Source organism: Carcharodon carcharias, chromosome 8 (assembly GCF_017639515.1).
Source record: "Carcharodon carcharias isolate sCarCar2 chromosome 8, sCarCar2.pri, whole genome shotgun sequence".
Taxonomy (NCBI): domain Eukaryota; kingdom Metazoa; phylum Chordata; class Chondrichthyes; order Lamniformes; family Lamnidae; genus Carcharodon; species Carcharodon carcharias.
Window position 1 is genome coordinate 77,133,859 of NC_054474.1, and position 60,948 is coordinate 77,194,806.

General features: G+C 42.2%; 1 protein-coding gene across 1 annotated transcript; it reads left to right on the top strand.

Annotated features, from left to right (window-relative positions):
- Positions 1 to 25,269: 25,269 nt before the first annotated feature.
- On the top strand, positions 25,270 to 60,087 carry LOC121281217 (alpha-1B adrenergic receptor-like). The gene is made up of 2 exons (XM_041194006.1): positions 25,270 to 26,552; positions 58,566 to 60,087. Exons 1-2 carry the CDS (start codon positions 25,586 to 25,588, stop codon positions 59,138 to 59,140), a joined length of 1,542 nt encoding a protein of 513 aa, XP_041049940.1. The 5' UTR covers positions 25,270 to 25,585; the 3' UTR covers positions 59,141 to 60,087.
- Positions 60,088 to 60,948: the final 861 nt, after the last annotated feature.

Genomic DNA, 60,948 nt, shown 5'->3' on the forward strand with positions numbered 1-60,948 from the left:
CAGTAATTTTCAAATCCTCTCTGGCAACAGGTGAGGCGCCAGAGGGCTGAAGGATTGTTAACGTTGTCCCATTATTAAAAAAAGAAGGAAGGGATAGGCCAGGAAATTACAGGCCAGTCAGTCTAACTTCGGTGATGGGAAAGTTACTGGAAAGAATTCTGAGCGACAGAATATATCTGCACTTGGAGAGACATGGACTAATCAGGGATAGTCAGCATGGATTTGTTAAGGGAAGGTTGTGTTTGACAAATTTGATCAACTTTTTTTAGGAGATAACCAAGAGTGTTGATGAGGGGAATGTATTTGATGTGGTCTACATGGGCTTTAGCAAGGCTTTTGATAAGGTTCCTCATGGCAGACTGGTCAAGAAAGTAAGAGCCCATGGGATCCAAGGCAAAGTGGCACATTGGACCCAAAATTGGCTGAGAGGCAGGAAGCAGAGGGTGATGGTAGAAGGATGTTTCTGTGACTGGAAGTTTGTTTCCAGTGGGGTTCCGCAGGGCTCAGCTGGGGCCCTTGCTGTTTGTGATGTACATAAATGATTTGGACTTAAATGTAGGGGGTATGATCAAGACATTCACGGATGACACGAAAATTGGTGGGGTGGTAAAAAGTGAGGAGAATAGCCTTAAACTGCAGGAGGATATCAATGGACTGGTCAGGTGGACAGAGCGGTGGCAAATGGAATTCAACCCAGAAAAGGGTGAGCTAATGCATTTGGGGAGGAATAACAAAACAAGGGATTATGCTATAATGGTAGGACCTTGGAAAGTATTGATGATCAGAGGGACCTTGGTGTGTAATTCCACAGATCCCTGAAGGTAGCAGGGCAGGTAGATAAGGTGGTTAAGAAGGCATATAGAATACTTTCCTTTATTAGCCGATGCCTAGAATACAAGAGCAGGGAAGTTATGCTGGTACTGTATAAAACGCTGGTTAGGCCACGACTGGAGTACTGCATGCAGTTCTGGTCACCACATTATAGGAAGGATATGATTGCACTGGAGAGGGTGCAGATGGGGTTTACCAGGATTCTGCCTGGGCTGGAGGGTCTGAGCTATGAAGAAAAATTAGATAGGCTGCGGGTTGTTTTTCATGGTGCAGCAAAGATTAAGAGGGGACCCAATAGAGGTGTATAAGATTATGAGGGAAATAGATAGGATGGATAGGAAGGCACTTTTTCCATTAATAGAGGGGTCAATTACCAGGGGACATAGATTTAAGGTAAGAGGTAGAAAGCTAAGAGGGGAGTTTAAGAGAAATTTTTTCACCCAGAGGGTGGTGGGAGTCTGGAACTCGCTGCCTGAAAGGGTGGTTGAGTCAGAAACTCTCATAACAGTTAAGAAATATTTAGATATCCACTTGCGTTGCCATAGCCTCCAGGGCTATGGGCCAAGCACTGAAAAATGGGATTAGTGCATTCGGATCTTTGTTGACTGGCATGGACACAATGGGCCAAATGGCCTCCTTCTGTGCTGAATCAATGAGTCTTACATAAAGCTTCAGAATTTTGTCTTCTCATGGAAATCAGGCTGAAAAAAATAACCATGTCTGAACAACACAACTCAGCTAACAATTAGTAGTAAGGAAGAGATATTCCATAAATCGTGCACTATCACACAAGTTGTTAGCTATTTTGCAATGCTCTGCTATTAACATCACAAAGTTACGGCATCTGTAACTGCCCCTGTGATTTTCATGAAGTTGCTGAAAATACACATTAATTGCTCACTAAGCACAGCACAGAAGGGTAAGTCTAGTAATTGACAGCACAAGTACCTTTTTCATAGCATGATAATTGTAAATGATTGCTAATCAACATTTCTGCCCAAGAAAATGAACAATTACAAGGATGGTATCTTATGTTTTCATATTGTGAATTGTTTAGGAATATTTTACAAATCTCGAGTTTTAATTTTTTTACATTTTGTTTTCTTTTCCCTTCTGTCACCTCTTGCTGTCTCTCTTTTAATCCAATCTTTTATCCCTGGTTTTAATTCTCTTTCTTCACCTGATTTGACAATGAATTCCTCCCCTTCCTAGCCCTTCCTCTGTTTAGTTCTCACCCCCTAAATCCAACAAGTAAAGGAGATACACCTGTTTGCCCATTGTTCTTCATGGTCCCAGATGCCCATGGTCTTCACTGTGCCATTATCAAGTCACATGTCCAGCAACTATGTGGGCAAAAATTTTAAAACCACAATATGTACAAACAAATCCAATGAACAGGCTCGCTGTGAGATACCAGCAAAATCTGACCCACAGACTTTCAAGAACAGAAATGAAATAAAAATAAATTCTGAGAAACTTTATAGTACTATTCTCTCAACTCATGTTCAACAGTTAGCCTCCAATCTGAACTGATGGAAAGGTTTTTTTGAAATGTTAGTTTTAAGTCACAGCATAATTTCTTCCGTTACCTGTTGCCTTCCACATTGATGGCTTAAATAAAACAAAATTCCCTGTTCAGAATTTATGATTGGGCTTAGGCATTAATAAACCATATTTAAGGCAATCATAAATTTCATTTATCTACCTGCTCATGGTTTGAATATTTATAAACGTTTTTTGAGAATCTTATAAACTTACATTCATTTCCCTCATCTTTCATTCAACAAAAGTACATATATTAAAGGTTAAGAGCATCCAACACATCTCAGAATATCACATATGCAAAGCATATATGTCTCACGTAGACCTAATTAGTTCAATATCAAGAATGGGAACTAATCACAAATGGAAAGTCTTATTTCAAAATAAAGTACAAAAGTGTCATTTCCTGTTGATTTTTGATTACGGTGATAACTTGGCCACTGTCCTCAATGAGGAGCAATAGAAATAGCTTCTAACTGACATCAAGGTATACCTATTTAGAACATTACCCCACAGAGAGCTGAACAAGCACAGACAGGGCTACGAAATTCAATTGAGCGGTAGCCGTATTATTGGCACATTATGCAGTTTCAGCATTAAAATAGCATCTGCATTTTGCATGCATGCTTCTGGTGTCGACCGCATCAGACACCATTTTGATGAGGTCCTTAGTACACATGCTAGGAGCGGGCACCAGAGGTAATCAGAGTATAGGCAGACCAGGACGTGCTGACTTGACTTTAGTGGTGCAATTTTCAAGCTCAGTGCCCCAGTTCACATCCTCTTTTGATCTCCCACAGCAGAATGTGCATTGAGGAGCAGAAGGAACATCCACCAACACTGTTATTTAAAGGGATCATCGAGCATTGACTGATTAGTTGCTAATTCATTTCTCCAGGCTGTGGTTGAGTTAGTAAAAGTGTTTTGAAATTTGTACTGCTATTTAAAGTTGAAGTCTACAAAGAGAGGTATGAAGACCTTAGTTCTCATTTTAAGGGCAGAATTTTGCCCTTGGTGTGCGGGATCGGCAGGTCGAGCAGGGGCGGTCGGGAAGCCGGCCGCCACCCACGATCAGCAGCGCACTGCAATTTTATGCTGGGGGAGGGGAATTAAGGCCCGCCCAGTGTGATACGTGAGTGGCAGCGCTGAGCGCTGCCTGCGTAGGCGGGGGGAGGAAGGCGAGCAGGTCTAGCGCAAACTTCACGAGCACGCGTGAGAGAGTGCTGAATAATCTCCCTGAGGCACGGAGCTGCCTCAAGGGGATGAAGAACATATTGAAAAAATTATTAAACAGCACAAAAAATTAAGGAAACAGCCCCTCATGTGACTCTTCCAAAGAGGATAGAAACTACAGCATACTCAACTCATGTGACTCTGTCACATGGGCAGGGACATGTTTTTAATTAAAAACTAAGGATTTTATTTCAGTTGTATTTGATTTTGGATGAGGTTTCCAAAAAAATGCAAAGGCCACTTGGCCTTTGAGCCTGCCCATCAACCGTTAGGTTGAACGGGCAGTGAAAAATTTAGCACAATTGATAACTTAATGACCTTAATAGGCCTTTTAATTGTCGGCAGGTGTGCTGCCGGCTCCAGCATGCGCGTTATTTCTCGCTTAGTAGGGTCGGACATGCGCCTACCCACCGAGCTAAAAATCCCACCCTAAAGGTTCTGCTCAGACCACATGCTTCCAGTCGTGTGTGCTGTAGTTTCTATCCCCTTTGACCTGCAGCATGGCAGGGAAAATGAGCAGAGGTGACACAGAGGAGGACAAGCTGCTCAAAGAGAGATGAAAAAAACGAAGAGCAGGGTTCTCAGCCAGAGGTCATGCCTACCCAGGGCTTTTAGGGAGCAATTCTCCTATCCATACCTCAACAAGGGAACATGTGTGTGACATTTATGTTTCACTAAGGCAGTGTTCACAGAAATCTGCCTCCTGTTTCTGGCAGAACTGCGTCCTCAGAACAGGGCAAGAATAGCATTGTAAGTGGCTGCAAAGGTGGCTCAGGCCTTGAACTCCTTCACGGCCCGGTCCTTCCAGGCTGGAGCAAGCAATATTTGCTACCTCTCTCAGTTCACTATCTACTGTTGTACAAACAAGGTCACTGATTCTTGATGTGCAAAGAGAGAGGAATTGATTGCATTCTATCTTCCCAGAGAGAAGCAGGTAGAGGCTGATACAGCTATTCAAGAATAGTGGGATTCCCCATGTGCAGGGTGCCATTGAGTGTACACGTGAGACTGTATGAAGACCACATGTAAATTCAGAGATTACTGCAACCACAGTAGATTCCACTCCCTCAATATGAATTTGCTTTGCAAATTCTCAGCCATATTCAGCACATCATACAGATCAAATTCCCACTATCCTGGCAGCTGTCATGATACCTTTATTCAATCTGCGACACTTTAACAGCTGAGCCACCACAAGAAACCAAAGGGTTGCTATTGAGTGAGAAAGACAATGTGCATTTAACTAGAGCCAAGCTGTCACACAAAATATCATTCAGCAGATCATAGGGCAATGCTTCCAATACCTGGGCTGCTCTGAAGGAGCCCTTCAGTAATCTCTAGTATGCATGTCATGTATTGTCATGTTTTGCTGTAACCTACATAACCTTGCCATCATGAGAGCACAGTCCTGCCATCAGCTAAATGGCAAGGATGGGAAAATGAGGAGCAGGAGGAAGAGAGGTGGAAGAAGGCAAACAACACATTTCCTTTCTGACAAGGGTGTCCATGATCAGGTTGCTCAATTGCAATAACAGTGAATGCAATCACAAAACCCCATTCAACAACTCTGATACTGACCATCATAGAGTCGTCTGATACTGATCATCATAGGGTACTCTTGGCCACAATGCTGAAATAAAAGCCACTGCAAAACAAACATTGCAAACAACTTTATCAACCAAATTATCCAATGCTCCATGCAAAATAACTCATTCATCTTTGTGCATTCCTTTGGTGTCTATCTTCTGTGTGCATTGGCCTGTACAGAGATGACCTTGCGGAATGATCACGGCCAGCTCTAACCCTAAAAAGTCAGCTTTAGAATGCACTACCCCAACATGTTTACATTGCTCTGTCAAAAACCATCATGATTTTGAAAATCTCTATCAGATATCCCCTTAACCTCCAGACATCTGTACTCTCCTATCTCTGGTATCATCCTAGTAAACCACCACTGTTCTTTCTCCAGGGCCTTGACATTCTTCCTGAAGTACAGTGCTCAAAAATGTACACAATTGTCCAGCTGAGGCCTAACCTGTGATTTCTAAAGGTTTAGGATGATTTCCTTGCTTTTGTATGCAATGCTCCTACTTACAAAGCCATGTATCCCATAAGTTTTCTTAACTGCCTTATCAACTTATCCTGGCACATTTAAAAACTTGAGAACATGTACCCTCAGGTTCTTGCATATTCTTCAAAGTGGCATCATTTGGATTATGTTGCCTCTTCATATTTTTTCTCTTAAAAATCATTTCACATTTATTCACGTCTAATTACATCTGTTATGTGTCTAGCCCTTTCACCAATCTATCAGTATCCTCCTGAGGTCTGTTCCCTTTTAGCTATATTGCCAAGTTTTGCATCACCCACAGACTTCAAAATTGCACTTTCAATACCCAAGTCCAGGTCATTTATATATAACAAGAAAAGCAATAGCCCTAATATCAACTCCGAAGGGAGGCCACTGCATATATCCATCCAGTCAGAAAACATGCATTTTCCACTACTTCTTCTATCATTTAGTGATACCCAAGTTACCATCATCTCTTTACTACTTTGTGCTTCTATTTTTCAAGTAACTTTGGTATGTGATACTTTATCAAATGATTTTTGAAAGTCCATATGCACAACATTGTTACTATCCTAGCTGGTGTTACCACTGGACAAACCTGCTCCCAGAGTGGAACCCAGCTTGATAGCTTTTAATTTGTTTGTTTAGATACATAGAGAGTGGCTACTGAACAGAGTCATTGGAGTCAGCGAATGATCTTTTAACAATAGAATAAAACATTTATTTAACAAGAAAAGATTAACTATATTACGATGCTCCTTCACCCACAACTATACCTTTTACAGATATATACAGATTTGTAAGGATAACACAAGTTACAAAAGCTTATACTCTAATGTCCACAGTAAGTACACAGTCCATATAAACCAATAGGCAACTGTGGTCAGGCACACAACAGTCTGAAACCAAGTGACACATGCCACGCTAAACAGATGCTATGGATCTCTCCTCAACTCCCCCAAGATGCTTGTCAGTCTCACCGAATTCCATCTTTCACACGAAGGTTTCCAATCTCCACTCTCCAAAGACTTGCTTTGAAATCTTCTCCTCAGATACCTTCTGCAAGGGTTCACCTCCAGGGTTTCGAACTCTCCTTCTGATGTTCACTTTCCTCCACACACTCTCTCTCACTGACTCAGCCGTCAACAGTACACCACTGCTTCACATGCCCATAGCAAAGAGTTACAGACCTTCAATTCCTCTTTCAGCCTTCTGACTTTTCCCAAGCCTTTATCTCTTTAAGTTTGAAACTTGGAGCCTTTCTCTGCTCCTCTCTCTTAACTTCACTTAACAGGACTTTTTCATGGTTTCTGTCCTTCCTTTGACTGGAAGGTCTTCTTGAGACTTTCTCCTGTTCCACTCCCCTGGACTTGGGCACTTTCTGCTTTAACTTGGGACTAGCTATCTGTCCCTTTTTGCTGCAGTCTCTCTCTTGCAGTGACTTTGAAACAACTTTAGCTTGGGACTGGCTATCTGTTCCTTCTAGGTTGCTTCTGCTTGGCAGCTGTCTTCAAAACCAAACTCAAAACTGCTGTTTCTTTAGTTTTTCTGTGTGTGTGTGTGTGTGTGTGTGTGTGTGTGTGTGTGTTTTGGGGGTGTGGGGGTGGGTCCTGCCTCTCTGGAACCCTGTAGCTAGGCAACAGCACAGTTTTTCTACCCTTGTTCTCACTTAACTTCTCCAACAGTCGCTAAATTCTCTTTAGAAATGCAGGCACCTTTAGTGAAACTAAAACTCAACTTGACTTTTTCTTAACATACAAACACAGAAATACAAATCAAACTTCAACTTTAAAGCTAAAGCTAATCCCTAATGCCCAAAAATACAAATATAACTTATTTAAATAGTCCTGGAAAAACTCAGCAGGTCTGGCAGCATCGGCGGAGAAGAACAAAGTTGACATTTCGAGTCCTCATGACCCTTCAACAAAACTAAGTAGAAATAGGAAGGGGGTGAAATATAAGCTGGTTTAAGGGGGGGAGGGGGCGGAAGAAGGGGGGGTTGTTGGGACAAGCAAGCAGTGATAGGAGCAGATAATCAAAAGATGTCACAGACAAAAGAACAAAGAGGTGCTGAAGGTGGTGATATTATCTAAAAGAATGTGCTAATTAAGATTGGATGGCAGGATGAGCAAAGTAGCTCTACTGGGGGTGGGGTGAAATAAACCATGGGTGGAAAACATTTAAAAATAATGGAAATAGGTGGGAAAAGAAAAAATCTATATAAATTATTAGAAAAAACAAAAGGGAGGGGGAAGAAACGGAAAGAGAGTGGGGATGGAGGAGGGAGTTCAAGATCTAAAGTTGTTGAACTCAATATTCAGTCCGGAAGACTGTAAAGTGCCTAGTCGGAAGATGAGGTGCTGTTCCTCCAGTTTGCGTTGAGCTTCCCTGGAACAATGCAGCAAGCCAAGGGCAGACATGTGGGCAAGAGGGCAGGGTGGAGTGTTAAAATGGCAAGCGGCAGGGAGGTCTGGGTCATTCTTGCGGACAGACCGAAGGGAGGGGTGAAGGGAAGGGAAGATGTGTTTGGTGGTGGCATCATGCTGGAGTTGGCGGAAATGACGGAGGATGATCCTCACACCCTGCTTCCTGTAAGGACTCTATCCCATTCTCTCAGTTCCTTTGCCTCCGTCGCATCTGTTCTGATGATGCTACCTTCAAAAACAGTTCCTCTGACATGTCATCCTTCTTCCTTAACCGAAGGTTTCCACCCACGGTAGTTGACAGGGCCCTCAACCGTGTCCGGCCCATCTCCCGCGCCCTCATGCCTTCTCCTCCCTCCTAGAAACATGATAGGGTCCTCCTTGTCCTCACTTATCACCCCACCAGCCTCCGCATTCAAAGGATCATTGTTCCCTCCGTGACACCTTGGTCCACTCCTCCATCATCCCCTACTCCTCAACCTCCAGCCACGGCATCTCCTCATACATATACAAAATATGCAACACCTGCCCCTTCACTTCCTCTCTCCTCACCATCCAAGGGCCCAAGCACTCCTTTCAAGTGGCAGCATTTCACTTGCATTTCCCCCAACTTAGTCTACTGCATTCATTGCTCCCAAAGCGGTTTCCTCTACATTGCAGAGATCAAACGCAGACTGGGCGACCGCTTTGCAGAACACCTTCGGTCTGTCCGCAAGAATGACCCAGACCTCCCTGTCACTTGCCATTTTAACACTTCACCCTGCTTTCTTGTCCACATGTCTGTCCTTGGCTTGCTGCATTGTTCCAGTGAAGCTCAACGCAAACTGGAGGAACAGCATCTCATCTTCTGACTAGGCACTTTACAGCCTTCCGGACTGAATATTGAATTCAACAACTTTAGATCTTGAACTCCCTCCTCCATCCCCACCCCCTTTCCGTTTCTTCCCCCTCCCTTTTGTTTTTTCCAATAACTTATATAGATTTTTCTTTTCCCACCTATTTCCATTATTTTTAAATGTATTCCTCCCATGGTTTATTTCATCCCACCCCACTAGAGCTACCTTGCTCGTCCTGCTCTCCGATCTTAATTAGCACATTCTTTTAGATAATATCACCACCTTCAACACCTCTTTGTTTTTTTGTCTGTGACATCTTTTGGTTATCTGCTCCTATCACTGCTTGCTTGTCCCAACACCACCCCCACCCCCCCCCCTCACCTTAAACCAGCTTATATTTCACCCCTTTCCTATTTCTACTTAATTCTGTTGAAGGGTCATGAGGACTCGAAATGTCAACTTTGTTCTTCTCTGCCGATGCTGCCAGACCTGCTGAGTTTTTCCAGGTATTTCTGTTTTTGTTTTGGATTTCCAGTATCCGCAGTTTTTTGTTTTTATTACTTAAATAGTCTTTATTTCCTAACGACACCCACTGCACCCCCTTCATCATATCTCTGTCACTTCATCAAAGAGCTCAATCAGGTTAGTCAGACATGACTAGACTTTAACAAATCCATACTAGCTAATCTTTATTAACCCATGCTTCTCCAATTGGGAATTACTTTACGTCAGCAATCTCCTGTAGTTTTCCCACCTCTGCCTGTAGTTGCCAAGTTTACCCGTATCTCCATTTTTGAACAGGGATGTAACATTTGCAAACCTCCAGTCTCCGGCACAACTCCTATCTCCAATGAAATTGAAATATTATGGCCAGAGCTTCTTCTATCTCCACCTTGGTTTCCCTCAGCAACCTAGGATGCAACCCATCTGGAGTGGGTGACTTATTAATTTTGAGTGGCAAAACTATTTAGTACTTCTTTTTTATATATTTTATCTAATCCAATATCTCTACTCCCTCCTCTTCTACTGTAACATCAACTTCATCCTTTTCTTTTATGAAACTCAAAGCACATGTTCAGCACCTCAATCATGTCCTCTGCCCCACAAGAAGATTTCCTTTATTTTCCCCTAAATTGCACTACCACTCTTTTCGCAACCTGTTTACATTTTATATTTGATAAAATATTTCTGAGTTTCTCATTATGATAGCCATGATTTTTCTCTTCTTATATCTGTTCTCTTCAAGTTCTGTCTGCAATCTCTGTTTTCTGCCTAATTTTCTATTGTATTCTATGCCTACCATTTGTCATAAATCTTTTTCTTTTTTTTTAACCCCTTTACCATTCAGATTACCAAGCTCTAGATTTGCGTGCACTGTATTTCCTACTTATGGTTGTTTTTTACCTAGAATATTGCCCCCTGCCTTGAAGCTGGGGCATTGCTCTTTAACCTTTTCGAGACCATTCTTTGTTTCCAGTCATTCTGTGGTAGGTCCAACCTCAAATAACTGAAATTGGCCCTCTTCCCCTTTTGACTTTTCTTTGTCCCTTTACAACACTGTTTTAACCTAAATATAATATAATCAATGTTAACCAAATGATTTATTTTTCCACTGCAGCACTCTCCCCTTTCTTTGCTTCATCCCTCAGAACGAGATTCAGCTTCCTCCCTTGTTAGGCTTGACACATAGGACAGAATTTTTTGCCTCGTGGACAGGCGTATGCCCAACCCAGTCGGGCATAAAATAGTGCAAGAAGATGTCGGGCTAGGGTCCTGACATTATTCCGCATGTGTGCAATCTTCAGGTCAGCGAACGCGCTCAGGTGTCAGAGCCATGTCTGCCATCAATTAAAAGGTCACTTAAGGCCATTAAAAAGCCAACTGATCCAAATTTTATGTTGTCCGTGTGATTTTGCTCTGGTCGCACGGGCAAAACGGGCAGGCTGGCAGCCCGTTATTCCATCTAAGGATGGAATAAAAAGGGTCAGCAGCATTGCCATTGTGAGTAGTGAGGAGTTTAGGAGATAGTTTGCTGCTGGTTGCTTATTTCAACTTGACAGCTTCTGAGCTTCAGTCTTAGCATTTCTAGACTTAATTTTAGGACTCATTGGTGTCTCCAAAGGCCCCGGAGGATTTTGACTGTGTGGATCCTTCCGGGTATCAGACAGCCATCTGTAAGCCTAGTAATGGGTATTGTGCTCTCCACTAGAGGTACCTCCTCTGAGGGGGAAGAGAGGGGCAGAGGGGAAAGGGGGCCAGGTGTCCCAATGCAGTTTCCAGGGGAGCAACCTGTGGGAGGAGAGGCGCAGGCACAAGGGGCACAGGGCCAGCAAGTAGCCCAAGGCGGAAGGGTCCTCAGAAGACACCACTATCCTGCTGCCAGGGTTTACATGCAGCGATGCAGCTACCTCAATATGTCTGAGGTGCAATGCCGAAGGAGGCTCCGCCTCTCCAGGGAGACAGTGACCTCCATTTTTCATTTGATTGGGCCTGAGATCAGCTCCGAATGTATGGGTGGAAACCCCATACCAGTGGCTCTGAAGGTCACAGTGACCCTCACCTTCTATGCATCCGGCACTTTCCAGGGATCAGTGGGGAATCTTTGTGGAGCGTCCACAAAGCAAATTGCCCAAGTCGTGTCAAGCTAGTGACAGAAGCTCTGTTCAGGTGGGTAGTGACATTTCTTCATCTCCGTACGGATGAAGCCAGCCAGGTCAAGTGAGCCAGAGGCTTTGCAGTGATTGTAATCAACTGCACACATCTGGCCCTCAAGGTGCCAGCTGGTCAGCCGCATGCCTTGATCAGCAGGAAGGGGCTCCACTCAATGAATGCCCAAATAGTTTATGACCATAGGACACAAATTCTGCAAGTCTGTGCAAGGTACCCTGGCAACTTCCATGACGCTTATGTCCACAGATGCTCCCAGGTGCCGAGCTATTCAGTGCTCTAACCTGACTGGACGGATGGCTGCTGGGAGACAAGGGCTATCCCTTGAAAAGGTGGCTCATGACGCCTCTCTGCCACCCAAGAACAGGGGCAGAGCAGCGTTATAATAGGAGTCATGCCTCCACAAGGCTGGTAATGGTGATGACCATAGGTCTTCTGAAGATGTGCTTCTGATGCCTGGATCATTCAGGGGGAGCACTACAATACCCCCCAGAGCAGGCGTCACTGATAGTGGTTGCACGCTGCTCTCTCCACAATCTGGCACTGGCAAAGGGAGACCCACTGGAGGAAAAGGATCTTGAGGCAGCTCCACAGGCCACAGAGGATGAATCCAGTAGTGAGTCAGCAGAGGAGCACTGTGAGGAAAATGCTCAGGATGTGCAGGCAGACCTATGTATCCTTCAGGGAGACAGGGACACCAGTGTCATCTTGATCCAACGCTCCTTCAGCTAGGCTGCCAAAGGTCTGCTTCCACCTCATGCTGGGGCCCTGCCTCCATCCGGATATCTGAAATAACCTTTTCATTTGAACCCAAAGTCCACTCAATGCCTGTGCAATAAAGTTTAGAGCCACTCACTTCCAACATTACATACCAAAACCAGTGAAGCATACTCAAGCCATTACGACAAAAACAAAATTTATGCAATTTTCACAATCAAAACAAATTAACATTACCATCTCTGGCATTTATTTCCACACTAGTAAACATAAGCAAAACATTACAGAATAGAAGATCACCCAAAAGAGTCCCTCTTGTGCTCATGGTGCCTTAAACTTACGTGTACAAGTGCTATGTTTTGGTGCCCCCCGCGCCTTGCTGGCACCAGCATTGGCAACAGCCTACTGACTCTGCTGTCTTCTTGGCCTTGATGATCTTGGCGGTCATTCTCTGGCCAGTAGAGCCTAGGCTGGCCCTGCCTGGGAGGGAGCGGCCAGTGCCACAGCTGGCATCTCCCCAGTCATCGCAGCCGCATCAGATCACTGGCAGAGGAGAGGAGGAGTTGCTGCCATCATCCAGAGCACCCTAAGAGGACCCTGCAGAAATGACAGGCAGCTCATGCAGCAATGTGAGGTCGCTCTGGATCTCTATGCTCACCACTGATGGACGGGCACCTAGCTGGGATACTGGGTGCCTCATCCACCTCCCTCACTGGCACTGACCACCTGACATCATTGTCTGTGTGAGGGCTTGCATTTCCGAGTGCAACTCCAGGAACCCCTGATTCTGTCCGTGGATCTACCTCTCCATGAGAGTTGCCACTGTCTCAATGAAGGAGACAGTGCACTCGGCCATGAGGGCCAACACAGTGCTTATGCTCCGCATGGACTCCACAGCAGAGACCATGGCACACACACACTCATGGATCTCCACCAGATCCTTCCACACATCCCGCTGAACATCCAGCATCTGCCACCTAAAGGACGACTCCAGAGGCCCGTCGCCTGCCTTTGACTCAACGTCACCCTGGCCTCCACCAGTCCTCCGACTGCGGGCACCCTGGGCACTCTCTGCCTCCACCTGCACCTCAAGTGAGTGTGAAGCGCCCTCACCGCTGTGCACTGACATTCTGGCCAAAGATCTAACACCCACCAAGGTGCTGGTATCTGCACTGGTGCCCAGTTCAGAGAGCAGGTGTGACACAGGTGCAGCTGAAACCCAATCGTCCTCAGGCGTCAGGAGTGGCTCTTTGGGGTCCTGCGAATGACAGCCTGCTGGCAAATCTTAGGGAGAACAATGACATGTCATTAGTTTAAGACATTACACTGTCACTGTGCATGCCAGGTACCCTGGTGATGGAGGTCTGTATCAAGGTGCCATTGACTTTCAATGGTCAATGGGGAATCCAGTTTTGAGACTCCCATCAATGATGGGACTACACAAGAATGTTTGCATTATCCGAAACTCTGTTTGACACCCAGCCTCTCCAGGACCAGCTGAACAAGGCGCTTCTCCAGCTCCAAGGTGTTGTGCTCAAACCCGGTCAGGATGAGGAGGTTTGGGGGGCCTCTGCCTGTCCGTGACCTCTCAATGTTGCTATGGGTCGTCTTCTCCTGAAAGGACAGGAGAGCATTGATTAGTCCACTCTCTACCTGCAGCACCATTGCAGCCTGGCCAACCCCACCTGAGGAACAGCTTGCAGGGCACATCCGAGTTGTGGCTTTCAAATCACATGGCACTCAGTCTAAGGAGACAGGGCTCAGCCCGTTGGCCAGCTCCAGTGTCATTGACAATTGGTATTCAGACTCTAACACCCCTGAGCTCCATGGGGGGATGGCCCGCCCTTAACACTTCACCTCACTGATCCATGACAACGTGGTATTCACCCTTCCCAAGTGCAACAGGTCATTTGTGGAACTGCACCCCTGTGTGCCGCACAATGTTGTGGCTGCTGACCTCGACTGCCACCTCTTTCTTTGTCTGGTGCAGTGACGTCCTCCTTCTATCTCTGGGGATGAGGGTGTTCCTCCTGGCAGCCACCTCCTCCAATAGCACCCCAAGGCATTCATCCGAAAACCAGGGGGAGGGGGTGGGGGTGCCTAGTGCCCACCTGAACTGCCCTCTGGCCTGGTATCTCCAGCCATTTTTGATGCCATAGCTTCGCTCTCTAGAATGCAGAAGACATGTTCTTCTCTGACAGTCTTCAATGACCTGCCTGTGCCCTTTTTAAACCGCCCACCGGGTTGCCATTGGACCCAGTGCCTGACAGGCCCCTGGCCCTTCCTGATCATCAGGAATATGTGTTTTATGCTGGGTGGGCCTTAATTGGCCAGCCAATGTGAAATCGCAATCATGGGCCTATCAGAGTCTGGGGCCTGTTTCCTGACTAGTCCCAGGCCTGCCAATTGCGCACACCCACCAAGAGTAAAATTCAGGCCATAGTGAATAAAGAAGTTCACCTGTACACATTTTAGAAGTTCTTTATCCTCCTTGCCCTTTACTTTGTTTTCTTCCTGTCTATATTAGGATAATTGAAGTTTCCAACGATTACTGCACTTTAGTTTTTATATTTCTCTGAAATTTACCTACAGGTTTGCTTTTCTATTTCCTTCTCACTATTTAAGGGTGTGGTAAACACGCAGCAATGTAACAACTTCTTTTCTATTTCTTAACTCTAAGCAATCTTTGAACCCTCTACTATGTTGCCCTTCTAATATCAATACTGCTAACATTCTCCTGTTATTTTCCTTCCCTATCATTCCTGAATACTGTACATTGTAGCCAGGAATGTTTAGTTCCCACTCCTGCCTATATTTAATCCAATTATAGTCTGTTTGTGTGTCTGTTATAGTGATTATATCATAACCCAATGTAGAAACTTGCACCAGTAACTCATTAATCTTATTGATAAATTATTTGCATTAACATGCAAGCATTTCAACACCATGCTAATCCATTTTGTAATTTTCCTCCATCAAATTCCTTTCTAGTTATTCTTTATTCTGTTTCTGTTTGTCCCTCCTTGATTTCGATGCACCTTGATTCTCCTTTATTCTGCTACATCCTGGTGTCCATCCCCATGACAATTTAGTTTAAACCTTCCCACACAGTACCAGTTAACCTCATGATGAAGGTATTGGTTCCAGACCAGTTGCATGGCGCAACCTGTCTTGCTAGTACAGGTCCCTTCTGTCCCAGGGCTTATCCTAATACCCCATGAATATATTTCTATGCCAGTATGTATTTTATTGCATTGTGCGCTGGTATTTTTTTTTATATAAAGTAACCAGACTAACAAAATATCAAATAGCTGGCAATATTCAGGCTACTAATGACCCTGCTGACTGGACTCCAGTCTGAATTTGCACATTGGACATTAGTTTACAGCTAATGATTATTTTTAAATTGTTCTTTGTTAATTGCTCACTGTAATTTTATTTTCCTTCACTTAGGGCCCTCGAGAATGTTTATTCACATTTTATGTTGCTGTTATACCTTCACATATGTATTCTCTCAAGGCACTGTGTGACCTAGAAAACATTCACAGATATTTCCGAGGTCATTGTCTATCCAGTTGTATACATGCACACACATATTTTAGAAGTGTGCATATTCCTAACTATGGTTCATGAAGTCATTGCGCGTCCTGACTGCATGCTGCCTGTGGGAGAAATGTATCTTCATATTCAGTCTTCTTGGCAGGAGTGTACTTGTACTAGGAGTGTTACAGGCCAGGGCCAAGGCAGCTTGTTTGGCCTTAGTTTCTGGGAGTTATTTAGACTTGGGGGCAATAGCTCTGCGGTTTTTTGATCCATGATTTGTTGAGTTTGTTTTGTTTTATCGGCTGTGACATGTTATGTTCATTAGAATTATGTTGCTGAACAATTTTTGGAATGTTTAATTGAATATCAATGTAAGAAGTGGGTAAGCAGTTTTTCATTCTAGCGAAGGAACTAACGTAAGAAATATTATTCCTCAATATTATGCCTCTTATTCCATCCAATGCATTGAAAACAAGCCTTGTGTACATAACCCAGATCATTGTAATTAGAAATCATTCCAGAGTGGCCTAAATTGTTTTAGTGAAGTTTTGTTTTTGTTTAACTAAAGCCTGAATTCTTTGCTTAAAGTAATGCTTTCTCTGGCACGCAAACTTTACTGCCTAATTTTGTTTAATTATTTTTTACATGTCATATTAACATTTATGTACTATACCAAGTGCTATGAAGGCAGGAAGATGTGAAGAGCATAAGAATTTGATGAGCAGTCATACCAATGGATTACTGGCTTTCTGTGGGCGTTTACAGCTTTTGTGATGATGGGATCCCAGGAAAAGACAACTTTGACTATAAACCCTTAGATAAATCAAGATTTGTTGAAAATAACTTGCCTATGTCACTAAGAAGGATTTTAATGTGCCCTTAATTATCAATCACAATTGAGTGAGCATAGCAGTGTGGTATTAGAAATAGGATATAAGGGTATCAACCAAATGGTTACAGATTTCAGTATCATTACAATTTTGAGTACATTTGTCAATCATACTGTATGGTTGCTTTGACAGAAAAAATAATGTTGTAGAAGGAAGGCTCTTGACCCCTGATAGACGATCACAGGACAGTGTTGATAGTGAGTGTGATGTCAAGGCTTGAATTGTTCTGCTTTCCTTGTGGGAGAGAAGTTGCCCTGTACTGTGAGGCAAAAAATGTGAAAGAATCCAGCTAATGAATAAATAAAGCACATCATAATTGCCCCTATGCTACAGCACACCTGAATTTTACTTCCCTGTTTGTGCATTCGCGGAATTCCAACAAGCCCAACTTCCAACTTTGCATATGCATCTGGATCTTACATTAGCTACCGATGCCATGGAGATAATAAGAATGATATTTAATAACAAAAAATAAATTTCAAATCCATTTAAAAATATTCATAACATTCTATATATGGTGTGAGGGGGGTGGGGGTGCGGAGGCCATATTTCCAGTTTTATCTCACTCAAGGGGCCAATGAGCAAATTTTGGAACAATAAAGTTTGGCACAACATTAAACAAGCATTTCAAAGTAAAGTTGAGGTATGAAGAAAAGAAACAACTTGCTGAGAAAAAAATAAAACAATTTCAAAGCAATAAGTTGATCATTAAAAAAGAATAATTAATAAAGATCACCATTAAAGTGTGAAAGGGACAGAGACTGATGCTCACTCCCTCACCCTCACCCACTGTGTGAGTGGGTGTGATTGTGTGTTGGTGTGTGTGTTGGTGTGTGGGTGAGTGGGAATCCTGAGACTGAGTGGGTGAGGCACATTCCATACTCCCACACTCACTCACACTCTCTCTCCCCCACTAATTCTCTTCCCCATCACTCACTCACGCTCTCTCTCTCTCCTCCCTACCCATTCATTCTCTTTCTCTCCTTCCCTCTCATTCACTCTCTCTCTCATTCCACTCAATCGCTACCTCTCCTCCCATGTACTCTCACTCTCTCCCTCCATTCCCACTCTCTCCTCCCTCTCATTTACCCTCTCTCCCTGACTCACTCACTCTTTCTACCCCCCTCCATCTCACTCACTCTCTCTCCCCCACTCACTCACTGTCTCCCACACCACCCCACAGCGCGCCTCTTTACCCGCACCATTGCATCCAGCATCTTCCTCCCGAGACTGCCCAGCAACGTGTCTCTCCCTCCCTCCCCCACCCTGCCCCACCAGGCAGTGAGCCTCTCTCTCTCTTTCCCTCTGCCAAAACCTCTTTTTCCGGAGCACATTCACTGCCACCAGTGTTGCTGCTCCTTCAATTATAGATTGCCACTTTCCCACGAGTGAGTCTATCAGCAGCAAACAGAGGAGAAGAGCAGCCTGTGATTGGAGGGGCATTTTCTTTCAGAATCTTAAACTCCACTTACCAGCTTTTTGAAAACTGCCTCTGGGACCACATTAGGGGGCTTGGCAGGACACATCTGGCCTGCAGGCCACACAATGGACAAGCCTGTCTTAAAGGATGACCTGAAGCCAACTTTAAAATGCTGCACTGCCTTAACAGTGCCAATGAAAATCACCACAGTACTGAATTTTTGCATGTGGGTCATTTCAATCTGATACCGGTGACATGTGCAACATTTCCCAGAGTGTTGTAAGATCCTGCATTCGCCAGATACCTGAGTAAATGAATGTATGGCTTCAGACTTCATTAATTTTGATATTGTCGCCTGTAAGGATGAAAGAGACGTCTTTCACATTCCACATGATTACTGGTTTCCCAAAAGTGATTGGGGCTATCAATGGAATACACCTTCATCAATAGGAAGGGCTTCCAGTCTTTGAATGTGATGATTATAGGTGATGCCAAAATGAAGATCCTGAATTTAAATGCAGGTAACTGGGAAAGTGTGCATCATTCATTTGTCCTGGTGAACTCAAGATTGCACCAGTTCATGGGTGCATCATTGGGAATTACATGATGGCTGCTGGATGTTATGGGATAGCCGTTGAGAATGTGGCTGATGACTCCATGCTGGAGGAGCAGCAACAAAGCACAGGAATGATACAATCATGCACATATAGCAATGTGTCAGGTGGTGGAGAGGACAAAAGGAATAATGAAGTCACATTTCAGTTGCAAGAGACAGGTCGGGGAACTTTATGGTGCTCAACTATGAAGCTTTCACCCTGACAATAACCATTAAGCCTTCACACTGACAATGATTTAGTGCCAGAAATGAAGGAGCTGGAGGAGCGTAATGTGGATCCAGATGTGTACATGCCTCCTGGAGCATGTGAGGAGGCCCCACCTCCAGCCACTGCCAGGGCTGCTAGAGAACACCTGGTCACTACTGCTTTTGAACATTGACATTTGCAAATTCCCTGTCTCTCCCTCCCTCCTGTTATGATGTGGCAGGTGATATGTGCTAAGCAGGTCAAATCCACAAGGGAAACTTGATCATGCAGCCACAACTATTTTGTAATTTGTATTTTATTTCAAGATGTGTGCCCTGAATTCAGAAATAATAAGACTACCATGACTTCAAAGATTTTTAGAAAACTAATTTAAACATTTATTGACAAAAGAAAAGATTTCAAGCACATACATAGGTCTATAAATTACTACTACAATAATTCCTAAAATCCCTAATTAATCTGGCTCCCAGTTACACCACTGTAAAGGCAACAGTAGAAAAACAAATAGATTTAAACAGACCTAAACAAAACAACACAATACCCTGGACAGGAGAATTAAAAGTGAGTTTTGTTAGCTTCAGTTCATGCATTCAGCAACTTGATGCACAGATGCTGGAGGCTTTTCACACTCGTTAGGCCATAGAATTTCTTCTCCTCTCACACATAGCCTTCTCTCCTTTATACATGTTTTCCCTTTGTAATGCGAATTCCATTGTCCTGATATATCTTTGGAATTTAACCTTTCTCATAATATAAATCTTTTCATAGTGTTCATATTATCAGTAACCTTTGGGGAAAATAAACACACTGTTTGGCTTAGCTTCCTCTGGCTATGTGTAACATCTTACCATCTCTCTGAAATTCAAACCACTCTGGTTTATCTAAAAATGCAAATTTTCCTTACACTTCACATTCTAAAAGTTCAGCCATGTTTACATATTTAGCATTTCAAACCTAGCTTCTTGTTGATGATTCAAAGCCTCCAGACCAGCTGTCTCCAATTCAATTAAATCCCACACACAGAAAAACTATCCAAACCCCATTATTAATCTGCTTTTACTATAAATCACAATAATATTATGAGAATCATTATATTTTCATGACACCTCCATCCCTCGTGAAATAAGACAAGAGAATTGTTGTTTTAAAGGTTAACAAATGACTTTATTTTAATACCAAACTTGTGAAAGACTTTTGAGATAGTTGCTGCTGAAGGAGGTGAAGTTCAGCTGTTCAAGTAAAGGTTAGTTTGTCCTCAAATACTTAAGATTTTGTATCTATTTTCAATTATTTTATGTGAATAACATTTTTCAGAAAATTTTACAATGACTATTGCCAATGTGTTATTTGAGCATTGGAAACAGTGAATGCTTAAATATAAGAGAACTATTAATGACTAATACACCACTCAAATAAATAACAAATCTGAAGTGGAATATGCACATTTAAATGAAGGCATAAATATATCAATAACAGAAACCAAAAAGGCATGGCTTGGACTCTCCTGTGCAACAGTTCCAAGGCTGATCGGAACATTTGTCCCAATAGCTTTTTGTGATGTTGATTAAGCAATAAATATTGGCCAGGTCACAGGGGATAAACCTCCTGTTCTTCAGAGTAGTACCAAAGGAACTTTTATGTACACCCGAGAAGACAAAATTTAATATTTCATTTGAGAGACAGTACTTGTGGCAATAGAGTGTCAGCCTATATTGCTGTGCTCAAATTCTGGAGTGGGATCTAAACCCACAAGCTTCTGATTCAGAGACAAGAGTGCTACCAACTAAGCCACAGCTGGCACTTGACAAAGCTGACACAATTGCTGCATTGTAATCCACTCTCAGTGAATTAGCATCCCTTGTATGAAAGGTCAAAGACAACAACACAGAATTCAGAAGGTAAGGTGAGTTGCAGAGTTGATTGGAGAACAAACATTTCTCTGCAATAGATACTGAAGAGTTGAGAGATGCAAAACTAAGGTGTACATTGTCATCACTAGCAGGACAATTTAACTGCAGCTTGGCTGGTCTACATAGACAGTTTCTGTTTAAAATATGGATATAGGAATATGGATATATGGATATAGCAAATACATCACAAAAACATAATAAGGAAATAATGTTAGAAACTGTAGGCAGGTTTAAGATTTTTTATGTTACTAGTGGATCCCCCATGGCATTGTATATTGTCACATTACTCTGCCCAAAGGCAGGTCCTTAGCTCATTGCATGCTGATGCTTCATCCTGAGCTGTTTTTTTTTTGGTAGGTTTTTGTCAGTTGTTTGCCATTGCCTTCCATTTTCAGAGGTAGGATGAATAGGCAAATCCCAAGTCTACCTCAGCTAGAGCAGGAATTGAACCCATGCTGTTGGCATTATCATAAACCACTAGCCATCTCAGATAACCAGCCCTCATTGCACATAGTAGGTTCCAGAACTTTGTCCCTTATCTGTGATATATTCATGTTGCTGTATATTTATAATTTCTTCTTTATCCTTTTCTATTTTTCTTTTCTTTTGAATGGAAGGCAGCTGGTAATATGATGTGAAGTGCATGCATTTGGGATGGAGGAGCCCCTTAATATCTCCCTTTCCATACTTCCCTGCAATTATTCCCAATTTCCTTACTCATAACATTCCCAATCTTTTACTTTCCCACTAACCATTCCCCTTCCTACCATCTCTCACAATTTAATATCTCTCCCTCTCTTCTTTTAAGCTATACATTTAATGCCCGTCCTCTTGTCCCCCTTATGCTACTGGTGTCAACTAACCACAACCCTAACCCCACTCATCTCCTTCTATCCATTCCCCTCACAAAGCTGGCTAACAAAAGACAAGACTCCCCTGCTCACCTCCCACCCATTTTCATTTGTTTCTTCAAAGAGACATTGTTTGCTTTCAATGTTCAATTGTTTTTATTCTTAAAAATAGTCAAATTAGAATGAGGAAAGAAACTACTTGCCTGCCTGTATCACTATTTGTGTTTTTCCATCTGCCCCTGGCTCTGCCTTTCATGCATTAGAAGTTAGAATCGCTGACTCTTTTATTAAACATCCTGAAAAGTTAAATCACCTAAATAGAGTTGTAATAATGAGTTATAACGTGCTGCATAAAGGCAACCTTAACTCCCAAACTGCATTAAAATTTTGTTTAAAAAACTCACGGTTCTATCTTTTTAAAATATTCTGTAATTGAAATGTCTATTAAACACTAAAAAGTAGTTTTCACCCATATAGCTGCTGCCTCACTTTGTTGGTATTAGGCTGAATGTCAGAGGGTGATGACAGAAGGATGCTTTAGTGACTGGAAGCCAGTGTCCAGTGGCGCACCACAGGGATCTGTGCTGGGTCCCCTATTATTCGTAATTTATATAAACAACATAGATGTGGGGGATAAGATTAGTAAGTTTGTGGATGACACAAAGATTGACCGGGTGGTTAACAGTGAGGTTGAGTGTCTTGGGCTACAGGAAGATATAGACGGGATGATCAAATGGGCAGATAAGTGGCAGATAGAATTTAACCCTGAAAAGTGTGAGGTGATACACTTTGGAAGGAACGTTTTGACAAGGCAGTATTCAATGAATGGCATGACACTAGGAAGTTCTGAGGAACAAAGGGAGCTTGGCATGTGTGTCCATAGATCTCTGAAGGCGGAGGGGCATGTTAGTCGGGTGGTGAAAAAGGCATATGAGGCATTTGCCTTCATCAATCAAAGCATAGATTACAAAAGTAAGGAGGCCATGTTGGAGTTGTATAAATCCTTGCTGAGGCCACAGCTGGAGTACTGTGTGCAGTTCTGGACACCACATTATAGGAAGGATGTGATTGCACTGGAGGGCGTGCAGAGGAGATTCACCAGGCTGTTGCCTGGGATGAAACATTTAAGTTATGAAGAGAGGTTGGATAGACTTGGGTTGTTTTCGTTGGAGCAGAGAAGGCTGAGGGACGACCTGATCGAGGTATACAAGATTATTAGGGGCATGGACAGGGTGGGTAGAGAGCAGCTGTTCCCCTTAGTTGAAGGGTCAGTCACGAGGGGACATAAGTTCAAGATGAGGGGCAGGAGGTTTAGGGGGGGATGTAAGGAAAACTTTTTTTACCCGGAAGGTGGTGACGCCTGGAATGCACTGCCTGGGAGGATGGTGGAGGCGGGTTGCCTCACATCCTTTAAAAAGTACCTGGATGAGCACTTGGCAGTCATAATATTCAAGGCAATGGGCCAAATGCTGGTAAATGGGATTAGGTAGGAGGTCAGTGTTTCTCACGTGTCGGTGCAGATTCGATGGGCCGAAGGGCCTCTTCTGCACTGTGTGATTCTGTGAATGAAAAAGTTTAAATAAAGCTTAGTAACATGAGGCATCTAGCTCCGTGTTTACGCACTTTTCACTGACGGCCCCACGACTGTCGTTTTAAAGATCGGAAGGAATCAGGCAACTTAAAAACCCCGATCGGAACTTCAAAACTCGCACTGATCATACCCATGCCTCGGGGCTTCCGCAGAGTCGCCGCAACTGCTAACTATTCCGCTGGCCCGACCCTCCCAGGCTCGGAAGATCTAGACATTTTAAAATGTGACGAAAATGTGACAACAGGAAGTCATGTTGGGCAAATAGGAAGTTCATGCAGGTACAAGATTTCTAGTATGTCCGATATAGAATGAGAATACCGCACATTCCATATTGTATTCACAAAGTATGTCATGTTGAAGGGCCAGCACCCTAACATTGTTCCTCTGTACGTGCAGACGATTCATCAGTTCCAGTTTATTGCTTGGCTGTTCGGAACCCAAAACTGTACCGTACTCAACAGGTTGTAAATCCCCCAGCGTCGTTCAGCGCGTTTGTTTTCAAGACTTGTGCGGAAAGTTAGCCAATGACAGAATCCGTTTGAATTCTGAATGATAAATTCTGCTCGGCCTTATGAAGGGGTTGGGGAGTGGGGGCAAATATACACAAGTTGTTAATTTCAGGAAGCGGCGCCCATGGGTGCGGCGGTCAACCGTTTCTAATCTCATGCCCAAAGTGGAACTACAGCAACATAGTGAACCTTCCCGGCAATCAGTTAAGGCATTTGAGTATGTTTAAAATTATTTTTTAAATTACAGACTGGCTAATTGATTTTACAATCAACTGCCACGGTAATGGCGGGAGTGTGAAGCTACTTGTAGCAAGCATGGTTTAATAAGATAAAGATTATCAGATGTATTGACTTGAACTGGGATATAGACTCCCTATTCCAACGCTACACTCTAGTTCACTGCTCAGTTTAATTTAACTGTGTTTTTTAAACAGATACAAGTCTCTTTAAATGTAAACTTTGTGTTCACTGCAGTAAATTGAAATGCAGTCGCGCCAGGCGGACTGAAAATTTGTAGCCCTGTCAGCTTAAAGTTCGGATGTTCACAGCGACTGTCAGAAATAAAGAGGGTTTTTTTCCGGAAATTATTGTTTATGCTGTTAATTCAGTTTATTTTTCTTTCGGGTTCTTATACCTTTTTTATTTCTCCAATCCCAGGGATCTTATCCCACAAAGATAATTTATTAGGATATTTAAATATTAAGACTTGCCTTTTAATAATGTACCTTCTCTGGGCTGCGGTGTAAAACTTGGTGGAGTCTATCGCAGAGCTGCGCTTTGCGTTGTTAATCTGCAGACTCCGTCCTAACTCAGCCCTCACTAACACCCGTCAGTTTTGTACACCCGACAACGTCCATCAGCCTCTCTCCCTCACTGACACCCTGTCAGTGTACACCCTCCGTGTCTATCCCGTCTGTGTACACCCTCCGTGTCTATCCCCCTCCGTGTCTATCCCCCTGTCAGTATACACCCTCCTTGTCTATCTCCCTGTCAGTGTACGCCCTCCGTGTCTATCTCCTTGTCAGTGTACACCCTCCGTGTCTATCCCCCCGTCAGTGTACACCTTCCGTGTCTATCCTCCTCCGTGTCTATCCCCCTGTAAGTGTATACCCTCCTTGTCTATCTCCCTGTCAGCGTACACTCCGTATCTATCTCTCTCAGTGTACACCCTACGTGTCTATCCCCCTGTCAGTGTACGCCCTCCTTGTCTATCCCTCTGCCAGTGTACACCCTCCGTGTCTATCTCCCTGTCAGTATACACCCTCCGTGTCTTTCTCCCTGTCAGTGTACGCCCTCCCTTGATGCTGAATCGCTCTGATCTTTCACAAAACGTTCAGTCCCACTTCGAGCCGATCCTGACGTCACCCTGATCCAGCACCTTTGACATCTTTGTTTTCTGCATTTAGCAGTTTATATAAAAGCGGAGAGCAGGAGGGAGGCAGCAACACAGCGGAGCGGAGAGGCGATCCCTACCCCAGATAAGAGAGAGGGAGCAATCCTGGCTCTCTCTCAGAGGTAACCCCCTTGACAAATGGTCCCGGGTCACCTGGAGATTATTTGCCCCTCACAGAACACGCTTGCAGCAAACTTTCCCAATGAGATTGGGTTTCGCGGTGAAGACGGTTCGCCTCCTCTCTGCCGAACAACTTTCTCTTCTTGTCCTGACGTAGGATGTCTTTCTGTGATGGGACTTCACCGCTTGGCTGGCACATGAGCTGATATGGAGAATGATCCTCAACATGAATTTCGTGCACTCTGCCGGAGGAGTTGGCGACAACCGATCATCCCCAGATCCCCCCTTCTCCGATGTGAACTTGACGACCAATAGCTCAAACGGGACCTTCCGAAATAGCACCTCGGCGTCCCTGAGCTCAGCTAAAGGAGCAATCCTCGGGCTGGTCCTGGTTCTCTTCATTTTATTCGCGCTGGTCGGTAACATTTTAGTCATCCTCTCCGTAGCTTTCAACCGACACTTACAAACAACCACAAACTACTTTATCATAAACCTGGCGATCGCAGACTTGCTCCTAAGTACAACGGTGCTGCCCTTTTCAGCCACACTTGAGATTATTGGCTATTGGATTTTCGGGCGGATTTTTTGCGATATTTGGGCAGCTGTTGATGTGCTCTGTTGTACTGCCTCCATCATGAGCCTGTGTGCCATTTCAATAGACCGTTATATAGGGGTTCGCTACTCCCTGCGCTACCCCTCCATTGTAACAGAGAAAAAGGCAGTATTCGTTGTGGTAGGGGTATGGCTCTTGTCCATAGTCATCTCTATCGGCCCTCTCTTGGGCTGGAAACAGCCAGCGCCGCCGGATGAGAAGGAGTGCCAAATCACGGAAGATCCCGGCTATGCTCTTTTCTCTTCGCTGGGGTCCTTTTACATCCCCTTAACTGTCATCCTGGTGATGTACGTCAGGGTCTACATTGTGGCCAAAAGGACTACCAAGAACCTGGAGGCTGGGGTGATGAAGGAGACATCGGACTCCAGGGAGCTGACTTTGCGCATCCATTGTAGGAACATTCAGGACGAGTCCATCGTCTCCAGGTCCAAGGGGCATCACATAAGAAGTTCACTCTCTGTCCGTCTTCTCAAATTCTCCAGAGAAAAGAAGGCAGCGAAGACACTTGGCATCGTCATGGGCATGTTCATTCTTTGCTGGCTGCCATTCTTCATCGCTCTCCCCCTTGGTAAGTAGAAGTTAACGTAAAGATTAACATCGTCAGGATCCATCATTTGAAGAACTGGGATTCATTATTGTCCTTCATCTCATGACCACCATGTGGACATTGTAACAAAGATCAGCCTAGGGGACAAACAGACCAAAATATGTGTTCACATTTAATATTCAAATCAGTCCCTTAAAGATCTTTCAAAGGGAGCTTGTTGATGAATTTATATACAGTGCATATATTACTATCGCTTCCTGAGACTTTGTGGGTGAGACTCTATTGCGCAGTATTAACATTTGAATTTTAGCGCAGTCCTGGCACCTACCAGACAGAACGCTGCCAATTCAGAGGTTTAGTGAATCTGTTAAACAGCCAAGGTATCAGGCAGTGAATAAATGTGGTGGATTTCCTCTATGTTGATCTAATTTATGCCCCCCACCACCTTTCTACTCGCACTTGTATTTGAAAGTTCAAGCTCTATTACTTTCCCGCTTCTGGTTAGCTATTCGGATCACAGTTTAACTTGAGCGCACAGCGATGGTTCAGTTCTTAGGACAGTGGCAATGTATTCCGATTCATCACAAAAATGGCTGCATCGATCATTGTAAAGATCTACAAAATTCACGGTGATTTTTTTGGGGGGTAATTGGTTCAGCTGCGATAAAAAAAAGTTTGAGGGATTACTGCACCTCTCCATACAAGCTCCAGAAGTTAAAAAAACACTATTGCATTCTTATCCGAATAAAATATTTCATTGATTTTTACAGTTTTATCGAAATGTAAACTTTTTTGAGGAAAAAGTCTTTACTGTAGGAACGTAAGCAGGGGAGTTTTGCCCGAAGTTTACACCCATACCAAATCAATGAATAAACAGCATGTGGGCGTCATTCGGCCATATTATTATGCCCATAGGCGACAGAAATGTCCATTATTGTCCTTTAACAACCAATTTATTGCCGGGGCCCCTGGAACTCCCTTCAGTGTAGGTAGGGAACCTCATCTTGATTGGAAGAGCACCTTCATTAAAATGTGGTAAGATTGGGCGAGTTTCAGTAACAATTTCTGGAGGAAAGCAAAATCAATCGAGACTGGTAATGTACTCTGAAAATAACCCTCATTAAAGATGTCGATTTCAACATAACCCATTTCAATTTCCATTACCAAAATGTTGACCAGCATTAAATATCACTTCGTTTCACACTCTCCATAAAAGCATTGTTTTGAAAATATATCCCTAATATTTTCATATGGTGATTGCTAATGCATTTGAGGAGGAAGTTCTGAATTGGAAACCGTGAGAGGAGGCTGAATTAATATTAACGGTTAATACGGAATCGTGCCGGGCTTTAGTACTGCTTTGCTACGAGTTAATAATGACTTAGCACATTACTGAAGCTGGTATGTTGATGTTATTTAACCAGAATGTATTACAGAAAAGGAAAATAAAAGAATAAACCAAGACTAAAGTGAGTGAAAATAACGCATAACTGTTGATTTCCAAGGGATCATCAACTCCCTCACTTGGAGCCAACACTTAGATGTCTACATAGACGTTACCGAGCTGGTAACTTACTCACGTCAACAGCAAATATTAAATACCTTCCCGACAAGGCATTCAGGTAGCCACGTGACTGCGTATTTGGCAAGTTGCTGCCACATTTAGTTTTGGCCCTGTTGCAGGATTGACTCCGGTGCCCACTGAGACAAACTCCATCTGCTACAGGGCCTTTTTAGCTCTTTTGCTGCTCATGTTCCTCTTCACTATTGACCATTCAAGTGAGTAGGGCATCACAGCACTGTGCAACGTCAGCTCAAACATTTCATAACTTGATCAAGTTAAGCTGCATGATTTTAATATAAGCATATTAAACTAATCACTGTCAGTTTTGATGCAATCCTTATCCTGAGTTTGGTCCCACGCGCTTTGTTTACCATGCTAACGAGGGGCACGGTCTTTACCTTTTCCCCCCAAAAAGTCGGAACTGGCAGAGACTTGCAATTGCTACATTCCTAAAGAGCCTAAAAGCAAAGCTTAGAAAAAGAACTTTACATGCTGGAAATCTGAAACATAGATAGGGGTGGGGGGTGGGGGGTGGGGGCGGAATCAGCAGGTCAGACAGCATCTAGGGTGAGAACATTAACGTTAACATTTCGGGGAGAATATTTGTCAAATCTGAACTCTATTAGGCTTGATCAGCATTAAAACGGGAGCAGACCAAAGGAATATGATTGGGAGAGGGGGGAAGGACGAAAATGCATACACGCTAAATAAGGAATTAACTGTAAAGGCTTGAGTGGAGATTATGAAATGGCAGAACTGACAAACGCAAAGCAGTAGGAGCAAAATGAGCGAATTCAAAGGCATTTACAAGACATGGGTGAAGTGTGAATGGCTGAAACCGGCAGGGAAGACGTGGGCTGCTAAATAGTATGACCATGAATCTCGTCACTTAGCATATCATGATTGCAGTATTTGATTGATTCATCACATACTATGGATTGCGTTCTTGATATAAGTAATTAGCATATGCTACAAGTGTTACTTTCCTGAAACTGACTAATGTCTAATCTTTTTAGAATGTGCCAAGTTACAGTAATGTATACCTTCAGTCTTATTTTCAATGCTAATATTGAGCTAAATTCCAAAGAAAGCATTGGTGACTGTGCAGTTTTGTATTGATTAATAATCTGCTTGATCAATAGTAGCAGTGAATGTGAAAGATTTTGTGGCAATGTCAAAGTACCATTTAACCAATACAAATGTTTGATAAGCGTGTATACATTCCTGTGTTTTTACATTAGCACTTGAAGCCAATGGTCTATTCCCTTATTACCCTTAGACTCAATTACTCCAAAGCTTTCTGGCTGGTGTCCCATTCTCCATTCTCCATAAATTTGAACACATTCAACTCTATTGTTTGTATCCAATCCAATACCAAGTCCCACTTTTCCTTCACTCCAGTTGTCCTGATATATAATGGCTGCCAGCTCCCCCAAACCACAAACTCAAACTTTTCCTTTTTGTGTTAACATTCCTCCAGAGCCTTACTCCTCCCCATATCTATAACCTCCTACACTGCTACAAGCTCCCAAATTCTCTGTGCCCCCAGTTCATTTAAAATTTTCATTAAAAAACACATCTCTGTGTTGTTTTTCAACATCAAAGTAGCTGTAAAAATGTAAGTTGTTGTGATGTTCATTTGCATACATGGTTCAGGGCAAAATAAACCAAGGATGTTCTGTTCAATATATACATAAATATTCAATTAAGGTTTTTCTCCCCTGTCCCCACTCTCATTATAAACTACAAAGATCTTCTGGCCAACATCTGAATCCACACTAAGGTCTGCATCACCATCACTCCATCATAGCAAGCTCCACATGCAGCCCATGACCTAGAGGATTGTCTTTAAGGTTCTCATCCTTATGTTCGTCCTGTCCAGTCCCATTCCTCCATGGCCCTGAAATATTCTCCAGGTATGTCGCCCACCACACCAGTCCTCCTGCATAAGCTTAGCTTCAGTCTCCACCTCCATCATGAGCAGCCTCTTCTTCACCCAGTATAGTCATTCCCTCCAGATCTCCCAGTCTCAGAATCTTCAATTTGTGTCCTTCAAAAACCACCAAAAGTTCGTTTTTTTATTGTATAGTTGATTCCAAATGACTATTCCTTTCTCTCATTTGATGACTGTTCACATGCTGTCCACCCTGTAAGAAATTGTAAATTGTTCAAATGACGGAAATACTCTTATAGTCCGCGTAGTACTTCGTTTATATTCCATTAAGTTTAGAAGGTGATCTAAGAGAGTTGTTTAAAATGATGAAACGACTCAATTGAGTAGATGCAGAGAAATTATTTCCTCTGCTGGGGAAGTTCAAAACAAGAGAAAATAATCTTAAAATTATTGCTAGATCAGCACAGAAGGGGAAGTAAAATGTTGTGAGGATAGATACTTGTGAATTTAAATGAGAAACATTGAGTATTTATATGCAGTGGGCGAATATCTTTGTATAGAGATAACAGACAATGAATTTACTGAATTGCCTTTGGACCTGGTGCGGAAATGCTGGAACTTGCAAAGGAAGATATAACTATAAACTGCAGTTACATAACACCAGAGAACCTGAACATTACTACTCAAGCTATCGGGATTTTGATTGTTTATTACTAAGCAGTCGTTTGGCGGAACACTGTAAGTAATTCTGTAGATGTAGCAGGCTCATAGGTTCAGTGAGAAAGCACCACTCGAGCTCACAGAATACTGCACCAGAGACTTATCCTGTGCATAAAACTGTCAAATTATAGGTCTGTTATATATAGGTCTGTGACCCTTCATCCCACCTCTAAGGGCTTTTTTACGCGCTTAGCGATAGGAATAGAATACTTTATAGCTTTCACAGGTGATAATAAGTTATTCAATTCACTTTCCAGCAGCGATTTGTTTGTTTAAATGTGACTTGGTAATATTTGTATTACAAACAGAATGAGGACGTTTCCCAACCTCTCTTTAACTCTCTGGATAACAGCTTTTTACTAAGTAGGGAGTAAAAACAAGTAGGAGTGAGAAATCAAAGTGAGGATTTGGACACAAACACAGGACACATATTTCAGACTTTAGGCCTATAAAACGCTTCATGGCGCATTGGCTGTGTGAAAACAAGAGATCAAAAAACTAATTGTTAATATGTTCTTTCATACTGCACGCGATAATTGTTACTCATATGAGCTATTCTGCCATGCTCCTGCGGCTGTAGATTCTTAAGCAACATTTTCCCATTAGCCTTGCATTAAATACTTCTGTGAAAACCGTTTCCCAAGTTAAAAGTTGGTGCCGGATTTAAAAGGAAATCAAAGTGATTTGTAAAATAATGAATAAATTCCCGGTAGTTTTACAATTTGACAATTTCCCGTCAAAGAAAACTGGCAGAAAATTTGCTTTGTCGCTGTCACTTTAAAATTGAAGAGCTAGAATAGAATATCAGCAACAAAATAAGAAAATGTTACATTCTATTTCAATATAAAGATTCCACCAGTGAAGGACTGCTGGTTAGTCCTGCATCTTTCAGTTGCGGCAATGATTTTTGCAGATGTTGCATATCAGGAAACCACTCTTCGTTCAATCTCCATTACACATAAGTGCTCAGTTAGTGAAAGAGACAACAGCCAGGGACCTCCACAACTTTTAATATCATAATATGCCAATTACTGCATATCTTCACTGACCTTTCACCCTATAAACTATAGAAAAAAAAACATTTAGAGCCGCTATTTATGCTGCTACATGTCACGTTATTACAAAACGTGCCAAAATGTTTCCATAGCTATTTTAATGGAACAATATTCATCCAGTGGTTATTTCTCATTGAGTATGCAAACCCTTTATGTCTAATCATGATCAGCCAATATAAAAAGCCAACATGGATAGTAGCAGTTAATTCGTGGCATAAGAATGCCTAAATTGAACCTCCGGAGACGACTCTTACATCAAAATAAGGAAATCTGGAGAAAGTCCTTTACCCAGGAAGTGATTAGAATGTGGAACTCACTACCAGGTGGAGCATTTGAAGCAATTAGATTAGATGCATTTAAGAGTATATATATTTATGAGGGAGAAAGGAATAGAAGGTTTTTGCTGAAAAAGTTAGGTAAACACTGAAAAAGGCCCAGCAGTCTGCTTCTGTGCCATAAACTAGGTAAGATGCTAGCAGACAAACATCCAGCAAAGAGCAGAGTATACTTTAAATCACTGGTGGCAGCTAGATAACCCCAATAGTTCCTTTTCCTGGTCCTGCAGGCTCCTGCTTTCTTCTGCATTTCATTTGTAAACTGGTTATATACATTGTAAACATTGAATTCACTGTGAAACCACACTCCACATGGTAATCAAATGTATTTTCTTTCTATGTACGTTCAATACTGCAAAGAAACTAGCCTCATAATAATCATTCTGAAAGTAGGTGTCACTTGGGAAAGATATTCATTTATTCATTCATTCACTGAATTTTGCTTTTGAGTTTTAGTACAAGCAATCCATTTAAGTCAGAGTTAAGTCTGTTTCAAATGACCCTTAAGTGATGACAGTAAATGTTTGAAATGTAAATAGTTACAGTACAGAAATAGCATACAGCTGTTAAAGAGCAACAGGGTGCTGTCCTGAATAAACTATAACTAACTAGGCACAACTTGTGAAAGTGCCTTAAGTCAATTTGTGTTAATGACGGAATATTAGCCTAGGTAAAATGGAAACATATTTGCTAAATTGGGAAGCAAGTTGCGCACAAAGATGTAGTGTTCACTTTATACAAAATTAAGTCTACTTTGTGATAATGGACTTTTGGTCAGGACTGCACATGATTTTGGGTTTTTTCTTTCCCTCTTTTCTATAGTACTCTATTGAGACCATTTTCAGCAGTATGTCATTGCTGAAACCACTTCATAGCAACTATGTATGCTATGTGCTTGAAATGTTATCTCGGTCTAACAAGCTTACTTTATAATTGGCAGAATTTATATTACATTCTAGGCTTCTATTTTATTATTTCCCTAGACTTGCACAGACATTACAGCTTCTGTGTATCTGTAGTTGGTGGATAATTTAACAGAAATAATTTAAATTAAATAATCTTAAGTAACAAACATGATTGCAATTACATGTTTGGTGCCATATAGGCTGACTGAATGTTTTCTTGAAAAAAAAGCCCAAATTAGATTTATTAAAATGGAGAAAGATAAGCATTCAAATAACTGAAGTCTAGTAATCACCCTGATTTACCTACCTAAATATACATCATTGGAAAATTAATTGTATCTTGGAGTTAGCTGGCAGCAACGTTTGTAATACAAGCTGAACAATTGTAAATCATTTTGTGCATTCATGCATTCAGTGGAAGAAAGACAGATGTCAGGTTAACAGGTCTTTTGCCACATGCCATTACTTATGCATTGTGTCATTAAAAGAGATGTGTAAGAGCGCACATCACTACACTAAATCAAAGTAGGGTATGAATTTCTCTGCCAGCTTGCATAGAAATATTGTAAATGGGGCAAATTTATTTTTTTCTGTATTTCTAACAAAATCATGGGCATGTTTTAAAATAACATAGTTACTAATTGTCTATGGACACTCAAGACAGGAAATTTTCATAAATATGTTTACTGTTTCACCATGTGCGCATATACATAATTGTAGTGCAACTTGTAGAATTTTGTCTGCAAACATGTAATAACTTAATGAGAACAATGCATTTATTTCCATAACTATAGAGCAGTGTGGGTCAATATGCATTGCTGTTATTATCGAGCAGTATCTATCAATATATTATACTGTCACTATAGTGCAGTATGCATTACCGTATCTAGAGAGCAGAATGTGTAGTAGTATTAGTATTAATTGTATTAATGAGTGTGTAATTTTATGTGTAATGCAAAACATTATGTGTGTTTTAAATGTGTAACAGTGTATATCGATGATTATGCACTACAGTAGTTGGATAACTATAGAGTTGTTTCTGTTAGTATGTGTCACTGTTATGATAGAGCAATGTATGTGCAACTGTTACTATAGAGTTCTCTGTTACGTTAGTTATATATGTGTGCCAATATGAAATAATAAACAAGTTTCAAATATCAGGAAAAAAGAACCATGAGATTTTTGATTTCATAGCTAGTGCGAAAACCATTTCATTTTGGTATTAAATCTTACAAAGTATTGTATCTTGTGATCTTGTTTACTTAAATACACAAAAGCAGCAGCATGATTTATTGATTAGGAATCCAGTATCATGGTATTATAAAGCATGAAGTGAGTCAATGTGTGTTCCTCCAGAACAATGTGAGTCTGAATATGTGAATATATAGTACTGTAGACCTAGATCAATTTGTGTAGTGTAGTGCTAGATCAGTTTATAATTAAATATATATTACTATAACTATGTAGCAACATGCATTTTGTTATGATCCCAAGGAGATCTGCAAGCCAAAAAATGGCCAAATTTACCGAGTGACCCCCAAATGAAGAAATTGGCAACAAGATTTCACTTTATAACTTTTACTTTTAACATGAATAATAACATAAATTAAACATGAATTAACTTGCAAATCACAATCAGTAAATTGCACATGGGAATAACAGATATACCAAAATCTATCTCATGGCATTCTTATGCAGTCTATTCTACCTGCATAGTCCCAGTTTCAGCCATACTGTCCTTCCAAGTTGAGGCCCTTTCCTTCAAGGACCTAGCCGATTCTCCACAGGCAGCAGCCAGTTCTTCTGTTCTCATGGTCTTTCTTCTTCCGTGTCTGCCACATAACCTCCATTTTTTAACTTACTTAACTTGTTGCTACTGCTTCTAGGTCAAGGGTCACCTGGATTTCTTACTATCCACAAATCGTAATTTATCCCTTACAATTGGTATAAGCTCTTGAAAATTCTTTTCACATTTCTTATTTAAAAATTACAGATTCCCCAAACATTTTAATGGAATCACAAATTTTCCTTACTCTTACTGCTTTCAAGCCAAAGGTCATCACAGTAACTGTGTTCCTGGAATGGTAGAATAATATGTATTACTTTGAACAGGATTTTCCAGCCCATTCGTGGTGGGACCTGACATGGGAGATTTGGCAGCCCAGCCAAAAGTCCATCGACTTTCGGCGGGACCGAACAATCCTGGCAACAGGCAGGGATGGAAAATCCTGCCCTTTAACAATAAACAAACGTGAGCCTTTCTTAATGTGTTTACTGTAACAATAGAACAATATTTTTGTGCATAAATGCACATTGCAGTATGTGTTAATGGGGCAAGAAGTGTAGCCAGCCGATGAATTAGCTGCACCCTTGCTCATTTAACTGCCCCATGAGCTTTTGCACAGTAAGATGCTGTAAGTGTGTGTCTGAGTGTGTGTAGGGGATGCATGGAAACAGTATGACACTCTCTACAGGGTATCTGGAAATTGTGTGAACAGAAAAACAACTGTCTATCTGCCTAAACAATCAAATTAAACCATTGATGCTGAGCGAGACAGATTCTGAACCAGGAAGTGTAGGCTAGAATAATGGATTCAAATGTCAAATCAAGTCCAAAAAGTGAAATAAAGGGATGGAAGGATTTAAAGCAAGAGTAAAAAGAAAAAGAGAAAGTAAAAAGGAATTCAATATTAAAAAACTCCCAACAATTAAAATTTTAACAAATGAAATGACACACTAGTAGGAATTAGTGCCAGAGAGGTTGTTTGGCAATAATTAAGATTTATCACCCTGTTAAAAATGTACTTAGACGAAAATAGATAAGCTTGAAAATTCTCTGGTGAATTTTGTTTATATCTACAGTGCGAGTGCAGGAACTTCACACCATTCAATATATTCAAATGCTGAATCAGACAGCAAGGTGTCTTTTTGGAAGCTAACGGTGGAGTGGTGCACTTTTGCACAGTAATGATTTTCAAATTTAACTATCTGCCCTCCCCTGAATTTGCTGTGCAAACTTACTGTTATTTTGACAGTAAATTCTGTTCCATTATGTTGTGTTAACTGTGGTATATGTTGCTGTAAACTACAATGGGGCATGTGTGTGTTAATTAAAGACCAATTGATATAATGTGCGTGTTCTACTGTAATTGTAGGTAGTACATGAATTTTTATCACTGGTACTCCGGACCTGCAGGTGTTGGCCTGCTAGGCTGTAACTAACCATAATGATAGTGAATGTTTATTATTGAAACTAGAAGCATTTGTAAGTGTATAAATGTGAATCATTATGAATGCGCTCTATTGGAAATGTAGTCCTGTGTGAACTTGAAATTGTACTGCATTTAATTTAGTTAATGAAAGTTTCAGTTGCTATCTTAATCATTAAATAATCTAGACTCCACCATCAACCATTAATTGATTGTCACCCACTAACTATGTTTAGCAGATATTCACACATACAGCTGAATTCTTGTTTTAAGCTGTCAGGTAAATACTTAATTGTCCAACAGAGCTGTAACATGCATATTTCTTGTCTTATGGATGAGATCTTGATTAATCCTCACTGCCTTTGTTGTAAACATTCCACTGTTCTAGGTGCTTTATCTGCCCTGCAGTCCCCCCCGCCCCCCCGGCCTTTCTCCTGAAGGCAATATCTTAAAATGGGGTACTTTTTCTTATTCTTTCATGGGATGTGAGTCTTGCTGGCAAGGCCAGAATTTGTTGCCCATCCCTTAATGCCCTCGAGAAGGTAGTGGTGGAGGAAGCAAATGTTTAAATTGGTGGATGGGGTTCTGATCAAACAAGCTGCTTTGTCCTGGATAGTGCCAAGCTTCTTGAGACCTGGCTACATTCTTGTACCTCATTCAAGTGAATAATCTGCAGTGATGATTCTTCGCAATAAATGTTGTCAGCACTTGACACATCATTGCTAATTCTATCCTGCACATTCTAGAAAGGGACACTGGATAACATCAGCGAATAGGATATCTCCCTTGCCCATAGACTAGTAGTGCTATCCCTGCTGAGATCAATTAACTCAGCACAGAACGGGGGCTCACACATGAGACACTTTGTTCTGTAATGGTCAGTTCAGTATGAAGTAATGCAATTACCCAAAAAGCTATCAGAGAAGCTCTGGCAATTAATTCTTTAGCTGTGGTTGCAATGAATTTCTCCATATTGTCATACAAATCTTTGCACTAGTGATTCCGTAGGGCTTGATGCTGCAGTCAAATGAGTGGGAGATAACCAGACCAATCGATCAGATAGGTTGGAAATATGGGTTGGGTCCTGGATTTGACAGAATTGAGAATAGCATGCCCTTCAATCACTGCAGATTTAGAACAGCACTAACTGTGGCTGAGAAAGTAACAACAATAATTCATTTTCTTGCCGCCAGATTGTCCCAAAGGTCAGTCAATTTGCTATCCTTTCTTGCAATATCTTTTCTTGCAAAGGCTAGTAATTAATCCCCTCTTTGCCAGGGCAGCCCAGTTCATTAAATTTTAATGCAAAAGCAAGACAAATGACTGAGTCTGCCTTTATATTTTATTAATTCATCGAGTTTTCAATCAGTACTGGAAGCAATATATCAAACTTGAGGCCTATGTGCATATACTATGAACACAAACCATTTACTAAACAATTCCATTCCCTGAATGTTTAATTAGTGTGCAATGATAGGCACAAATTCCTATATGTTATTGTGTTGTGTACTGGAGCTGCCATGACTCATTCATCACTCATCCATTGTTCCCCACACTCTTTCAGAATCACTATCCAAGTGCTGCTTGGTTCTGAAGAGATATGCAATTCTATACTGTTAACACCATTGTGAAGAACCACCACCACAGTGGAGGAACACCGGAACAAAGCTCAAATCTAGACTCAAAGTTGAAAAGACAACACAAACGCTGAAGGAAAAATTCAGGCACTTAGATAGGTTGGGAGCTCTCTTCAGTATTCCCCCTTGAACTGTTTCATGAATTGTGGGGATCTGCTCTGTATTCTGCAATTTTTCTTCTCCTGAAGGCCTCAAAATTGAAATTGCTGAGGAGAGTAAAGAATTTGAAACTGAATTCTTTGAGGCCAAGGAGCATAGATGTGAAGAGGATACAGGACTGAGCAGAGAGGGGCTGCCTTGCAAGAAATAAGTTTCCTAGCAGCACTGTTGCATTTCCTTAGGAATATAATATTGTTGGTCATTAATCTGTAGGATAGCAAGCCTTGTGCAAACATTTATATCCTTCAAACTCTGAAAGAAGTTTTCCTCAATGCCCTGCAAGATGTGACCCCAAAAATTTGCTTTCAAACTTTATATGGAATTCAATTGTAAATGATTGTTTCTTCCCCGACGATCTTTTACCTTGAAATTACTAATTAAAACCTGCCGCATTACACAATACGAGATCTAAATAACTATGCCTCAAGTTGCTTCCATAATATACTGTTATAAGGAAGTCGTCATGAAAGCATTCTATAAACTCATGCAAAAACAAAATATTGCAGATGCTGGAAATCGGAAATGAAAACCAGAGAATGCTGGAAATACTCAGCAGGTCTTGCAGCATCTGTGGAATGAGAAACAGTTAAACATTTCAGGTTTGTAACTTTCCATCAGAAAAGGGAAGTAGCTGGGTAGCTTTACAAAGAGACAGCACAGATATCACAGGCTGAATGGCCTCCTGTGTTGCAAACATTCTATGGGCTGGATTTAACAGAGACAAATCGGGTGGGTGGCCCTCCTGCACCTCTGTAAAATATGGTGTCATGACTTTGGGTCAACAAAGTGTCATCATGACACCAGTTTCTGCTAATACAGAAAGCAAATGTGGCCCAAAATCAGAAGCCCACCAGCCTTTGCAAAATGATCAATTAAGTGGCCATTAATGCTATTTAAGACCCAATTGTCAGCAATTTAATGGGGCTCACTCCATTTCACGAAATGTGCATTGGCCAAAGGTGTAGCGTTTTCCAGCAGCTATGCGTGGGCACCACAAAGGTGGTTGAAAATGTCTGAAAACAGGGCAAAGCAGAAAGGGTGGATGTAGCAGCTGAGTCTGCTGCTGAAGGTGAGAGTGTTAATCTGTGAATTTTTGTGAGGTGCAACAGGCTGAATCAAGCCTATGGAGGAGAGTTAGAGAGCAAGGGGCCTAGAAATGGGAGTATTCTTGTTCAGGCAAGCAAACAATTTCATCACCTGCAGCACGGATGAGGTTAGTCAGGTTAGGAGAGGCAAAAGATTTAGGTGCATTGTGCGATTCCCAAAAGTTGGTGTGGCCGTTAAGGCTCCAGAGGGCAGCCAGGGGCATTTGTCAACATTAAAGTGTTTACTCCCTGAATGTCCAACTAGTGTGTGACCATCATGAAAGGATCACGCAGATCTGTGCGTATTACCCTGGGACTCAAACATCCTTAGGTGCTCCCAGGAGCCACAGCTGTTCTACCCAGCATGGCAATTGAAGGGATGCATTCTTGGAGCTAAGGGCTAGCCACTGAAGAGGTGGCTTATGACTGTTGTAAGAAATCCATGGACAGAGACCAACTTGTGTTAGAACCAGAGCCATGCATCTACCCAGGGCCATCATTGAGCAGGCCATTGCTCTGCTCAAAATGAGATTCAGATGCCTGCACCAAGCAAGTGGTGCACTGCTATAAGCCTCAGCTAATTGTTGTGGTCTTCTGCGCCCTAAAAAACCTGGTGCTTGAGAAAGGAGAAGCCCGAGCAGAGGAGGATGTTGTTGATCAACTCACATCCATTGATGACGAGTCTTGAGGCGGATTCTGACGACAACCAAGAGGAGCCAGGCCAGCCAGCCGCAGAACCTAAGGGACAACAGGCAATCGGTGCCAGAGAGATGTGGGAGTCTCTCACATGAGAATATAGAAGACTTCTTGCAACAAGACTTCTTGCAACAGCTTTCCTACCTGTCGCTCCAAGCCATCACCACCAGGGCCAGTAGGGCATATGTCAATGATGAGGCATACAGCAAAGGCAATTGCTGAGACACACATGACCAATAACCTCCTGGATTACAGTCCTTCAAGCCAACACACAACCGGAAAACCCCTCACACTAAAAACAACAACAATAAATATATGTCCATACTTGCACATAATCATTTAATAAAGATTACCAGCACAATCTCTCACATAGATGCAAAATGAACAAGTGAAAAGGGCACTCGGTTGAGGGCATACCTCGGCTATGCTGTGTTTACTCAACAGGCTGCATTTTCTGGCCCCTGCCGGATGTGATTTTGGCAGGGGGTCATGTAAAACATGGTAGGTGGGGAGCCACCTTTCTGTTCACCCCCGACCTGGTCTCCATAATATGTGGGTGGGTAAGGAATCCACTAGCTTCCCACCCTTAGGCCTATTGAGGCCCTCAAGTGACCAACTAATGGCCACTTAAGGACCTCTACCTGCCTCCATTGCCATAATGCACTGGGCAGTGGAAGGAAGGGAGAGTGGAAAGGTCATTTTGTCACCAAAGTTGGTGAAAGGATGGGAAGGAATGGGGGAGTACATCCCTTGGGGCATGCCCTCTGTGTATTGAGGGCACCCCCTAAGATCATGACCACCCCTTTGTGGCCTCCCTGCCTGGCTTCCAAAACATATTCACTGACCACCCCTCCCTAGGGTGCCCCATCAGTCCCCGTCCAAAAAGCCTGGGATTTACCAGTATTCAAAAAGAGAGGGAGACAGAAAGTGGGATGATGGCTGCTGGAATTTAGATTTCCAACTTTAGGATGCCTAGTCCTCTGTTCCTATTGCTGCTATGCAGGATTCCATCTATGATATGTGGAGGGAGGTGGAGGACTTCTTTTACTGCGTTCTTGATTAGGTGATCAAGTTTGATCAGTGTGTTCTGTGACACTTCTGCAAGTATCAAATAACAATATATTCTTGAGTTCATGTGGGTTTTAAGTGTTTCTATCCTTTGGATAGGATGAAGTGCTGTTGTCTTCAGATTCTCTATCCATATTTCCAGTTTGGACCCCCATTGCTCCTCAGCTATGCTGCCCACGGGTTAATACTAGCTACCAAGTACTTCTCTGTTTCGCCAGGTGCTGTGTACATGATAGGGCCACCTCACAGTTGCCAGTTTTCCAGGAAATTGGACAAGTAGGTCTTAGCTTTACTTATAAAGTGAAAGCCCCTGGTCTTCCCAGCATTCATTTCAAGTCCCGTATAGCTAGCTTAACATCTGTCATAGGGAAAATATTGGAAGCTATTATTAAAGCAGCTGTAGCTGGGCATTTGGATAAGTTCAAGGTAATCAGGCAGAGTCAACATGGCTTCATGAAAGGGAAATGATTTTTAACCAACTTATTGGAGTTCTTTGAGGAAGTAACATGTGCTGTGGATAAAGGTGGATATACTGTACTTAGATTCCCAGAAAGCATTTGATAAAGTGCCACATCAAAGGTTATTGCAGAAAATAAAAAGATCATAGTATAGGGGGTAACATATTGGCATGGATAGAAGATTGGCTAGTTAACAGGAAGCAGAGAATGGGCATAAATGGGTCTTTTTCAGGTTGGCAAGATGTAAGGAATCAGTGCTGGGACCTCAACTGTTTTCAATTTATATAAATGACTTGTGTGAAGGGACCGATGGTACGGTTGCCAAATTTGCTGATGACATAAAGATAGGTAGAAAAGTAATTTGTGAAGAGGACATAAGGAGGCTACAAAAAGATATAGATAGGATAAGTGAGTGGCAAAGATCTGACAAATGAAATATAATGTGACAAAATGTGAAATTGTTCATTTTGGCAGGGAAAGTAAAAGAGAGACATATTATCTAAGTACTGAGAGATTGCAGAGCTCTAAGGTGCAAAGGGATCTGGGTTTCTTATGTGCATTAATCTCAAAAGGCTACTATGCAGGTACAGCAAATAATTAGGAAAGCTAATAGAATGTTATCATTTATTGCAAGGGGAATTGAATACAGAAGTAGGGAGGTTATGCTTCAGTTATACAGAGCACTAGTGAGACCACATTTGAAGTACTGTGTACATTATTGGGTACCTAATTTAAGGAAGGAAGTAAATGCATTGGAAGCAGTTCAGAGAAAGTTTACCTGGAATGGGTGGATGCCTGGAATGGGTGGATTGTCTTATGAGGAAAGGTTGAACAGACTAGGCTTGTATTCACTGGAGTTCAGAAGAGTAAGAGGCGACTTGGTTGAAACATATAAGATCCTGAGCGGACTTGATAGGGTAGATGTGAAGAGGATGTTTCCTCTTGGTTCTCCCTCTTCTTGGGAGAATCTAGAACTAGGAGTCAGTATTTAAAAAAGGAGTGGCCCATTTAAAACGGAAATGAGGCAAAATATTTCCTCAGAGGGTCATGTGTCTTTGGAACTCTCTTCCTGAAAAGGTGGTGGAAACAGAGTCTTTGAATGTTTTTAAGGCAGAGGTAGATAGATTTTTGGTAAGCAAGGGGGTAATAGGTTATCGGGGGAAAGCGGGGTGCAGATTTGAGGTTACTATCCAATCAGCCATGATCATATTAAATGGCAGAACAGGCTGTGGGGGCCAGATGATCTACTTCTGCTCCTTGTTCATATGTTCATATGTTTGGTCCCCATCAATCTTCGCCACAGGACTGCTCGCAATCTCAGCAGTGTCCACCTCTGAGTTCTGGTGCTGCTGGGACTGCAAGAGCTGCCAGTGGATCAGATTGGCCAGCAGTGCTCATGGGCAGGACTTCCTTCCACTGTGTAGTAGTGGGGTCTGGTACATACAGGGTTAATGTGGGACTGAGTATAGTACTGCCTACACAATGTTATAAGAAGGCCCATGGCCCAGACCAGGGTCAGTCTAGAGATGGACAGAGATGTATAAAGACCCAGGATGGAGTCAGCTCCATATCTATACCCTTTACTGTAAACATGTAGATAGTTATGAGTTGTTAAAAAGGACTTACTGTTAACATACTCAAGAATACAAAGCCTGCTTCATGGTGTCCGAAGCAGGATTCTTCAAACTGAGGAGTGATGTCCCACTCTCTGCCTGTTGAGGCCAGCATAATATCATTGTGGTAAATCCTTTTGTAAAGTAAATAGGATTGTGAATGACTTTTCTAGATAGAGTGGTGAGCAATACACTCCCCCATCCTTGTAAAATTCAGCCCAACCTTACTACAAATACACAACTCTTTTGTGAGGCTTGGTTGGTGCTCTGTGATTACAAAGCTGAGAAAAGGAATGTTTTACTAAGAGGGCCCACCTTACCGAGGAGACTTCAGGCCAATCCACATCTAACAATATGCTCTGAAAACTCTGCTCACATTTTGACAGCTTTGCCAAAGTCCCTCACAGCAGCTGAGGCAATCCACAACATTCTAAAACAATCCACAACATTCCAAAAGAAACAGCCCACAACATTCTAAAAGGAAAAAGCAAGTTCACTCTGTCTCCCAATGTTAACAGATCCTTCAAAAAAATTCCAGAATCTGGAACCAGATCAGCATCTTTGCCAAAAATTAATCAGTAAGCCATCTGTGTACCAAGTTCATTGAAACCTGTCTATTAGTTTTTGAGATATATTTGTTTGCAGACTAACAAACAGCGGCAAAAACATTACCTCTGCCCACCTTAGCGGCAGAGGTAATAAGCACCCATGCTCTCCCCCTATAGTATGTATGTCTACTGTGACTTCTTAAATCTTTTCTGGGTACTGCACTGTGGTGCTTCCCCTTCACTGCCAGGTGCACTGGAGGCAAGCTGCTAACCCTGATGCCATATATGGATTATATATGACATTATATGGATTGCAATGGAGACATGCCCTGACATGTTGCTCATGGAATCTCACACCCAGGACTGTCAAGATCTATTTCAAAAAGGAACTATTGAAAGGAAATGGACGTCATTTGCATCTTTATAAGCTTACCCCTCTAGCAGCGTCCGAGGGTCTACCAATATAATAACTACCTGGAGCAGGGTCATTAATATGGATAATGGCTCTTTCAGAGGCTAATGGCTGGGATGTTGTAATGCGTAAACCAAAAGTCAAGTCCAGACGTCAGATAAACATCCCTTTTGAAACCACTGTGAAGGAAGAAGCTCACATGGTTTGAGTGATCATTTTGAAATCTCTATCTTCCATTGAGAACTCAGAAACAAGCAATTTGCTGATTTGCTTCCAACCTGCAAGACAACAGGTTGACCAAGCAACCCGCAACAAGTCTCAGATACTCAAAGCCTGTTTGTGTGGAAGACTCTGACTATCGCCTGCCAAGCAGACTAAGTCTGTGTATAGCAATCTCATCTCACTGCAACCACTGTTAAGGGATTCTGCGCTGCTGACTTCTGCCAGTAACCCACCAGAATTGGAACTTGTCCGTGAAGGAACCCTGCTCTGGGCTTTGACTTTCTGGACTCTGGAAATCACATGAACTGATATCAATTTCTATGGTTATTTTACTGATAAGGTATTTATAGTTGTAAAACCCCTCAGATCGTGGGTCGCTGATAGTGGTTGTCTGCTGCGCTCTCCACAATCTGGCACTGGAAAGGGGCGACGCAGTGGATGAGGAAGACGTCGATGCAGTTGCTCCGAATGCACATGATGAGTTCAGTAGTGATTCTGAGGATGAGCACACACAGGGAAAGGCTGAGGGGGAAGACGCTGACCTGGGCATACTCCAAGGAGGCAGAGACATCCGGGAGGCTTTAATCCAAAGAACCTTCAGCTAGCCCACCGCAGATGGACCTTCAACACACACCAAGGCTGCAGGCTCCACACTCTATACCTGAATGCTAAATCAGCCTGGATAATAACATTAACTAAGAACCTTGTCAATGAAGCTCAATGTCAAACAACTCACTCATAACATCATGGGTTCCCATCCATCTGCAAAAATAAGGAATCACCCTGAGGCATGGCAACATGTCAAAATTTGAGAGAACAAATGTACCTTCATAAACCAAAAAAAGGTGTTGGACATCACACTAAGTCTTCAATAAACTATTAAGGGCCAACATAAAAGTACCAGTGAGAAATCTGTGGTGTGCTTAAAGTGCCTTAAATTTATGCTTACGAGTGCTATGTCTAGGTGCTGTCCCCTCGCTGGCACTGGCATCTGAGACAGCCTGCTCACTGTGCTGTCCTCTTGTCCTCGATGACCTTGGTGGATGCCCTCTCACCCGTGGAACCTTTGATGGCCCTGCCTGGGAGGGAGCTGCCAATTCCACAGCTGGCTTCTCCCCAGTTGTTGCAGCCTCATCGGATGCCACAGTCACTGGCAGAGGGGCCGAGGAGCTGCTGCCCTCATCTGGAGTGCCCTGAGAGGAGCCCGCAGAGATTACAGGCAGCTGCTGCGTCAACATGAGGTCGCTTCGGAACTCTCTACTCACCGTAGATGGGTGGGCACCGAGCTGGGATACATGGTGCTCAAACCAAATCCCAAACGGGCAATGACCAGCTGTGAGGGCTTGCAGATCCGAGCGCAGCCCCAGGAGGCCCTGATTGTTCTCCTTGAGGACCATCTCCACAAGAGTCTCCATGGAGGAAGCATGGTGCTCAGCTATGAGGCTCAATGCACCGGTGATGTTCCGTGTGGACTCCTCAAGCACGGACACTTGGCCACGCAGAGCCTCATGTATCTCTGCCAGATCGTCCCGCATATTCTGCTGCACTTCCAGCGCTTACTACCTCACGGACGGCTCCAGAGGCACATCATCAGCCATTGGCCGAGCAAATACCTGGTCCCCAGCAGTCCTCCAGCGCCATGGGCACTCTCTGTCTCTGCCCGCACCTCAAGCGAGTGTGAATTGCCCTCACCACCATGCCCCGGGACCCTAGCCGAAGATCTAATTCCCACCGAGGTGCTAGTATCTGTGCTGGTGCATGCCTGGCAGAGATGGTGTGAAGCTGGTGAGTGGATTTCCTCAGGGCCTTAGGGGTGAGAGGTGGCCCCTCTGCCTCCTCCTCCCGGCCCTACTCCAGTGATGCTGAAAGGAAGAACTAGGACATTTAAATTAGTTAAAGTGGAGACAATGTCAATTTGCATGCCACTTCCCCAGATCATTATGCACTCATCCTTCCATAATCAATGGTCAACTCATGTTGCAAACTCCAGCACTGAGCATTCAGCAGTGCCATGGCTTTTGGGACACACATGGTGACCTGAGTGTTGCCAAACATACCTCCCTATGGCACCCCAGCCTCACCGCCACCATGGCCTGCTGCTCATAAGGTGTCAGGATCGCCAACTGGGCCTGGCTTCCGCTAGTCTGCATCCGCTTGGCGCCGTTGTGTGCAGTCTTCTCCTGAAAAGGAGAGAAGAACATTGATTAGACCAGCCTGCACCCGGATTCCCATCACATCCCTGCCAGAGTGGGACATTGCAGGACTCCAGTTCTTCGTTACGCTGCTGCTGCGCACACTCACCCAAAGAAGCCAGGGCTGACCACCACCCCGCGCCCCCCCCCCACCCCCGCCACCCTTGCCCAAATGTTGCCTCTTCACATGTGGCACCACAAGGTGTCACTTTGCTAAGCAAGGAGGCACAAGCACATGGAAGACCAACACCAGCAGATGGATTGGTGCCCTGCCAACTGGAAGCTCCCCTCCCAGCATGTTAGCACCCTGACTTTGAAATGCTTCACAGTTCCAGTGCTGTGCCTAGGTGCAGATCCTTGACTTTCACCCCCATTCTATACTTTGGCAGAACACATCCTAGCCCAACCCTCTCAGAGTGAACTAAGCATGGGCAATATCTGCTAGCACACCCAGCGAGGGATACATACCATGAAGGATTCAATGCCACTACTATACTCAGAGATGCAGGGGGTGGGGGCTGGGGGGAAAGGGTGACAGCTGCATTAAGTGACCTGAGCCAACATGGTACTCACCCTTCATGAGCGCAGGAGGTCGTTGAATCTTTTGCAGCACTGGAGCCATGTGCACCGCACCACATCATGGGAGGTCACTCTCTTGGCTACTTCCTCCCACGCACATTTGGTCGGGGAGGCCTCTGCCTCCTGTCCCTCAGAAGCAGGACCTCCCTCTGTGTTGCCACCTCCTCCAGGAGGACAGCTAGGCACTCATCCGAAAAATGAGGGGCACATTGCCCCTTTGGCCTACCCTCCGGCCTGGCCTGTCCCGCTGGCCTACCTTCCATCCTGGCCTGCCCTGATGATCCATCATCCGAACTTGCGTGATGCACATTACCCCTCTGATGTGCTCTTCTCCCGGTCATTGTGAGCAGCTTTGCAAAGGCTGCCAGGCCTTCATTTAAACAGGCCACTGGATCGCCCGCTCCCACACGGCCCACCCGACATGGGGAATATTCTCTCCTATGTTGCTTCCACTAAGATATTAGGTACAGAATCAATGATGTGTATTTCCATGAATTATTTGACGGGGTACTATAAATTAAACTTATGGGAAAAATAATGGCACATGGAATTAAGGGTAGTGTAGACAGATGGATAGAGAGCTGGGTGGAGAACAGAGAGCAGATAAGGGGGAAGGAAAGTTTTTCAAATTGGAAAGACCACAGGATTTTTGTTGAGGCTGTTCTCATTTATAATATAAATAAATGAACTGGACTAATCAGCTGAAGGAACAAAGGGGTGTTCTGAAAAAGAATCAGATTGGACTTGAAAGGTTAACTCTGTTTCTCTCTCCACAGATGCTGCCAGACCTGTTGAATTTTACCAGCATTTTCTGTGTTTATTTTATGAAGGAAAAATAATGAAGCTTGGTTCTGACATCAAATTGAAGGCTTTAGCAAATTCTGATGAGCATTATGAAAACTATAGTGGGGTGTGGATAGCCTAGTGGAATGAGTGCTAACACAGTCAACATAGAAAAAAAAACAAATAGATTTGGTTTAATATTAAGATGGCATTCAAATTTCACTTACGGATCTTGGAAACACATGGAAGGTTCTTTCATTAGTTTTTAATGAATGGATGCTTTCTGGTTTGTTGTTCACAGAGATGGGTCTGTAAATTAGTATATTTACAGAGGGAAAGCATTCCCTTGCTACTGCATCGTAGAGTCAATGCAGATTATATGTTGACGTCTTGGAGCAGGGCTTGAACCCATGGTCATCTAATCCATAGGCAAGAATGGTACCACAGAGCCAGTTAATGCTTTTGTTGCAGGATGCTGTTTACCATATATGGAAATCTAGAAAAAGATAATGATAAAAAAATAAATATATTTGAATATTGTTATCTTAAGCTTTTCACCAGCAGTTTAATTTTTGCGAGGGACATTGCAGCTTTTTATGTAAGCATCTTTCATTTGTCACATAACATTTATAAATAGGATTTTCTGTTTGATTACAATATGAAAGATATAATAGATAGATAGATAAATAGAATTAGAAGAACGTACAATGTCCAAATCATTGCTTCCCCATCTCATGTTCTAGTTCTTTTCTCCCCCTTGTTTGGTTCCTTCATTCCCACATGCCAGTCCTCCCTGAGAAGCCAGTGACTGACTTGCTCCCAGGCTACTGTGAATGCTGCTCTGTAAGCAGCTGCTAAGCATTGGGTAAGGAACACTGACCAATACTGTCCCTTTTACAACCACTTCCAATGGGGAGGCATCTCAACTCTACCATATTACCATCTACCATATAATGCCTGGTATGAGTTAGTGTTTTGATTTAATAAGTTTTGAATTGAGAATGTGTTGTCTGGAAATTTCTGAAAGGGCCAACAAGATACTAAAACTTTGATTTTTAAAATACAAGTCCATGTTTTCTCATTTACCTCTATGGCTTATGATGTAAAGACCTCCTTACCCAAGCTATGATTTAATTCCTAAGATAAAAGCAAACTATTGAAGATGCTGGAAATCTGAAATAAAAAAAGAAAATGCTGGAAAAGCTCAGCAGGTCTGTATGACCCTTCTTCAGGTCTTTGAAGAAGGGTCATACAGAATCGAAACATTAGCTCTGTTTCTCTTTCCACAGATGTTGTCAGACCTGCTGAGTTTTTCCAGCATTTTCTGTTTTTATTATGATTTAATTCACTATAATTCTTTCTCGTTCTCAACTGATTTTGGACTTATCAAAGGTAGTGACTCTAGTAACACTGGTGTTCGCACTGAGATTGGGAATTCCCTGTGTTACTAATGTTGCTTCAGTTCAACATCAAGGCCTTATAGACAGTTCAGGGGAAATTTACAAGGTGGATACGAGAGATAAAAGATGCTAGAATTATGTGGGGAGACTAGAGAAACTTGGATTGTTCTCCTTAGTACAGAAAGAATTAAAAGGTATGATAGAAATGTTCAAAATTATAAAATTATGAATGGTTTTGATGGAGTAGCTAGGGAGGAACTGTTTCCATTGGCAGGAGAATCAATAACTAGAAGACACTGATTTAAAATAGTTGGTAAAAGAGCCAGAGACAAGATGAGGAGATCTTTTTGACACAGTGGCTGAAATTTTGTGCACTCACTGGTGGCAAGCTTGGCTGCAGAAAGGGCGTTTAATTAGGCGGAATGGTAGTGCACTGGAACCTTACCACCTTCCCATCTCTGCCAGAATTAAGTTCCGAGCGGAAGGCCCATGGTTGACCTTCCTGCTCCAGCACCAATTGAGGCCCCTAAGTGGCCAATTAATGACCATTTAAAGGCCTCATCTCACCGCTGCTGGTATTAACCCAGCTGCAGACGGGCTTGTCACCATGTGCATGACAGATAAAACTGTGTGGCCGGCTTGTCACATCCAGGGTGGGGCATGTGGTCCCTTGATCAATGGCACTCAGTGCCTGATTGAGGGGGCTGGACATTGGGAAAGGGGTGGCCCGTTGAGAGCAACCCCCCACGCCCCTGGGCCAAACCTCCTGCACCCCACTCCCCACAACTCCAATCCCTCATAACCTGCTTCCTCCATCACATTACTTACCTGTGACCTGGGTTGCTCCGTGATCGTGTGCCTGTTCTTCCAGCAGCAGCCCCAGTCTCTCCAGTCTCACTGCAAAGTATAAGAGTGGTCAGCCTCTGATTGACCAGCAGTGCTCTGTAGATGAGACTTCCACTCCCCGGGGTCCAGATTCCAGGGGAAAGCCTGCTACAGGCTTCGCCGCTGTCTGCTTGGTGTGTGGTTCAATGGGCTTTCCCAAAAAGAGGCAGCATGTATCTCTCACAGGTTCTTCAGCTGGCAGGCTAGACCCCGACATCCCAACAAGATTCCACCCAATGATTAGTTACAATCCGGAATTAATTACATGAAAGAGTGGGAGAAAGATATTCAATAGTAATTTTTAAAAGGAAATTTGACATAGGCTTGAGAAGGAAAGATTTTTAGGGCCTTGGGGAAAGAACAGCAGAGTGGGACGATTTGGATAGCTCTTTCAAAGAGTCGGCATAAGCACGATGAGCTGAAGAACTTCCTTCTGTGCTGAAGAATTCAATAACATTATGATTATTTCTCACATTTGGTTCACATTGTGTCAATAAACTAGACCTGAAAATACTAAATAAATTTGTGGTAAATGGGTACTGCAGTTTTAAAGCACTAATGCTAATAGAACAAATTTAAAATCAATAGCTCAGATCAACCCTAATTCAAACATAAGCTTTCTAAGTTTTATTGAGGAACCTCAAGCTGTTAAGACATTAAGTAAGTACTTAATGAGGCAGGAATGTAAATAGCTCCACACTGCCTATGATGCAATTTACTGCAATTTAAAATAAGCAATATTTTAAGTAGCTTAACAGCAAAATCAATGCTAGCATTATATTTATACTAATGAAATCAGAAAAGAGAAAACATTCCCATTATTTCGTGGCTGAGCACATTTAGTGTTTCCTCGTTGAATGAAGACACGTTCCCCACATATCTCAAACATGCACAGTCCATTTGTGTATGAAGTGTATTGTTTTGTCAGTTGCATGATATCCACCAATTCTCCCTATATTATTTAACAAATTCTAACATAGGATACTAAAGATAAAATTGATATAGCTCCAGCCAGAATCTGTTCTTTGATGAAAATTTAATGTTTTCCCCCTCTCCCTCCCCAGTGCTAGATATTTTCCTTGAATACACTTTCTGCTGCCTCTCAACAGTCATAAAGTTGCAAATTTTCCATTTCTAAAGCTATAGAAATAAATAGTTTTAACTTTTTATTTATAACTTCTAATGCAAAAATTAACGTAGATGGTGCTGTATAAGTCAACTCAGTGTCTAAGACAACACCACTTTTCAGCCCCCAAAATCATGCCTTTGCATATGCTTTGGATATAAGTTAACTCCCACATCCAGCCATGCACACTATACTTGCATTAGTAGTCAGCTTCAATTTTTCACCCCACAAATGGATGTTTTAATTATCAGTATCTTTTAACTGGGTATGAGGTATCAAGTGGGTGATACAGGCTGTGTTGTGAAGAAGCATGGGAGTTTAAGACGCACCCACACAGAGCATGGCAAACAACAAATATGGTGACCACATACAGTCATGTTGGCCCTTCACTTTTATGCTTAGCATATAAGATGATTGCCATATTTGGAGAAATTTTATGTGGCTTCAATGGTCAACATATGCCAACATCCATGATAGTTTAGCTTCTCTTAGTATGTAATATGCTCACTGAAAAATATATTCTAGCCCTATTTATAACATTGGTATATGGCTTTAAATGGTAGTGGGTAATTTTGCCACACAATGCTGTTCGTAGTTTTCATGAGACTAGAGCTACTGACAACTCTCACTCTTTAAAGCAATAGCACCCTCCACTGGAAATCAATATGTTTAACATTTACTTGAACTGATTGCATCAATTCTTGCTTTGAGCAAACAACCAGCATACTATAATTGAGCATATGACACCATGTAGTCTATCCACAGATGACTATGTATTATAATTTATTGCTGCAGTATTAGAAGTGCTTGTGTATTAAGCCATGCAGAGGTAGAGTTGCAAATTATGTTTGTCCACTAATTAATCATGATGGAAGATTTAATTTTCCCCCATCCACCACCTCTATTTTTGGCTATATTATCTTTAATATCTGATGCAGTTAAATCGGGTGAGAAGCAGAGATTGTAACAGCATCGTTCTGCAATTGCCATTGTTCACTTACAGTGGGTTGCCTACGTGTCCTTGTACTGCTGCCTATGTTATTATTTAGATACATTACTGTAAGCAGCTGCTCCACATTCCAACAAACACTGCAACCAGCTGTTAGCATAACATAAAACCTTTATTTGTAAACTCAAGGACAAATCAGTGGGCTTCACATAAAACTTAACATACCTCGGTATACTTCTTCAAAATCAGTGTACAGTATAAGTTCAGCTTCAAATTGTCATGTATTTAGCTCCTCTCATACTACACACACAAGGAGGAAGCAGGTGTACTTCCCATTCCAGGCATATGTAGACAGCAGAAGAAAGGGGCATCAGGGGCACTAGATATCTTGTTAAGTCCCATTTTAGTGTTGCATGTGTAGCTTAAAAGTCAGTGGGCTATATTAACACTGATTCCATCACATGACTTCATACATCAAATACCAAAATTACTAAATGGAAATTCTTTGATTTTAATATTGGACCACAATGCTTTAGATCTGAAAGTTACTTTATGTGTCATAGGAACATAGGAACATAGAAGCAGGAGTAGGTCACTCAGCCCATTGAGCCTACTCTATCATTCAAGACAATTAGGGCTGATTATCCACTTCAATGCCATTTTCCCACACTATCCCCATATGCCCTTACATCATTGGTATTTAGAAATCTGCCAATCTCTGCTTTAAATATACTCAGTGACCAAGCTTCCTGAGCCCTCTGAGGTAGAGAATTACAAACAAAAATAGAAAATTCTGGAAAAACTCAGCAGGTCTAGCAGCATCTGTGGAGAGAAAAACAGAGTTAAAGTTTCGAATCCGTATGACCCATACAGACTCGAAATGTTAACTCTGTTTCTCTCTTCACAGATGCTGTTAGACCTGCTGAGTTTTTCCAGCACTCTGCTTTTGTTTCAGTTTTTCAGCACCCGCAGTATTTTGCCTTTATCTTAGAGAATTTCAAAGATTCACAATCCTCCAAGTGAAAAGTACTCTCCTCATCTCGGCCCTAAGTGGCTTTCCCCTTATTTTGAAATTGTGCCCCTTGGTTCTAGGCTCCCCAACAAGGAGAAGCATCTTACCTGCATCTACCCTGTCTATCCCTTTAGCTATTTTGAAGGTTTCAATGAATACATGAATAGGATAGGAATAGAGGGATATGGACAGCGGATGTGCAAAATGTTTTATTTGAGGGGCATTATGATCAGCGCAGGCTTGGAGGGCCGAAGGGCCTGTTTCCTGCGCTGTACTTTTCTTTGTTGTTTGTTCTTTGTTGAGATCACTTCTCATTCTTCTATATTCATTACAGGCCCAGTTTCCCTAGCCTCTTGGACATGGAATTTAATAAGTTTATGAATATCACGAAACATGTCCTTCTGAGGCTCCTGGGTTTTATTTTCCATATCATTGAGTGAGTTATTTTGCATATCTCACCTACATTAGTCACAGTTTTTGATACAATTTTCTATAGACAGCAGATTTCACATTTAGCCAGAAGATATATTATTTTATAAGGTCAGGAGCACTATAGCAGGTAAAGCATAATGGATTATTCTTGTACGATGGTCGAGTTGTCTGTAACTCTTACGAGTACAAACACATTTCCATCTGTTTCAGATGAAGTTACATTGTTTCATAGTTTGCCATTGTGAAATTTGAACTCTTGATGTTACAAAGTCTCCTGTCAGGTACAGCTATGTAACTCTTTCGAGTACAAGCCCGTTTCCATCTGTTTCAGATGAAGTTATATTGTTTCATAGCTTGCCATTGTGAGATTTGAACTCTTGATACTCTTTTGAGTAAACCTGTTTCCATCTGTTTCAGATGAAGTTACATTGTTTCATAGTTTGCCATTGTGAGATTTGAACTCTTGATCTTGGGGTTACAAACCCAGTACCATAACCACTTGGCTATTTAGGCCAAGTAACTGTGGTCTCACCAACATCCAATATGCTGTGAGAAATTTCAACCCATTGTTTGTTTGATATTACTTCCATTCTTCCATCAACTGTCTGTACTCTTCATTCCTTATTGTTTCCCCTCCCTGGCTTGAAGCTGCCAAGTTTTGCTGGGGTAGAAGCTCCACTCATGTTAATAGCTTTCCAGCATCTCAGCTCAGTATCTGAGTGGATGTCTGAGTCCAGACAGTAACTCTTTTGAGTACAAACCGATTTCCATCTGTTTCAGGTGAAGTTACATTGTTTCATAGCTTGCCATTGTGAGATTTGAACTCTTGATACTCTTTTGAGTAAACCTGTTTCCATCTGTTTCAGATGAAGTTACATTGTTTCATAGTTTGCCATTGTGAGATTTGAACTCTTGATAATCTTTTAAATGTAACGTATCTTTGTAACTCTTTCGAGTACAAACACGTTTCCATCTGTTTCAGATGAAGTTACATTGTTTCATAGTTTGCCATTGTGAGATTTGAACTCTTGAGCTTAGGGTTACAAACCCAGTACCATAACCACTTGGCTATTTAGGCCAAGTGAGTTGTCTGTAATCCTCATGTCACTTTTATGCTATATAACTACTTAAGCCGAACAGACATATTCTAAGGTCAATGAGAGGATAATTGCTATTGGGTACACCTTGAGGTCATCAGGGACTAGTTGCTCCAAACATTTCTCAGCAAATAGGTAGCTGTTGGTAAATCCTATCTTCTCCATGTGACAAAAAGAAACTACCAAGCAACGACTAATAACTAGCTTTCTTTCTCCTTTATACATTTTAAACCGTGACACAAAAATTTGCGTTCAAAATAAGGAGCGATCCTGAAGTCCAATGGGCAAGTCTAAAACTTGACATATACATACAGAAAGGTTTCTCCTAGATACCCATGATTTCTGTCCATCCAGCTGTTGTGTTCTGCCCTAGGGCTTAACTCAAGTCTCATACATGAGATTCTTGAGACCTTTAATAGGGAATAATAATTGAGGTGGTTTCTTGGGCTGGGATTTTATATCCCCACTCCCCATACCAGCTCCAGGTGCAGGCTGGCAGGCAGGGGCAGCATAAAATCAGGTGGGATGGCTGAAGATGCTATGCCTTTCATCTACTCACCTCTGTTGGAACTTTACCAGCAGCCAGATGGTGTCCCGCAGCCCACCTGCCCTTGGGACAATTGTAGCCCAATTATTGACCACTTAAGGACATCCTCCCGCCACCTCATACTTTACCAGTGGCAGGTGCTGCCCATGCCATGTAGTGAGGCTGCCAGGTAAATCCTGGCAGCCTTACTGTGGGCTTTCTGGAGAGGGACTTCCTGTTCAGGCACATTGTGCCCAACAGAGCACCCGTCAATAAAAATGTCTACCCCAACTTGTCTCAGACAAGTGCCTAATGGCCCCAGTGAAGCTGCCTGGCTTATCTCATTATCCAGTCTCTTCTATGGCTCCTTATTAAGGACTGACTGTGTCCTGGCAGTGAACGCTGCTCCTGGTGGTGCTCCTGGGATTGGAGAGCTGCTGGCCATTTAGGTGGGACATCCTCACCCATGTGAGGGTGGAAATCACAACCTCAGGCAGTTAAATGCCCGATAACCATAAAATCCGTGGCTTCCTGGGTCAGTGAAGGCAGGCCTGCACCTGTCCTTTCAGCTAGTGAGTATGGCTAATGCAAAAAAATTATGGCCCTAATCCCTTTGGGGCTTTTTAAATTTGCCCCGCATATCTTCTCCTGCGAAGGAGCACAACCAAAGGTTCATCTACCCTTTACAATGAGGTGGGAGGCAGTGACTGATTGTAGGGGTGCCTACACTGGACATAAGTAACTCTGCTGAACACTAATTCAGTATTCGGAGCCAGTGTATCAGTTTGCACTTGCTGGAGTAGGGTCCAAACCCCAGCCTTCTAAAATGAAGGAGAGATGTTGACACTGAACCAGTGGTTCCGCTGACCAGATGTGATCATCTCCTGCACGTCACCCTAGTATTTAGAGATCATATTCTAGCCTCCCATCTCTAGGGCTGTCTGAATAGGGCTTGAACCCTTTGCCTCCTGATTCAGGAGGCAGCACTAAGCCAAAGGCTCATTCCTCATGAGTGGTTGCTCATGGAACATCAGAAGATGCATCATTTTATAAGGGCAGGAACAACACACCAAATAAACCATAATTCTGTTGCTAATGGGTAGACTTTTGTCGCATTACAGCCTCAAGGTGGAATTGCTCCGTAACCTTGAGATTAACGCTGAGGCCAATTGCAGATCAGTCTGCAAACTGGAACCATGGTTTTGCTCATGGGAAAACCAGTTAAGAATCTGCACGCATTCTGGCACAAGCGATACAGAAATTTGTATGAGGCTGTGTATCATCTGAAGTGTGATGGGCTGCACATAATATATTTTATAAATTTATGTAAATATCTTGAGATTACCTGATGGTTGCATTCGCTTGTATTGATAATGATTTTGTCATATGGGAAATACGTAGATGCGACGGATGAAGTGTAATGACAAAGACTATTTGAATTACTTTTCACAGGAAACACTGTGGAGTCTACCTTTAATTTTTCCAGCCCTAGTGATATGCCAGCATTGGTCACTAAGATCTGATTACTATTTTGACCTGTTACAACAAACACAGTTAAAACACTATCTAGTGGAGTTAAAACCAAATGTAATATTTAGGTCAGACAAGGTTAGAGGTCAAGAATATAACCAGGCCCAGGTGATCAAGGAGGACGAGGAGGCAGGAAGGGATGAGGGAAAGATAGGAGGGAATACAAAGGGAAAATTGGGAGTTACAGAGAAGGAAAAGAGTTGCAGAGAAGGGAAAGTGAGAGACAGAAGGGAAGAAGGGTTAGGGGAAAGGGAATAAGGAGAATTGCTGGAGACAGAAGAAATGTGGATCAGGTGGGAGTATGAGGGGCAAGGAAGCTACTTCAGTGGTGGAGGTAGGGCAACAAACCCTTTCAGTGGGTTGGTGGGGGGAGTGAGGGCAACATTCTGGAAAGCTACCCTTTCTCCTTCCAGGTCAGGATTAACAGCTCAGCAATTGGGAACTTCCCTTTCAGATACCCAGACTTCACTTTTTGTTTCAAGGTTGTGGTTGGGGAGGGGAAGTGTCAGGGGTTGTGATGGATGGATGGGGAGTTAGGGGCTGGTGCCAGAGGACCAAATTCCATGAGAATATGTGGTGGTCAAGCTCCGGCAGCATGGGATTCTTAGGCTCCAAGGTTATATTTCCCAATGAATGCAATATTAAAAGTGAATAATAAATTCAGATTATATAGCAGCTGCTAATGCGGCAACAGCAAGGTCAGGGGAGTAGGATGGTGCAGTGAAGGGAATGAGTAAGTATAAAGATCCCACATGAAGGGTGGGATAGGAAACTCCAAACAGTTATAATGAAGAAGAATCATGTCCCAAAACCATCCCTTTGGGTACAAAAGTGGGAATTTCAATTAATGGTGTCCAGAACAAAACTATCTCTTGGCCCCAGGAAAATTAATCAACCAGATAAAGATACTTGCCCAAGGTGAGTGGCGACTGTGGAGAGTGTGGGAGTGAGGGTGAAATATTTCACTAAGCTGATTACCTGTTACAACAAACACAGTTAAAACACTATCTAGTGGAGTTAAAACCAAATGTAATATTTAGGTCAGACAAGGTTAGAGGTCAAGAATATAACCAGGCCCAGGTGATCAAGGAGGACGAGGAGGCAGGAAGGGATGAGGGAAAGATAGGAGGGAATACAAAGGGAAAATTGGGAGTTACAGAGAAGGAAAAGAGTTGCAGAGAAGGGAAAGTGAGAGACAGAAGGGAAGAAGGGTTAGGGGAAAGGGAATAAGGAGAATTGCTGGAGACAGAAGAAATGTGGATCAGGTGGGAGTATGAGGGGCAAGGAAGCTATACACAAACTGGATCAGTTTGTGTATAATTCAAACAGAATTGAGACTCATTTCAGTAACACATTTAGATTTCAGGGGAATTTTTTGCATATTCTTTCAGCCATATGTTGATGGCCTGTGATAATCACAAACACATTTATGTGCTGACATCCAGTGGTTCTAAGGTGGAATTACATATTGATTCTCAGGTCCAAAACATCATTACAAAGACAAGTACTTAACATTGCGAATGCCCATCACATTGTCACTTACAGGTGTTGCAGGTACATGCTGGTACTTTTAAAACGTGTTCTCACATCAAGAAAAGTCAGATTTTGGAGTTTCCAATGCATTTTAAATTGGAATACGTTTATAGAGAGATCTGCAAGCCCCACTTCAAGAAAGCACAAAAAATAGTGGAAAACATTGGACTTTTTCAGCAAATGGGTGCCAACAGTGAAAACAGTTAATAAATTTCAAAATGCAACTTATTTTAAAAAGCAAATTAAGCTAAAAAGGATTGCAATATTAAAAATGTATAATAAATTCAGGTTGTAAAGCAGCTGCTATACCGCTCTATTCCAAATATTAAAAGTTGAATAAACTGTATTTTTGTTAATCTGTTTATTTACAACTGTGGAAATGTAACTTCTGTGAACTTTTTGCTTTGTAGGTTCATTCTTTCCCTCCTTGAGACCAACTGAAACTGTCTTCAAAGTAGTATTTTGGCTGGGTTACTCTAACAGTTGTGTAAACCCAATTATTTACTCTTGCTCTAGTAAAGAATTCAAACGAGCTTTTATCCGCATCCTGAAATGCCAGTGTCATCGCAGAAGACGACCAGTCTGGCGGGTTTACAATTACAACTGGAAGATGAATTCTCTTGATCAGCAGAGAAAAGATTCAGTGGACGGTGGCTCTGTTATTTTCAATGGCAATGACCGGAGGTTGTCATCAAGTCCCAATCCCTGTTTCACTGACAAGAACAGGACACAGAGCATGGAAATGTGCAGCCTTCAGGGCTGGAGGCTGTTCCCTTCCTTTCGCCGTTCTCCCTTTCCATCCAATGGACCAAAAGAAAAATGTGAGTTTCCCAGAAAGATCATCAATGGAGGGTACGGAGTCTGTGCTAGTTCAACTATCTTTACAAAGAGGACCACAACTTTTGGACATCAAGAAATATTGGAGGGATTTCAACAGAATGTTCACAGTAAAACAGCTCCTAATGTACCTGAAACAAATATTTAAACAAGAACCAGAACTTCCAAGTGTAATGACCTGTTGTGAAAATGTTGTGTTGCTGTATGTTATATTGTTTACAAAGGTATAAATGCACGTAATATTATAATTACTACATAAATGTTTTACTCTAATTTCTGTATGTGTTGTAATTTATTGTTTCAGCTATATATTATGTTACTATGAAAACCTCATATCCTCAGGAAGATGTTTATTGCCTATAATGCACAGTTTGCATTTCAACAAAAATATTTTGTTTGCATTTAAAGTCTGTGGTTTAAGAACTGTTTCAGTCCATGTTAACCAAAGCAGTGTCTCCTAGCCATTTGGGAATGGATGCTTTTGGAGAATTGGGATGAAACAAAGATTTTTTCAGAGAGGATGACCAAAAACTGGTTTATGTTTAAAAAAAGTTACTTCTTCTGGTATCGGTATTGGAGCCTGATGTTTCATTTTCATGATCCCTCCTTTCACCAAATCAGTTTGAATTTCTCAAGGAGCCATGCTGTGTATTGCAGCAGGAGGGCCAGAAGGGATAGAAGAGCATTGGATCACCTTGAACCACAATTCCCAAGGGCAGAAATTTTATGCCAGCAGGATTTTACGGTCTAAAGTCAATGGAATTTTGAATGGCTCGCCGCATTTTACAGCCCTGCTCCTGCCATGACAGGTCCATAAAATTCCACCCTTGTAGTTGGCTATTGATTGTTAAAGGCAGAGGCTGAAGAGAGGAGACAGGTTACTTGTCCCATCTTTTTGATCAGGGAGTCAAGAACCAAAAAGAGGGATGATCCAAAATTGTTTCAAAAAGAGAACTGTAACAAATAAAGTTTTTTAACCATTAATTTCACAGGATGCTCTTCATCATAAAATATGGCAAGCTGTGCTTATGATGCATCACTTTTTGTCGATGAAAATCTCTGAATAAATATTTTAAAAAGCAGTGCTTTCCAAAATGATTTATCAGCTGATTACTTGCATTAGACTTGCACTATTAGCTGTTACTATAAAGTTATTGAAACAAGATCAATGGAGAAAGAGGTAAACTGGCAAGGAGGTTTTTTTATCCATGATATGTTTGAAAAGGTGAAAGGATTTCCTTGTATTTGTCGCTAATTTTTATAGTATGAGGACATTTGGGAGCACTGTTACATGAAAAACTCCCCTTGGAGTTACAGTGTGCTTAATAATTCAAATGCTGAGGTACAAGGAACTATGAGGTAAATCAAATCAAAATTGGTGTATTGCTCCATGTGGCTCTACTCTTCATATTGTTTGTTCCCAATCTGTTCCTTTAGCCTGAGATTGTGCCAATACCAGACCATTAACTACAAAGTGCAAAACACAGTCACCAAGATCTTCCTTACATTATTATCAGTTCATTTAATCCCTTTATTTATATCAAAATATTGGGTAGATTATTATTTATTTATGGCCCTTCCCCACTGCTATTAAAATGGCCCAGCGAAGAGAATGCATATGGGGCCACTTCCAATGTCAATCCCCCGCATTTTACTGCACCTCTGCCTCCTATCCTGCCATCCAGGTGTTGTCAAAATCCTGGCTATAGTCTTACTTAAACAGCTATCTACATCTATGTTATAAATAGCTTTCAGAATTTTAAAGGCCTGGATATCTGTTCACAATTTTCTTCTTCCATTGGCAGCAAGTACAATGTGCAAGTAACTTGAGCCCTGGGATCTTTCATACAGTTATTCTCTGAATAGAATTACATGAAACAAATTGCATTCAAATAACACTTTTAATGTGGGAGGAGAGGCAAATATCAAGGCAAAGGATTTAAGGAGAAAATTGTA

Excerpts from the sequence above, each read along its gene's own strand:
- LOC121281217 (XM_041194006.1), top strand. The coding sequence starts at position 25,586 with ATGATCCTCAACATGAATTTCGTGCACTCTGCCGGAGGAGTTGGCGAC. Across the intron at positions 26,553-58,565 it reads CTTCATCGCTCTCCCCCTTG|GTTCATTCTTTCCCTCCTTG; the intron begins GTAAGTAGAAGT and ends TTTGCTTTGTAG.